This window comes from Hyaena hyaena, unplaced genomic scaffold (genome assembly GCF_003009895.1).
Source record: "Hyaena hyaena isolate Hyena2069 unplaced genomic scaffold, ASM300989v1 scaffold_412, whole genome shotgun sequence".
Lineage (NCBI taxonomy): Eukaryota > Metazoa > Chordata > Mammalia > Carnivora > Hyaenidae > Hyaena > Hyaena hyaena.
In genome coordinates, this window is record NW_024081043.1 from 1,387,324 (window position 1) to 1,459,412 (window position 72,089).

Sequence of the window (72,089 nt, forward strand, 5' to 3'; positions counted from 1 at the left end):
TGGGGGAGGGGCAGAGAGGGAGACACAGAATCTTAAACAGGTTCCAGTCTCTGAGCTATCAGCACAGAGCCCGATGCAGGACTCAAACTCACAAACCCGCAAGATCATGACCTGAGCTGGAGTCAGACATTTAACTGACTGAGTCATCCAGGCACCCCTAATATTTTTTATTTTCAGAGAGAGAGAAACAAGTGGGGAGGGACAGAGAGAGAGAGACAAAGAAGCAGAGAGAAAATGCCAAGCAGGCTCTATGCAGTCAGCACAGAACCCTACACGGGGCTCAATCTCATGAACCATGAGATCATGACCTGTACCAGAATCGAGTCAGACACTTAACTAACTGAACTGTCCAAGCAGTCTTTGGCTCAGATCTTGATCTCTCAGTGGTGAGTTTAACCCCCACAATGGGTTCTGTGCAGGTTGCAAAGCCTACTTAAAAAAAAAAAAGGAGTTATTGTGGAGAGTGCTGCTATGAACATTGGGGTACATGTGCTCCTATGCAGCGAAATAAGTCAGGCAGAGAAGGACAAATATCATATGTTTGCACGTATAGGAGGATTAGGAGGAACTTGACGGAGGAACAAGGGGGAGAAGAAGGGCGGAAATGGTGGGGGAAAGGGAGAGAGGCAAACCAAGAGAGACTCTTGAATGCTGACAAAAACTGAGGACTGATGGATGTGGGGGGGAGGGGGGGATGGGCATGGAGGAGGGCACTTTGGGGATGAGCACTGAGTGTTATGTAGAAACTAATTTGACAATAAACTATTTGTAAAAAAAATAAATAAATAAAAGAAAATATTAAAAAAAAAAAAGGAGTAAAGTACTGACACACACAACATGCTTGAACCTTGAAAACATGCCAAGCAAAAGGCCAAACACCAAAGACCACCAGCTATATCACTCTACTTATGTGAAATTTCCAGAATAGGCAAATCCATAGAGACAAAAAGGGGATTAGTCCAAGAAGTAAAGAATGAGGAGTGACTGCTGATGGGTACGAGATTTCTTCTTGAGTAATAAAACATTCTGGAATCAGATGGTGGTGCTGGTTGCACAACTCTGTGAATACACTAAAACTACTAGAATTGTATACTTTGAAAGGGTGAATTTTATGTATATGAATGATATCTCAATAAAGATTATACTCCCTGGTAAGTTCATGGTGAACAGCCATTCTTGGAGGCTAGTAAATGATCTTTTTATACAAACTGACGACCCTGAGGATGACAAGGGCTAGAAAGTAGCCCTTACCACATCCTCTGGAGGTGACAGGTGACCATAGCTTACTCCTTGGGGAGTTGTATCTCACTCCTATCCATTATGCAGAGAAACTACCAATAAGTTCCTTCAGCCAAAGATTCTAAATATACTACTCTTTTATATAAGAAATTGATAATTAATGACATACTTTGTTGAATTAAAATGCCACAAAGTTTTATAATACTAAAATTATGCCTGCACTCTTTCCTGATGATTCCAGAAGCATATAGGCAAGGATTGAAGGAGATCATGGAAGAATGAAAGGAGCAGTTTCTTGACAGTGGGATGTTTACAGCTTCTCCTTCTCTCTCTCTCCTCTTCTTCCATTTCCTCCTCCTCCTCCCCCTTCTTCTGTTCCTTTATTGTTTTTCAGTTTGCACAATAATTATAATTAATTATATAACTTTGTCTAATACATTTTCCAATTGTATAATTGCATCTTTTGTCTTAGTTAAAACCTTGGTAGATATCATTTGAAATCACTATTATTACTTTTATTTTTTTAAGTTTATTTACTTATTTTGAGAATGAGAGAAAGTAGGGGAGGGGCTGAGAGAGAGGAGGAGAGAGAGTCTCAAGCGGGGCTCAACACAGAGCCCCACACAGGGCTCAACCTTGAACTGAGATATCGTGACCTGAGCCGAAATCAAGAGTTGGATGCTCAACCGACTGAGCCACCCAGGCGCACTACTATTATTACTTTTAAATGGACAGGGGTAGGAGCGCCTGGGTGGCTTAGTCGGTTAAGCATCTGGTTTCGGCTCAGGTCATGAACTCACAGTTTGTGAGTTGGAGCCCCGCGTCAGGCTCTGTGCTAACAGCTCAGAGCCTGGAGCCTGCTTGGGATTCTGTGTCTCCTTCTCTCTCTGCCCCTCCCCCACTAGCACTCTGTCTCTCTCTCTTTCAAAAATAAACGTTAAAAATTTAAAAATAAATGGACAGATGTAGTTAAATGCTGACGAATCCGTCTCATGTTTATTATTAACATGTGCTCACACTTCTCATACACTAACCACAGAAGATGTCATTTGAATGAAGAAAGATAACACATCCTTCCTTTCCCAGGCTCGCGGGGCACACTTGAATGCTTTCTAAGTACCTATCATTAAACTAAGACTCAGTAGGAAAAAGAAATATTTCTTCTATCAATGGCCTTGCAAAGTAGTACAAATTACTGCAGTTGGTTTATAAGCTAGATTTCTATTTGCTCAATAATTCACACTGAGGGACCAAAGTCACAAGTTTAGTTTCAGGTCCTCCTAGTTGTACTTGTTATTCACATTAGTAGGAAATGTGGTTTTTAGAAAAGGAAAAAACTGGGGCACCTGGATGGCTTAGTCCGTTAGGCATCTGACTTCGGCTCAGGCTATGATCTTCGGGTCAGTGAGTTCAAGCCCCGCATCGGGCTTTGTGCTGCCAGCTCAGAGCTTGGAGCCTGCTTTGGATTCTGTGTCTCCCTCTCTCTCTGTCCCTTCTCCACTCATGCTGTCTCTCTCAGTCTCGCAAAAATGAATAAACATTAAAAATTTTTTTAAATAAAAAGGAAAAAAGAAAGAAAGCAAAAGGTCAACAGCAACAAAAAAGAACTTAGAACTTGGTCATTTTCTGATCCCTCCATGTCTCACTATTAAAAGGTTGGATTAAACCAAAACTTTTCTCCATCTAACTTCCAAACTCGTTGGTCATATTTATGACTGGCATTTCACAGAATAAGTGTAATCCTTTTTCTTCCTGATTATTTTTCAGGTACCTGAAGACAGCTATTACATCCTTAATCCATCCATCTTTTATTTCACAAAGACTTTGCACCAGCAATTCCCAGTTCCTGGAATGCGCACCCCCAAATCTCCATGCACTGCTTCCTTCTCAACACTCAGAACTCAGTTTAACTCCTGTGTCACCTTTACAGAGAGAGCTTTCCTTGTCATTCTAGTTAAAGTAGACCCTTCTTAGTCACTCTTCTCCTATTTTGTATTATTGTCCTTTTTATCACTTACCATTTTCTAAACTTATCCTACTTGTTCATGTGTTTTACTGCCTCCTTCCCTCAACTAGACTGTGAGCTTCGTGGCATCTGGGAGCCTCTGTCATTCACTCAGTTCCTAAAGGAACTGTAGGTGTAATACAACCCGACCATTCCACTCCTAGGTATTTAACCAAAAGAAATGAAAACACCTGTCCACAGAAACTTGTAATATCAGTGTTCACAGCAGCTTTTTTCATAATAGCCCAAAACTGGAAACAATCAATATGTTCACAAACCGATGAACGGGAAGCAAATCAGGTGGTACATACAAGGGAATGCTACTCCATAATGAACTTCTTTTCTATCTCATGTATATACTACTTTAGTCAACCTGAATGTTCTACTTCTGTCAATGCAGCTTATATTCCTGTGGAGCTTTCTGGAAGTCTACTTGCACTGATGACTAACAATGGGTTTGTCCCCCTGGGTGGTTTCCCAACTATAGAACAAGGGTCTCCCTTATGTTTTTTCTTTTGTTTTTAACTCAAATAATCTCTATGCCCACATGGGGCTGAAACCCATGACCCCAAGATCAGGAGTTGCTGGGTGGCTCAGTCGGTTAGGTGTCCAACTTTGGCTCAGGTCGTGATCCTGCAGTTTGTGAGTTCTGGCCCTGAGTCAGTTGGGCTCTGCACTGTTAGTGCTTTGGGATTCTTTCTCTCTTTGCCCCTCCCATGCTTGCACAGGTATGCACTCTCTCTCTCAAAAATGAATAAATAAAACATTTTTGGAAATTAAAAAAAAAGTTGCATGTTCTACCAACTGAGCCAGCCAGGCACCCCTATCCTAATTACATTTATATCTCCCCCCACCTTGGTACTGAATTTCTCACTTATCTTACTAAATTTTCCTTTTGGCTTCAGTCCACCTTTCCATCCTGCCAATATAATTTTATAGCCCAAGATACTTTACAATTATGTCATCTAATATTCTCATTGCTTTATGTCATCCACAAATTTAATAAGTGTGTCATCTTTGTCATCGTTCAAGTGGAAAGTAAAATTGTTTAGGAGACCAAGACCAAGGACAGAGCCCTGTGGCTTGCCAATAAAGATTTCCTTTGCAGATGCCACAGAGGTAGTCATCCTTCAACAATACACAACGCACCAATCGTGTCCAGTAGCCCTAAATGTTTTAGTTATATCACATTTCTCCATTGGATTCACAAGAATACTTGGAGAGACTTAGATGGTTTATTGAGAATCCACTAGACTAGAAATTAGAAGACAGAGGATCTAGGGGGCCAGCTTTACTCTTTGCAGCTGTGTAACTTCAGACACGTTACTTAATTTCTCTGAGCCTGTTTCCTCAACTGGAAATTATGAGGAATACCACCTGCACTATACATCTTACAGGATATTTTAAATGGCAAATGAAATGAACATATGAAAATGCTTTCTAAAAATATTTCTGTGCAGACATAGAGATCACATTATATGTAAAAATGCCAAAAGGAAATACATTCATATGTAATAAAAGAATGACTAAATAAAATGTAACATATCCATATAATCAAATAGTATGTAGATATCAAAAAAAGTATTCAAAAAATTAGTGACAGGAAAATGCTTATAGCAGAACATTGATTTTCAACAGCTGGCACCTTACTACCAGTGTGGGCTAATAACTGAAGGGGGTGCAAAGGGCTTCTGTGGGTGTTCACAGTATTCCTATTTCTCGATCTGGATAATGATTACACAGTGTGTTTACTTCGTAAAGAGTCACCAAATTTACTCATCTGAGCACTTCCCTGTATGTGGATATTAAAGAGAAGTTTACTTTAAAAATTTACTTTTTTGGAGACACCTGGGTGGTTCAGTCACTTAAGCATCCGACTTCAGCTCAGGTCATGATCTCACTGTTCATGAGTTTGAGCCCCCAGTCAGGATCTGTGCAGGCAGATCAGAGCCTGGAGCCTGCTTCGGATTCTGTGTCTCCCACTTGCTCTGTCCCTCCCCCACTCATCCTCTGTCTCTCTCTCTCTAAAATAAACATTAAAAAAAATTTTTTTTATTTACTTTTTTAAAAAAGTAAAACTCCAAGTAGTATTGTAAGCTCATATTCTTAGTTTAAAACCTATATATATATATTTTTAATTTTTTTAATGTTTTATTTATTTCTGAGAGAAAGAGACAGCATGAGCAGGGGAGGGTCACAGATAGAGGGAGACACAGAATCTGAAGCGGGCTCCAGGCTCTGAGTTAGTTGTCAGCACAGAGCCCAACGTGGGGCTCGAACCCACGAACTGTGAGATTATGACCTGAGCCAAAGTCAGATGCTCAACCAACTGAGCCACCCAGGTGCCCCTAAAACCTGTATTTTTAAGAAATGGCAAGAAATACAGCAAAATGCTGATAGTGGTATCTCTGGATGGTGAGATTATAGGTGACTTCTATTTTCTCTGTAGCTTTCTCTTTGGTAATCAGAAAAATGACTCTTTTTAATGTATATAAATAATTAGGGGGAAATCAAACTTGTATTTTAAGGAAAATGCTCTTTAAATTCTAACTGCGTACAATGAAGGCAGCCTGAAACATAATCATACTTGATAAATGTAGAGTGAATGATTCCCCTATCTACCAGGCAAGGACAGTGACCCTTGAACAATGCAGTTCTAAACTGCGTGGGTCCACTTACGCATGGATTTTTTTTTTATAAACACAAGACAGTCCTATAAATGTATTTTCCCTTATAGTTTTCTTAATAATGTTTTCTTTCTTCCATCTTACGTTATTTTAAGAATATGGCATGGAATACATATAACATACAAAACATGTGTTAATTGTTACCAGTAAGGCTTCTGGTCAATAGTAGCTATTAGTAGCTGAGTTTTGGGGAGATCAAATGTTAGATATGAATTTCTTTCTTTTTTTTTTTTTTAATGTTTTCATTTATTTCTGAGAGACAGAGAGAGACAGCATGAGCAGGGGAGGGTCAGAGACAGAGGGAGATACAGAATCCGAAGCAGGCTCCAGGCTCTGAGCTAGCGGTCAGCACAGAGCCCGATGTGGGGTTCGAACCCACGAGCCGTGAGGTCATCATGACCTGAGCCGAAGTCAGAAGCCCAACCGACTGAGCCACCCAGGCGCCCCTAGACATGGATTTCTTATTGCACAGGAGGGGGTTCTCCTAACCCCTGTGTTGTTCAAGAGTCAACTCTTTTCAAAAAAGAAAGGGGACTGGGCCCCGGAGTGGCTCAGTTGGTGAGCTTCTGACTTCAGCTCAGGTCATGATCTTGCATTTGGTGACTAAGCCCCACGATGGGTTTGCTGCTGTCAAGCGGAGATCCCACTTCAGATATTCTGTCTCCCTCTGTCTGCCCCTCTCCTGCTTGCATTCTCAAAAATAAACATTAAAACATGGGGCGCCTGGGTGGCTTAGTCGGTTAAGCGTCCGACTTTCGCTTAGGTCATGATCTCGCGGTTCGTGGGTTCGAGCCCCGCGTCGGGCTCTGTGCTGACTGCCAGTTCAGAGCCTGGAGCCTGTTTCAGTCTGTGACTCCCTCTCTCTCTGACCCTCCCCTGCTCACGCTGTCTCTCTCTCTCTCTCTCCCTCCTAGAAATAAAAATAAAACATTAAAAAAAAATTTTTAAAAATAAACATTAAAACAAAATGTCGGGGGCACCAATTGACACTCTTAGCCCCCAAGGAACCCAGGCTGGCTCCCAGCATTCACTATCTCCATTTCTGCATAAGATCTCATAAGCCACCTACATGATTCTTCCCCGAATGTTGCCAAGGCCAGATCTAGAAGATAACTGCCTCTACCCAACTCTATTTCCCCACAGTTCCTTTGAGATTGTCTTGGATTGAGATTCCAAATCATTTCAATCAGCTATGTGCTTTCCATACCATGCTTAAACGACCTCGATGTCACGAGGATTACTCTCTGGAACCCTGCCTCTCAACCATGATGGCTCTACTACTCTCATATTCAAGCATGGAAACAATGTAAGAATTCTGTCAGCCAGTATCATACCATCTGCCTTATTAGGCACTTAAAAATTCTTTCATAATACCACCACCACAAAACAAAACCTCATTTGTTTCCTTTGTATTTCTGGGAAAATGCTGGGAACTAACCACTCTAACATTACCCCTAGAAAACCATACTACTAAATGGTGTTGCCCATCATTTTATGCTCTTTCATTGGATCCTTGTCCTTTTCTTTTTACTTTTTAAAGTTTATTTATTTAGGGAGAAAGAGAGAGAATGAGCAGGGAAGGGGCAGAGAGAAGAGAGAGAGAATACCAAGCAGGCTCTGCACTGTCAGCACATAGCCTAACACAGGGCTCAAGCTCACAAACCATGAGATCATGACCTGAACAGAAATCAAGAGTCCGATGTTTAACTGAGCCACCCAGGCACCCCAAATCCTTGTCCTTTTAAATCTCAGCTGAGCTCTCAGAGAGCTTCAGGAAAGGGTCAGTTTCTTTTAATGCCACAACTTTCCCCAAACCCCACACTGCACTGCCTATGATCCTTCCCACCCACGTATTCCAGTTAGAATTCGTTTACGGAGCTCCCATGCCCCATATGGAGAAAGATGCTGGGGGTAAAACTCAAAACACATTGTGACCTGGGCTAGCTTTAAGTGATGAGCCAAATGGATGGAAATGGGGCCTAATGGGGACAACAATGAATTCTCACTCTCTTTCTCCCAGAGTCAGAAGCCCAAAAGCACCTCTGAGAAGCTGAACCAGAGGTGCTGTCACAGGTTGTCATCTAAATGATGTCTGTTAGATCCCCTTGCCATCTGCTTTTCAGAGGACTCTGGGGAACTAGCTAAGGGAGTTGATGAATGTGAATCTTCCAAGTCTGTTTCAAATGCAGCAATTAGTTTGCACCTTGCTTCCGGGAACCTCTGGAAGCACTACTCGCTTGCAGCATTCTGAGATGGGGAGAGGGGTTACCTTAACACAGCCTGGCTTCAAGTCCCTCACCCAGGCCGGGCATCCAGACAAGGGGCCTCTGCAGCTGAGTGGGAGGGCATGCCTCCCAGAGCCAACATCCACCGCTCTGCTTCCTGCAGAGCCCCCAGAAATGCAGCTTTGGATTTGAAGAACCAATCCAAACCCAGTAAAATTCAGGGGCTTTGATCTTTGCCTGGCAAGAATGCTAACTGCTGGGTTCTACAAGCTTTGCCATTCCCCACTATCCACCAGCTGCTTGCTTCTCCCGTGTTTGGACCTATTTTCTGATGCCCAAGCATGGGGGGAGGGGGGGGAGGGGAGGTGACGGATTTAGGGAGGGAGGAGGGAAAGTTGTTTAGATTTAAAATGCATATTTGTTATCTAAAAAGAAAGGCCTTACATTTATCCCTTATTTTATTATTATTATTTTTTATTTTTGAGAGTGAGAGAGACAGTGTGAGCAGGGGAGGGTCAGAGAGAGAGGAAGACACAAAATCCGAAGACAGGCTCCAGGCTCTGAGCTAGCCTTCAGCACAGAGCCCAACGCGGGGCTCGAACCTACGAACCGAGATCATGACCTGAGATCATGACTTGAGCCAAAGTCACTGAGCCACCCAGGCACCCCAATCCCTTATTTTAAAACTTTTTCCCAAAGACCTTTGAAATGGAAAAAGTGCAAATGGCTCCAACTCAACCTAAACAGTTAAAATTCCTAACATGGGCCATTCTGGGTGATACAGGAAACATTGTGATAGCTTTGCTATTTTTAAACTTGAACTCAAGTTGTTGGTTTAAGAGAAAAACTATACATTTAAAAGCAAGTTGACTTTGTCACAGCTAGCATAAACCTCAAGCCAGTGAGTCCATTTTATCTCCCAGTTCATAGTAACTTATTTCGATGGATGTGTAGAATACTATTCATATATATTTCATTATATATAATGAAACTGTGTAAAATATTCAATTGTGTAAAATATATGGATAGATTTGCCTTTAGTGCAGTTATGGGATATTTTGACCATGTTGATGATCTATTAAAAATACTGTTAAGGATATAATGAAGATCCTTTGCAGGCTCCTAACTTTGATAGACAAAGTACCAATAACTGAAATTCAGTTATTACTTTAAAAATTTATTTTTGAGACAGAGAGCAAGCAGGGAAGGGGCACACACACAGAATCCAAAGCAGGCTCTAGGCTCTGAGATGTCAGCACAGAGCCAGATGCAGGACTTGAACCATGAACCACAAGATCATGACCCGAGCCAAAGTCTGATGGTCAACCGACTGAGCCACCCAGGTGCCCCCGAAATTCAGTTTAAAAACAAGCCTTCCTGGGGGCGCCTGGGTGGCTCAGTCGGTTAAGCATCCAACTTTGGCTCAGGTCATGATCTCAACGGTTCATGGGTTCGAGCCCCACGTCGGGCTCTGTGCTGATATCTAGCTCAGAGCCTGGAGCCAGCTTCAGATTCTGTATCTCTCTCTCTCAGAAGTAAATTTTAAAAATATTAAAAAACATTAAAAAAATAAAAACAAGCCTTCTGTTGTTGGTCAAAAGTTAGCAATGGTTTTAACTTCTTCCATTATAAAGCTTTTCTCCTGGTCCCACTTGGGGGTTGGGGGGACATGAAATGGCTAGAAGTATAAATGAAAGGAGAGATCAGAAGCAGCTAGGTAACCAGATAACTGAAAATTGACTTGTGGTGAATTCTTTTTTCTTCCTTTCCTGAGTAATAACATCTCTACCTTGGAATATGTTCAATACCAAGAAAACAAATAGTAACATTTAGGTTTTAAAAAGGAACAAATTTCATGAAATTATATATGCCTTGGTGTCAATATTAACAATCTAGAAAAAAAAACAAAAGAATTTGGTATTAAAAAAAAACTTTTCTCCAACCACCAAAATCCACAAAGTGTTAAGTAAAACTTGGATAAGTAAAAACAAAGTTAAGATAGGAGTTTACCACCTCTCCAATTTATGTATGTTGTGTCCTAAGTTTAAGGACAAGTGGAAATTAAAATGTACTTTCCACAGAAATAATGATATTAAGGGTTCCAGGGGCTCAACAACTACTATAAAAATTTCTATTAAAAAAAAAGAGAGAAAATAAAAGGCTTCCAACTAGGTATCAGTAATACTATATACTCTTACTGAACAGGATGCAAATACTTATTACTCTATAATCTGAGATAAAAACTACATAGGATGGGCACTTGGGTGGCTAAGTCATTAAGCGTCCAACTTCCGCTCAGGTCATGATCTCGTGGTCTGTGCGTTCAAGCCCACAGCTGGCTCTGTGCTAAAAGCTGAGAGCCTGGAGACTGCTTCGGATTCTGTGACTTCCTCTTTCTCTGCCCTTCCCTTACTCGCGCCTTCTCAAAAATAAACAAAATTACATAGAAAACAAAAGGATGCATTACCAAATCTCAAAAAGGTTTAAAACAAACACTCCAAGACAATGACCCACATACCAAAAATATGGCCATTTGTACGTTAAAATCAGTTGAATTGCTGGGATAGAGGTCAAGGTATGACAGAGTATTTCCTGTAGGTAGCTAATGTGACCCATTGCTTTGCTGCATCACTACTTCCTTTAGTATTTTGTTTTTTTTTTTAATTTTTTAATGTTTTATTTATTTCTGAGAGAGAGAGAGAGAGAGAGAGAGAGAGACAGCATGAGCAGGGGAGGATCAGAGAGAGAGGGAGACACAGAATCTGAAACAGGCTCCAGGCTCTGAGCTGTCAGCACAGAGTCCAACACGGGACTCGAACCCACAAACTGTGAGATCATGACCTGAGCCAAAGTCGAATGCTCAACTGACTGAGCCACCCAGGCGCCCCCACTACTTCCCTTAGTGTTAGCTGGAAGCCCAAGGTCAGGCACTGGGGAAGAACTCTGCATTCAGCATTTCTGACGATGTCCCTTTCATGGCTTCCCTTCTCCCCACCTATTATCCATTTCCTTATAGATGGCTGGATATGAATTATTTTAACTTTTTCTCCCCATTCAGACATAAAGTACAAAATATAAACACCTGCTTCAGATCTAAAATTCGATGGTCTTTGGGTAAATGTATAATCAAGCAAGAAGTGTAAATGAATAATACCAGCTCCCTTTTTATGAGAGGTATTAGCCATCTGGAAAGGGGCGGGGAGAGGGAAGGCCAAGGAATGGGTTTACAAGGGAAAAGATATGGAAGGTAAAACTGAGGCTCTAGCTTTTGCTTAGTGTCAGCAAACCTTCATAACTATGCACACAGGCCCCTGACACAGAATCAAAAAACATTAGACATTTAAGAAAACCAAGTATACAGCACTAAGAGGAGGAAGTAGGCAGTTTCTTCCCATTTCCTAGGCACAAGGCGCATCTTAAAGAAAATTTCAAAACAAGCTCTTTGGCTTTGGCTTATTCCCACTTGCTGTGCAAACACCCAGGGCCTTCATGTGACCTTTAGCTACCTAGGTCCACTCAGTACCCTAAAGTGCCCTCTGTCTCAAAACTTTCCCATTCTCTCCTCTTAGCCTAGCCCTTTCTGCCTTTCTCTCACAGGAGTGGGGATAGGGCTTAGTGGCAGAAGCTCTCAAGGTAACCAATAGTACAACCTAAGATTAATATTATACTGTATGTAAACTAACTGGAATTTAAATAAAAACTTAAAACAAAAAAACCCCCAATACTATGGTAATATGTCAATGATCAGGTAAGGACATGCTTTAATGTTTTAAGACGCAAAGTTAAAAATCTCTAATGAATTTCTAATGGTAAAATTTCTGGCAAAACAACAGAAAGGTAAAAAACAAAGGTCAGGGTGTAGGTATGCGCTGGGAGATGGGGTTAACTTTCCAGGTAGTTCATACTGAGTGTGTATACAGTTCCTTTGGGCCAATTCTACTTTCCATGGCTTCTTCCCTTTATTGAAAGCTTAACCCAGAAATTCTTTAAAATCCCAATCGTTCTGGAGATGCCTCCTCACCTACCAATCCAATGAGATAAGAGAAGGAAGGAGGCGGGAGGGGAGTAGAGGGAATACCGTAACAGAAAGAAAATGGCTCACCAGGATATGCCTCAAGTAAGAGGCTTGGGATGCTTGGTGGCTCAGTTGGCTGAGCATCTGACTCTTGTTTTGGCTTGGGTTGTCACCTTGCAGTTCATGGGTTTGAACACCACATGGGGTTCTGCTGGCCAGATCCTGTTTCCCTCTCTCACTCTGCCCCTCCCCCATGCACGTGCTTTCTCTCTTTTTCTCTCTCAAAAACAAACAAACATTAAAAAAATATTTAAAAAAGGGGCACCTGGGTGGCTCAGTTGTTGGAGTGTCTGACTCTTGATTTCAGCTCAGGTCATGATCTCATGGTTTGTGGGTTCGAGCCCTACATGAGGCTCTGCACTGATGCTGCGGAGCCTGCTTGGAATTCTCTCTTTTCCTCTCTCTCCCTCTCTGCCCCTTCCCCACTTGTGCTCTCTCTCTTTGAAAATAAAAAAAAAAATTTTTAATTAAAAAAATATAAATTAAAAAAAAAAAGAGGCTTACTTTCAACCTAATACTAGTATATTACTATTTGTAATATATTTAACATCCAGGTTAGGTAAATTACCATGTTATAAAAATATATAATATAATAAAGTCTGAAATGACCGATGCTTGATAACTCTCTTAGGTAAACAGACTACAAAAACACTGTAGTTATTGGCTAAGTTCCATCAATTTTTTTTAATTCTCTTTGATTTTTTCTCCTGATCTTCTGTTATCCTTTCTGCAGGTCGTTTCTTCAACCCCTTCATTTTCCTGGTTTGTAGTTTGCTTAGGTCTTGCTTCTGCATATGAATCCTTCCATAAGTTGTGCCAAAAGTATCATGGGAGACATTTTTCTTCTTCTTTGGCTATGAAACAAGAATATATATGTGTATATATATTTAATGGTCTCTACTATCATAAACTAATAAAAATTAACAAAGGTCTTACTAACAATTTCCATGAGTGAGCACCTAGTCAATAATATAGTCTATAACCCTACAGGACTTTCTTCTCAAACTGAAGTACATACAAATCTCTTAAGGATCTTGTTAAAATGCATATTATAATTCAATAGGTCTAGAGACCTGAGACTCAGCATTTCTAACAATTCCCAGGTAAACTGTCAGACCACATTTGAAAAGCAACACTATAGACTACAATAACCACTGTCATCCAGTGAGAGAATTTCCTGTGTTTAGCTTAAGGAATTGTGACTATCTAGTCCATCTTTATTGGCATTCCAGAGAAGCCATTTCTACTTGTTTTTCAAAACCATTCAAAAGTCAAAACACATTTTATACAAGTACGAATTACATATCCTGTGCTCTAAATCCTCATCTCCACAATGCCCGAAACAATTTTCTTTCTTGCTGAAAACTGGCAGTCTTGGCTACCAGAAAGCTACCATGTGTAGCTGATGCATGATTTCTACAACTCTTTTTATTATCCTTTATGTTTGGCATATTTGCTTTTTCCTCCTTTTCTTTGTTCTGAAAGTCTAATTTTATCTATTTTATCGATCTCTCTCTGTATGTTCTTTAATACACTACGCTGCCAATCTTTTGGAAAGAAGAGTGGAATATACAAATAAATATGGCACCAATCTGCCAGTTATATACCTTGAGGGCTTTTGGCATTTTCATAGATAGTTTATAAAGATCATCTGATGCCAGATGTGTCCTCCTCAGAACCAGATCCAATGAGGGCCCCATCTCTTCCAACTCAATCCTTGGTGTTTTACAACCAGACTTCTTCAACAGCAACCTTTGTGAATAGAAAAAAAACAAAAAAAAAGAAAGAAAGAAAAAGAAATGTTGCTTTGACTTTGATGCAATCCTTATCCCCTCAAATACTTTTGTTCAAGAGAACTACAGTTCCATAACATAAAATGACGCCCTCTTTAGGAGGCTAAACATCTTAAATGCTTTACACATTTATGCCAAGTATATTCTTTGGTTCACTGTTTTTTAAAAATCAAACACAAAAGTATACAGTATTGTTAAGAAACAGCAAGTGAGACAGGCAACTGTTTTAAGAAATGGAATCCTTTGACTTCTTCATCTTACAGATTTACTTAATTATAAAAACAATTTCATCTAGGCCTTTGAAATGTCATGTTTATATGATTAACAATTCTTATTTCTTGAAAGATCTATTCAGAATCCATTTTTGTTCACGGTAAAGACATTTCATTTACTGATCTCTATAGACTGGAATGAATTTTAAATTTCTTTTTTTTAATGTTTTATTTATTTCTAGGAGAGAGAGAGAGAGAGAGAGACAGCGTGAGCAGGGAAGGGTCAGAGAGAGAGGGAGTCACAGACTGAAAAAGGCTCCAGGCTCTGAGCTGGCAGTCAGCACAGAGCACGACGCGGGGCTCAAACCCACGAACAGCGAGATCATGACCTAAGCGAAAGTCGGAAGCTTAACCGACTAAGCCACCCAGGCGCCCCTAGACTGGAATGAATTTTAAAAGCTTATAATATAACAAAAAGTTATACAAAAAGTTAAACAAAAAGTTTAAAATATAACAAAACCACAACTTTCTGGATAACATATGTCCAAATAGCTCTGGATGTGCAAACAGATGAAGGACACAGTCAGGAACTTTTTGTGAGTCATACCACAAGAACGACTCAAAGACCGGATAATTATTTGAGTTGACTCAATTTGTTACAGTGGCCAGATCTCCACATGGACAAAAAGAATTGAATGAAAACAATATTTATAACAGATCAAACTTTTCACAGCAAAGGTGGAATGGGAAGGAGGCAACAAATGACATGAGAGAAGAGAAAGAACATAAGAGTAGAGCACAGTAAGGAATACCCAAGAGCAGAAAACACCAGGAAGCAGAACTGAATGTGCATACTAAGCTCATTAATAGTCCTTTGGGCCCTAAATGCGTCACATGCAGACAGTTCACCCATGGGAGGTACGTCCACTAGCTGCAAGAGTCATGATGATAGATATGCTGTATCAGACACAGTTATTTATACCCAATTGAATAAGACAAAAACAAAATAAAATGAATACCAGCAGGATATGTCAAAAGCAGAAGTGTTAAACAAAAAAAAAGCTCTAATAACAATACAAGATAACATGAATATTTGTATGGAACTTGAAGGGAGCAAGCAGAGGGGAAAAAGCCCAAACACGAGCCTTCAAGGCCACTCACTGCATGGTGGTTCCGATACAAGAGAGTTGAGAGATTGCCTGCCGCGGGCCCACTGTGGGGAAAATACTTTTAGAAGCTAGAGTTGGTGATATCAGGGCATCTTTCATAAAAGCTAATTCAAAGCTATGGCGGCAGTGACCATTTGACTTGGTTCTAACACACGTACTTCTGCTTTTGCATCCACACTTTCAGTGCCTCCAATAGAGGATATTTAAAGCTGAACTCATATCAAAATTAATATCTTGATTAAAATCTTGTGTTCAGTAGACTACTTAAGAAATCAGGGAACGTGTATATATAAAAATGTCAAACTAAAAATGTTTCCACCACTTCAAATGCTGATTTTTCAGCTAAATATAAGAGCTGTAGATCTAGAACAGCTCTTGGCATGCCTCAGGGATTCACACTGCCCAAGTACCTTTTAATTGATGCAAGTGTCCTCCTGAGTAACCTTTTGAGTGGTGTATATAATTAAGAGTATTTCCACATAACTACCTGTATATGTGTGGGTGTGCGTGCGTGTGTGTGTGTGTAACTATACATGTTGCCATTTACCAAAGAATTAAGTTATAGTGCCATACTGTCTGTATAGATGATCTGATCTGAATTACTTCACTGAGGGGCACCTGGGCAGCTCAGTCAGTTAAGCGTCCGACTTCGGCTCAGGTCATGATCTCACGCTTCGTGGTTTGAGCCCCGCTTTGGGCTCTGTGCTGACAGCTCAGAGCCTGGAGCCTGCTTCAGATTGTGTGACTCCCTCTCTCTCTGACCCTCCCCTGCTCACGCTGTCTGTCTCTCTGTCTGTCTGTCTGTCTCTCTCTCTCTCTCAGAAATTAAAAAAAAAAAAAAAAAAAAAAAGGAATTACTTCACTGAGCAGGTTTACTGGCAGATCAAATGGATAGAAATAGAAGAAAACTTTCTCCAGAAATCAGTTTTCTACATATGGTTGCTGGGGATAGACCTATACTCTTTTCTCTTTGTTAAACTTTTAAAAAAATATTTTTTATAGTTTATTTGTTTTGAGAGAGAGAGAATGTAGGGAAGGGGCAGAGACAGAGGGACAGAGAGAGACTCTCAAGCAGGTTCTACTCGGTCAGCATGGAGCCTGATGTGGGGCTCAAACTCACAAACCATGAAATCATGACTTGAGTCAAAGTTAGACACTTAACTGACTGAGCCACCAGGCGCCCCCAACTCAATTAAACTCTTAACAGTGAAATATAGAATCTAAAATGATTGAGGGAATGTATTAATACAGAACTTTTAAACGATTTTTGTAATCACGCTAAGCAAAAAGAAGAGACTGACACTGACCCGTTAAGAACAAAATTGAAACCCTTTTCCTTCACCCCCATTCTATCATTCACAACAGACTTTTTTTTTTTTTTTTTTTTTTTAAGATAGACAGGCGCACCTGGGTGGCTCAGGCAGTTAAGCATCTGACTTCGGTTCAGGTCATGATCTCATGGTTTGTGGGCTCAAGCCCTGTGTTGGGCTCTGTGCTGACAGCCAGCTCAGAGCCTGGAGCCTGTTTCAGATTCTGTAACTCCCCCTCTCTCTGACCCTCCCCTGCTCACACTCTCTCTCTCTCTCAGAAATAAATAAAAAACATTAAAATAAATAAATAAATAAAGATAGACATTCCAATTCCAGGCCATCATGTCTCTAGCCAAATACCTACGCCAAGAAGTGTTATACCATATGCCTATTAATCTCCATCTCAGATACTAACCTCAAGCTTTGTTTTGTTTTGGCTCCAAGTAATCAAAAGTGACATTCAATTCTGCAAGCTTATATAGTATAAGACACAAAGACAACCCAGCTCCTTTGTTTTCAAATGGGCGCAGGCTATTAAAAATGTTGATGGGTAGTTTCTGTATGTTTTAAAATACTGTTGGCATATTTCTTGAGAAAGACTGCCATTACCACTCTTTTTCAAGTTTCATTTCCTTACTTTTCTCCCTATCCCTCCCTTCTGCTGATACTCTGTTTTCATTACTTAAAGTCCTTGAATATAATGTTGTTTGCTTTTTAAGGTATACTAATCCTTCTTATTTTGCATATTTCTCCCCATAAAACTTCACCAATGCCATCTTAAAGGCAAATATGGCAATTAACTAATAATTTTCATATTAGAGACTTTAACTTTCTAAGTGAATAAAATTCTCCAAGGAATACAAATGATCACTCACCTATGAAGAATTGTTATACAATATACAGAAAGAGATCGGTAATGATTTATTCTGCCAAAAGGTCAGATCAAAGATTGTATTAACATAGTTTCATGTTTACACTTCCTTTCATCCAAGAAACTCAAAGCCATTTTATAAGATTAACCTTATTAATCTTCACAAATAATGTGTATCAATGTTAACTATTATCTTGTACCAACTGTTTAAGGGTTGGTTCCAGGTAAAAGAAAGTGCAGGACACCTAAGTGTAGCCTGCAAGAATGCCTAAAGAGCCACACAAAGTCAGACACATTTCTCTGGCATATTCCCACCTCTATCCGCAGCCCTCTCCCTCTTATAAAGGAATTACTGTTGATCTCAGAGGGGCTGCAGAATTACCTAAATAGCATTGCTACATTTTGAAAAGGAAAAACAGAGGCCCTGAGAAGTAACCTGCCTAAGTCATGTGGCTAAGCCTGACCCTGAGCCAAGTCACCAGGGTCAGAGGCGATGTTCATTCCTTGGACCACTTCTTTCTTCCTCTCCCAAGTGTGGCACAGCCCATGCAAGCTAAGCTAATCTAGTGATTTTTTTTTCCCCACTAGCAGCTTGCTCTCTCAATCATACGATACATTTTCTTTTTTTTTTAAAGATCTTATTTTTAAGATCTCTAACGTGGGGCTCAAACTCACAACTCCGAGAGCAAGAGTTGTATGCTCCACTGACTCAGCCAGGTAGGCACCCACAGTCTATTTTTTACTTTAAATCAACAGCTAACAGGTATTACATGCCCTATATGAAATGCCAAGGATTAAAATTTTACTCTAGGGTCTCTGATCTGAAAAATTCAAACCCTTTTTTTTTTTCCATTATGAGATGGAAATGGTTGTTATGCCATGCTAACCTAACAGTGATTCCAGTTAATTCTTCTTAAAGTAAGTGGATGGGTGGATATATGTAGTCACACTACTAATTTATCCATGTTCTAAAGTCTGATTTACTAATTTTCTGACCATTTTATTGTCTCTGTATTTCTCTCTTTACAAATTAATCTTTCTTTCACTAAATATAAGTTCTGGTACAAGTGAATATGGTCTTTGAAACTGTTTACAATGAAAGAGTTTTAGATTAATGTTACTATTCATTTTTCATTCTCAAAGACTTTATCTTTATATTTTTAGCTCCTTTATACCCTTAGGACATAACTGCTTAACACAAGTTTTCAAAAAGATTTTTTTTTTAATTTAGTGATTATTCATCTTTCTTGTTCCAAGCTGAAGTCATCTACTTTATAATATATTCTTCAGAGCCTCAAAGTTAGGTTGGGAAAATCAAACAGATTTAAGGGGTTTTCAGTCTCAACCAGCCAAAAATGATTATAAAATCCCTAACTACATCTTGCAATCATATGAATATTTTATTGCCTTTTCCCTATAATTATTATTTCTATAGAAACAATAGGAAAATAAAAACACAGAAGTGCTGATACCAATGATACAGTGAGAAGAATGGAGTATCTTTGACTCAATACAATTGAGACAAAGATGTAAATTATTAACAAAAAAAGGTGACTTTACTTTCATTTGGATGATCATTGATATAAGCTAGTCAACCAAGTATTCCATCATGAAGGGAAAAAAAAAATGAGGGGCACCTGGCTGGCTCAGCAGTACAGCAGGTGACTTGCTTTCAGGGTCATGAGTTCAAGCCCGACGTTGTGGACACAGTTTATTAAACCATGGATGAAATGCTGACATCCACCAAAAGTGGCTGCACAGATAGCACTAAAGCACACAAGTCACTGTCACCACGGACTGAACTGTCCGTGGCTCTCAAGCTGTGCTTCCACACCACAGCTCGAAAATGGACATCGGTCTGAATGTCACGTACAAAGGAAGGCAGCATGTGGAAGTCAACATGTTCTCCAGGCAAGTGTGGACTTGATCAGCCAGTGCCAACACTTTATTTTAAATAAGGAATAAAAACCATGCTGATCTCAAAAGGCACAATTATAGCATGTCATTAAGCTTTTTAATGAAAATAAAACCAGAGGGTTAGGATTTATGCTTATATTGCGGCAGGGGTAGAAGGCCTAGGCTGATGCGGGTCAAATGAATCTAGTCACCGAATCTGCTCATTCCATTCAGACTCCAGTTTTTAGGCGCAGAAGGCTCAGGGCTTTGAGATTTGCTTTGGCTGGCCTAAAACTGTGACTTGGTGCTCTAACTCTAGTCAAGAAAAAGAAGGAGATCTTGCACAATAAAGGAGTGTTCTGAGCTCGGAGGACTGCAGCATCAGGCGCTCTGGGGCCCTGGAAAAGTGGGGTTCCAGAGGCAGACGTGAGCAGGGAAGGACAGATCTGAAGACTGGCACAGAGCCACCGTGCCTGCCACTGCCCGTCTGCCAGCTCCCCAAACTCCGAACCAAACACCAAGTCTAAGTTTGAGCTTTATAGAAGTAACACTAAAATGCAGCCCTGAATTCAAAACTACTCTAACAAACGCACTTACTTGTAGCTTCGAAAGTAAATCTTTCCATTGAGTGCAGTGAAATGCAGAACATACTCTAAACCAGCCAGGCGGATGTTTGATACTGTGGGGCCTCTGAAGAAATCTAGAAACAAATTTTAGGTTGTTAAAAAAAAAAAAAAAAAAAAGACTAACACGTTGTTAAATTCAGTTACAGACAGCCAGACTGTCGATGCCCCATTTTACACTGCTCACCTAAAAAGGTAAAAAGGTAGCACAAAACCTGGTCTCCAAAGACTGTTTGAGACTCTCATCCCTCGACCATTTAAGCTCATGACTTACTCTCTGTGTTTAGCTCACTAAGCTATGTAACTCTTCAGTTGTGAAGTTCTCCTTCTCAGCCAATGCTCAGCATAAGGGTCTATCACATTTATCACGCATGTGCACTTTTTTTAAAAATGTAAATCAAAGCATAAATTTTTTTATAGGAGACAGGTAGGTTAGGATGGCAAATTCCAATAAAAACAGCTGTTCAAACTTTGACTGTTAAATCAAATTGACCTTTATATTATGGTAGAAGCCAAGACGCAAGAAAATTCTAATAAGAAATCTCAATTGAATGTGCAAAAATAACAAACTAAATTGTTAAAGCCAAAAAAGAACCATTGAGATCCATGAATAGGATGTTTCCCCACTGGTGGCACATGAAGTGATCTTAAATGATACACAGGCAGAATAATCTACATGTAGTATTTATTTTTTTATCAGATACCATTTGCCATTCAAGGTAGAGACATAAAGTTTCTTTTTATGAAAAGTTTCTCTTTATAAAAAGAAGAGTCAGTATAAAGAAACATCTTTGGTGAACAACACCATGAATGCTATGTGGGCTTGGCTAAAGACATGAAGGTAGCACAAGAATGAAAGAAGTCTAAAAAAACAACAATCAAGTTTGGTTCCCTCATTTTATAGCTAAGAAGACTGAACCCCGAGAAGGCTAAATGTAAATATACACAAATAATATTTAGGTAAGAAAAAGTTACACATAAAGTTTACCCAACTTAATTAATTAGGAAGAGCTGCCCCAAGGCAAGTGATGTAGTAAACAGAAAAGTCATTTAATCCCAATCTGTAGCCACCCAGCATTGTCCTTCCCTCTTCCGATTAGCTCAGATGAGAAAAATCCCCTTGCATGGATATACACACCCTTTGTTGTTTGTTTTTCCTTTCTCATGGTTAACTAAAAGAAAACAGCTATTGTGTATAAAATAGGCACACAAGTGTGTATGCGCATGTATACACCACCCTTCCCTACTCCCCCGAACAAAATTCTCTCAGGGATATTTTTATAAACCAAGTACATACTTTTTCAAAGTAGTCTGATCTAAATTTGCATCATAATTAGTGAACAGGTTTCCCATGATTTTGTCAAAATATAACTCCTTCAGTGGCCAAGTTAATAAACCCCCTCATTGTGTTGGTTGCATTACTGAAGTCAGTCTTTCTGGGGAACAAGATAAGTACATTTCAGTTTCCCTGAAGCAGCTTTTGTAATGCAAATCAATGGTAATATGTGTTTTTTCCATAAACTTTTAAGAATGCAAAGGAAAAAATTGATGGTAGAAAGTTGTGTTTTTTTTAATGTTTATTTTTGAGAGAGAGAAAAATAGAGCGTGAGCAAAAGAGGGGAAGAGACAGGGAGACACGGAATCTGAAGCAGGATTAGCTCAGCATAGAGCTAATGTGTCAGTACAGAGTCTGATGATAGGCTCAAACCCATGAACTGTGAGATCATGATCTGAGCCGAAGTCAGACACTTAACCCACTGAGCCGCTCAGGTGCCCTGAAGTAGAAAGTTTTAAGAACACTGGCCCTTTCCTCACATCATACACAAAAATTAACTCATGATCATAACTAAACGCAAAACCTAAAACTCTTAAGATTTCAACAAGAAAATACCAGAAAAAGTCTTTGTGATCTTGGGATAAGCAAAGGCTGCTTAAACAATATAGAGGAAGAACATACCATTACAGGGAAAAAAAGATGGAAAACAGACTTCACAAAAATTAAAACTTCTGCTCAGCGTACCTGGGTGGCACAATCAGTTAATTGTCTGACTTTGGCTCAGGCCATGATCTCACCATTTGTGAGTTTGAGCCCTGCATTGGGTTGTCTGCTGTCAGCACAGCGCCTGCTTTGGATTCTCTGTGCGCCCCCTCTTCTGTCTGTCTTCTGCTCACATTCTCTCTCTCTCTCAATAAATAAATGTTAAAGAAAATAAAAGGGAAAGCTTCTCTTACAACAAAACAAAACAAAACAAAACCTTTCTGTTCTCTGAAAGACAAAGGCAAGCCACAGACTGGGAGGAAACATTCAAAGACTACATGTCAGACAGAGACAAAGGACCTCCCCCCTTCTCTCTCTCACACTCACACTCACTCTCACACACACCTTCCTTATTACACATATAAACATCCCTACCTAATCACTCAAGACAAATAACCTCCAAAAAAAAAAAAATAAGGCAAAGATTTGAATAGACACTTCACCAAAAATACATGAATGGCCAATAAGCACATGAAAAGATGCTCAACATCATTAATCATCAGAAAATGCAAATTACAATTTCAATAATAGCACTACTTTATTTCATAGATTACATTACTATCAGCATACAATATTCATTAGAATAACTAAAACTTAAAAGAATAGTCTACCAAGTACTGAAAAACGTAGTGAAACTGGAGCTCTTTATACACTATTGGTGGGAATGTAAAACAGTACCACCATATTGGAGAATAGTTTCTTAAAACATTAAACACACACTATTCAAATGACCATACCATTCCATTCCTAGCTAGGTATTCACCCAAAAGAAATAAAAATGTATGCCCTCACAAAAATCTGTATATAAATGCTCAGAGCAGCTCTACTGATAAAAAAAAAAAAAAATTTTTTTTAAGAGCCAGTACAAGCAGGGGAGGGACAGAGGGAGAGGGAGAGAGAATCTCAAGCAGATTCAAGAGAATCTCCATGCCCAGCCCAGAGCCCAACATGGGGCTCAATCTCAGGATGCTGGGATCATGACCTAAGCCAAAATCAAGAGTCAAATGCTTAACTGACTGAGCCATCCAGGCACCTCAAGAAATGAAAACATATACCCTCACAAAACTTTGTATATAAATTTTTTTTTAATTTTTTAACGTTTATTTTTGAGAGAGACAGACAGACAGACAGACATAGCATGAGCAGGGGAGAGGCAGAAAGAAGGGGAGACAGAATCGGAAGCAGGCTCCAGGCTCTGAGCGGTCAGCACAGAGCCCGACGCAGGACTTGAACTTGGAGCCCAAGTTGGCTGCTTAACCAACTGAGCCACCCAGGCATCCCCTGTATGTAAGTGTTCATAGTAGCTCTACTGATCAAAATCTTTGATCTAATCAAAAGCTGGAATCAACCTGAATGTCTAATGACAGATGACAAAATAAACTGTGAAACAGCCATAAATGGAATACTGTTCCTCAATAAAAAGAAACAAACTATTGATACACACAACAAATCTCAAAACAAATTGGGTGAAAGAAGCCAGACCAAAAAAAGTAATACTGAGTGTTCATACTGTGATTCTATTTATCTAAAGCTCTATAAAATGCAAACTAATCCATAATGACAGAAAGCAAACTAACGGTTGCTTAGAATACAGAAATAGGACAGCCTGCACAGGGACACAGGCTAATTTTTGGGTGTAATGAGTTCTGTATCTTGACTGCAGTGGTGTTTTCACAGGTATATTACATATGTCAAAAAACATCAAATTTCAAATCTTTAAATATGTATGGGGCACCTGGGTGGCTCAGTCGGTTAAGTGTCTAACTTTGGCTCAGGTCATGATCTTGTGGTTTGGGAGTTTGAGCCCCGCGTCGGGCTCTGTGCTGACAGTTGAGAGCCTGGAGCCTGCTTTGGATTCTGTCTCTCCCTCTCTCTCTGCCATTCCCCCACTCACACTCTGTCTCTTTCAAAAATAAACAAACATTAAAAAATATTTTAAATATTTAAATATGTAGACTTACCTGTATATAAATTATCCTTCAAAAGTTTTTTAACATGTAACTCAAAATGAAAAATTTAAAGTAGTCCCTAAAAATTGAAAACAAATGAACTGTGTATTGGCTAAAGAAAAATCATACAGAAAATAATTATTTCAAGTGACTACAAAACTGTGATCTGACCATATATTAACAGGATGTATTTTATAGACAAAAAGAATCGCAAAAAAATCCCAAAAGTAAAACAACAAAACCTTCAACTGCACTCAACAGTCACATTATGAAAGAAATGCATGATTGTGTTGGATCACTGAGAGCCTGGATTTTTGTCATGGATGAAAGGAGGTACGTATGTGAAGTCAATGAAGATCCTTGTGTCCTAAATTAGAGTTGGAAGTTTTGTATGAACTCAGGATATATTTTATCTTAACAAACAAGTCTTTATTTCACAGTTCCGTTCTCTAAAACGCCTACAATGACCAACCATGAAACAATCCCTGGCACCCAGACTGTGGTTTCTAAAATAATTTCTCATTTTAAAAATATTCAGGTTTGGGGTGCCTGGGTGGTGCAGTCAGTTAAGCATCTGACTCTTGATTTTGGCTCACACAGTTTTGCTCTCACAGTTTGTGAGTGTGAGCCCCATACAGGGCTCTGCACTGACAGCCCAGAGCCTGCTTGTGATTCTCTCTTTCTCTCTCTCTCTGCCCCTCTGCACATGTGCATGCTATCTCTCTAAATAAATAAATGAACACTAAAAAAATAAATGTTAAGGGCTGCTTAGAGAAACAGCTCATTTCAGGACAGAAGCAATGAACACGTAGGAGGAATGTGAAACACTGAAGGGGCAATGAATTAAAATGTGTTGAAACTCAGAACACTGCCAAAAAAGCTGAACTAAACTGGGCAGGAATGATGGCTAAGGTAAAAAGAAAGATACTAATGAGTAATGATAAAGATGAAAACCTGGTTAAATACATGTAAGGGGGTGGAGAAGAGGTAGATGATAAAGCCCCAGCATGGGACCTTTTTTTCAGTGGATCAATTCCAAGTAAATATAGGATCTCATGTGTGGCACTGTCCATGAGTAAACATGCTGAGGAAGGACACAGAAGGTTTACTGCGTGTTGACAGGAATGACCAAGGGATCCGCAGTTAGAGAATAGAGCAGATCCTGATTCTGCCACTTACTAACTATTCAACTGGTCTCATCTCCTTCATCCACAATATGAGAATAATATTGTCATAATATACTGAATGTCTGCCCCCAGCCCCCAACCCCACTGCTCTAAATTCGTATGTTAAAGTCCTAACCTTTAATGTGGTGGTATTTGGAGATGGGCTTCTAAGGAAGAAATTAAGGTTAAATGAGGCATGCCATAAGGGTGGGACCCTGGTCCCATAGATTAGTGTCCTTATAAGAAGAGATCCTAGAAAGCTGACACACACCCCCGCCTGCTTTCCCCTCCCTACCCTCCTCCCTGAAGGAAAAGCCAGGTGAGCACAAAGCAAGAAGCCAGCAAGAGTCCTCATCAAAAACTGTGATCTTGACCTTTCAGCCACCAGAACTGTGAGAAAATAAATTGTATTTTTTATTTTATGGGATTGAGCCCTATGTTGGGCTCTGTGCTGACAGTGTGGATCCTGCTTGGGGTTCGTTCTCTCTCTCTCTCTCTCAAAATAAATGAAAAAAAAAAAAAAAGGATGCACTGAATCTAAAAATAGATATTTTTCTATGAAGAAAAGCAAAACTACTAAAACTAACTACAAACCTAGATAGTATTTGAGAAAGCAAAACAGAAGCAAAATTCAGAACAAACTAAATGGGCACCTGGCATAAAAACACTAAAGTTAATAAACTAACTTTTCTTTCTGGCCAATTACCAAAAAAAAAAAAGAACTTCCTAAAAGGACAGAAGCCCTTGATAATATGCTCTTTCCCCACCACTCTACTTTACTGTATATGAACATAAAATACACACCAAGGAGTCTACAGCTGGCTTACTTCATATTTACATTAAAAACTCAACTTCCCTTAGGGCCTGACAATCTCACTTCATTCCTCTTTCTTCTTTCCCCAGATACTTTTTGGTTTCACTCCCTTCCTCTCACCACTGCATTATGTGGTTATTCCTGCCCTCTAGTGGAAGCACAAAATAATAAAGTTTTTATAAAAACCAATTACACAAAAGCAAAGGAAAGCTTTCTGTTACAACAAATATATATTGACAATTAACAATTATTATGGAAGAACTAGTGGGGGGAAAGGCAGAAATCTGGGCCAATGGAGTACAAGTACAAGAAATCTTAGCTAAAAACTATCTCTGATATTCTGGGGTTGTAATTTTGAAAGAAGAAAATGTTGGTCATTGTCTTTCATGTATGATTTTGTTTTCTTAATTAGTCAAGTATTCAGGTAAGAACCTATAGCAAAGACTACAATAAGACACAATAAGTCAATTGTTCACCATGGTCAAGACGGAGAGCAGAGGCAGAAAAGCTCGGGCTTTGATTTTGATTCTGGCCCATCTACTTAATAGCTCTTAACCTCTCTGAGCTTTCACGTTCCCATCTATGAAATGGAATATCCCTAAACTCAAGAGCTTTAGTAAGGATTAAACAGGTAACAGCAGTACTCAGTTTTCTAAAAATAGCCATTTTTTAAAAAAGAGATTTCTACACCCAACATGGAGTTCAAACTCACAACTCCTAGATCCAGAGTCATATGTTCTACCAACTGAGATAGCCAGGTGCCCCCAAAATAGCCATTTATTAATAAGATAAATGAGAGGTTTTAAAAATTGCAATCCTAACAATAAGACCATAAATAATAACAAGGAAAAAATGAAAGCAATGTGTCTGCTCACAACTGTTTTTCAGCTGGCTCAGATTTGTAAAGAACATGTATACAATTTAATTTATTTTTAGCATATACCCCACTCCATCAACTTTTCAAAAGTGATCTAGGGCAAAGTATATAAAATTCCAAAAGAAGGGCAACCAAAAAACTGTAGCAAAGCTTGTAAGAATGGTATAAGAAAAGCTCAAATGGAATAAATTATTTAAACTTTAAAAAAAAGCTACTGAGTATCAAAATAGTTCATATCTCTAGGCACAAACCATATTACTTTTCAGAGTTAGAAAAGAGCTGGCAAATATGATCACAAAATATTGAATAGAATTAATACTAAGAACCTTTAAGAAATCACAGAGAAGAGGGGCACCTGGCTGGCTGAGTTGGTTAAGTGCTGACTTTGGCTCAGATCATGATCTCACAGTTTGTGAGTTTGAGCCCCGCGTCCGGCTCTGTGTTGACAATTCAGAACCTGGAGTATGCTTCTAAATTCTGTGTCTCCCTTTCTCTCTGTCCTTCCCACCCCCACCCTCAAAAATAAACATTAAAAAAAATTTTTTTAAAAAGGGTAACTTGTGAACACAAAGGATGCAATCATTACAGACGTCCTTAGGAACGAGTGTAATTCATCATGAATAAGTCATCTATAAGACAACCTTACGAGGTTGTGAGAAGAAAGCAATACATATAAAGCACCTAGTACATGCTTCGCACCTAGGATCGATCACAAGGATGATAAAAAAAAAAGGAGCCAGGAAGTCACCAAAGGTTTCCTGGGAAAGAAACGTGATCTGAAACTTGCAAGAATGGAAGAAACTAGGTAAATAAGAATGAAATCAGAAAAGACAATAGGAATGTGCACAATGTATTTTTAATAAACCACTTTAAACGGAAAAAAAGAGGAAGGAAATTGGGAGAGAGGAAAAAAGTTATAAGGGGTTAGAGTCTAAAAAATCGTGCCTATAAGACTAAGAAAAATAGAGGTTTTTTTGTTTTGTTTTGTTTTGTTTTAATTTTTTTTTTTTTAATGTTTTATTTATTTCTAGGAGAGAGAGAGAGAGACAGCAGGGGAGGGTCAGAGAGAGAGAGGGAGTCACAGACTCTGAAACAGGCTCCAGGCTCCGAGCTGGCAGTCAGCACAGAGCCCGACGCGGGGCTCGAACCCGCCAACCGCGAGATCATGACCTAAGCGAAAGTCAGACGCTTAACTGACTAAGCCACCCAGGCGCCCCAGAAAAATAGAGGTTTTTGAGTTGGAAGTGGATGATGTACAATAATCTTGAAAATTTAACTTTTCAATTTTCTAAATTTAATGATGCCAACAAACAGAAAATGGGTACAAGCATTTTAACAAGTGTAAAATGCTTTATAAACAGGTTGACAATGAAGTTACTATAGCATCAAAAAATAATAATGATCTTTGCAGTATAATATCCCTTTAACTCTCCCTTGCTGCTAGTGGGGAATACGGAAAATAATGAAAAGGGGGAAAAAAGGAAAGAGACCATAAAGAAGATGTATAGCCACAGTGAAGTGCCAAAGTGCCACCAATGACAGTTTGACTACCTACTTGAGCACCCATGTGGAAAAGTATTAAAATACTTACCAATAAGAAGATTTTTTAGCCTTCTGTAGTCTTCTGTTACATCAAAATCATCACCCGCAAATATTAACATGGGTTTTGTTCCCTCAGGACATTTACTATTCTATAAAACAGGAAAAATATAATGCTGTAATTTTCAATTCTAAACTGTTTATAAGTTATTTGTAAAGTAGCCAATACTTACACACAGTGATTAGTTTTAAAATTTAAACTATCCTAAAACTACGCTTATGAATACTGATTAAATTCTAAAGATTTAAAACTACAGTTGCAACTTTTAAACTAAAAAATTATTTTCCATTCCACTCCCTGTACATTGCCAAATCAATAAGTGGTCAAGGAATGATATAAGCTACGTTTTTAAAGTTATTCAATACAAAGAATAAAATAAAAAGCTAAAACTGCTGCAAAACATACACAGGCCTTTAACAGCCAACATCCCAGAGTCTAAACAAATTTAACTTCTTTGAATCATTTACTACCACTGTGCCTTTCCTACTGTGTCACATAAACAGTATTTGAATGAAAGCTAGACTAGACTACCGACTACACATTCACATGGGAAACAAGAGAATTTTATACAAGCTATACAAAGCATGGGCAATCTTTACTCAGCATGGTTGAGGTTTTTACTGTAAAAATTATTTTGTCCAGTTCTGGATTTTCTGTACAAAGAAGAATGTGATGTGAATAATAAGAACCTTTAAAAGCCACCAAAATAAAAGAAAAAAATCTAACAGAAAGAACTCTTTAACTGAATGATTAATTTATGACGGTGAACAAGTGTTAATCTGAGCTTCCCACTGATTCTAGCACCTCTACTCTGATATCAATCAAAACTGGACAAAGCCAGAAGCAAACAAACAAACAAACAAAGAAAAAACAGGACAGAAAACAAACCTCCTCTGTCCTAGGACCAGAGGTCACCTGTTACCTCTTCCTGTTCACTCTTGTTGACATTCTCTGCTTCCAAACTCTGAACCTTAACTCTCTCTACTTAGGTGCGCCCACAATCTGTGTGATCTAGGGCCTGAATAGACCTTCTAGATCCAATGACTCTTCCATGTTCCATCTGTGCCTACCTGACCCTGATACTGCTACCCTTAGGAGTATGGAGGCTATTTAAGTACACAGAAGGTAACGGGGCACTGGGTGGCTCAGTTGGTTAAGCACCAGACTTTAGTTCAGGTCATGATCTCACGGTTTGTGGGTTCGAGCCCCATGTGTCGGGGTCTATGCGGACAGCACAAAGCCTGGAGCCTGCTTCAGATTCTGTGTCTCCCTCTCTCTCTGCCCCGCCCCCACTAACGCCATCTCTCCCTCTCTCAAAAATAAATTAAAAAAAAAAAAAAAAAACCCACAGAAGCGAAACAACATCCTGACCACAATGCGTAACAATAAAAAATATCATGTTATATCATGACCCAGTACACACCTCATAAAAATATAACTGAACAAGTTATGTGAAACAGTACTTAACATGTTGGTCACTAATATTTTTCACAATGTGTAAACCAGAACTAGAAGAAACTACAACAGGTGAGCTTTATTTGAATTGTCTAAAAGGCACTAAAAACTCAAAATATTACATAAGTACTATGATATAATATACTAAAAACATCATATTTATGTGACGTCCTTGAACTAAATTTCTGAATTACGGTTTTTTTAAAACAAAGGGAAAGAAAGGAAATAATTTTTTTTAGGTTTATTTTTTAAAGGGGGGGGTGGGGGAAGGGGCAGACAGAGCGACAGAGGATGTGAAGCAGGCTCTGTGCTGACAGCAGAGAGCCCAGTGTGGGGCTCAAACTCATGAACCGTGAGATCATGACCTGAGCTGAAGGCTGATGCATAACCCATTGAGCCACGCAGGCATCCCAGAAATGTTTTATAAACCATATACAAACTTTCCAAATTAAATATCCCCAGGCTCCTGCAATGCATCTTATCTTACCTACAATAAGACCACTGGCCTGGGGGGGATGGGCATGGAGGAGGACACTTGTGGGGATGAGCACTGAGTGTTATGTGGAAACTAATTTGACAATAAACTATTTGTAAAAAAAAAAAAATTAAAAAAATATATAAAAAAAAGAAGAAAACAAATATAAATAAATAAATATTTGTTTAAAAAAGAAAAAAAAAGACCACTGGCCTTAAATTTTAATCATTTCATCCATTAAGGCTTATTTTATGTAAAATAACCATCCCTAAAGGTTTGGCCACATCTTAGAAAACAGGCTCCAAGAATAATCAGTTAATTTACTGGTAGAATCAAATCACCTCTCACTTAAGAGTAAACAGGAGGACGAGGCTTGGCTTGGCAATAAAAGTAGACAAGTGGGGTACCTGGGTGGCTCAGTCAGTTAAGCGTCCGACTTCAATTCAGCTCGGGTCACGATCTTATGGTCCGTGGGTTTGAGCCCCACGTCAGGCTCTGTGCTGACAGCTAGGAGCCTGGAGTGTGTTTCGGATTCTGTGTCTACCTTTCCCTCTGACCCTCCCCTGCTCGCGCTGTCTCTCTCTGACTCTCAAAAATAAAGAAAAAAATATTAAAAAATAAATAAATAAAAGTAGACAAGTGAGAAAAGAAATACCATGGAGAGGTCCTTAAAAATAAGGACATAGAAAAGAAACAAATATGAAGAGAAAGTATAACAAACAAGCAAGTCCAAAACGAACTAAAAAATAAGCCATAATGGAATAATGAAGTAAAAGTGAAGCTCTGGCTAACAGTCTAGGTAAGGACTGCCAGTGTAAGCATAGCGTCATCAGTTGGTGACTGTCAGAGTTGTGGATAGGCTCCATAAGTGAAAATTTAGTATTCAATTTAAACGGTTCTTGTTAAGAATGAGACCTGAACAAACAATAATGGTCTTGTGACCTGGTACAGAAGCTACACAACAATGCAAGTACTTTTTTGCTTGGGAAGTGAAATGGAAAACACAGAGAGGCTGGCTTGCATGCATCAGCCAGTGCTCACACCCACTACCTGGACACCAAGCCAGATATGCTACTTTTCTCCAAGGATTCACACACTGCCCTAAAGACAAACTAATAAAATGACAGTTTCCACCATAACAAGGCATCACAGCTTATATACTTTACCAAACACCTTCCAAAATGTTATCTTCACTGATAAATATTTTCACATATATAATCTCATTTGATATTGCTATACCTATTTAATACTTGATTGCATTGGAAGGTTAAGGAAGTAATTTATCAGGTCACAAAAGTCATCTAAATGGTCAACACAGGTCTTCAATCCAATTGCTCTGTCTCAAAATCCAATCTCAGGCCATTGTTTGACCCTATACCTGAAGAAGCTGGTGTAGCTAAGTAACATCTGGTAAGAGCCTTTTTTCAAACCCACAGAAAACTTGGAAGGCATGTCCTCTTTTTAGGGGAGACTAGGAAAAGGAGTCACAATACATTTTACAATTCTTTCAACTATACCATGACCCTCAAAGACCCATAAACTAAGAACAATTATGTAACTTTCCATTACAAACCTCAATATCCTCTTTCAAAGTACTGTATGTATGACTCTAGAACACGAATGGAATTCCTCTGAGCCTCAATCTCCAACTCTATCCAATAGGGAAAGTAATTTCAGCCTTACACAGGGTAGCTATAAAGTCTAAATAAAATAATTATTTGATGGAACAGATTAAGCCAGAGCAGAGTTCTGAGGGAACAAAGGCCAATTTGGACCTAGGAGCTAAATTAGGACAGTTTTCTTGCTTTTCTAAGACTATGTACTACTTTTTATTTAATAATCCCATGCAAACAAAGGAGACACAAAGATGCAAGTCCTGAAGGGAAACACTGAACTAGCATTTTGGTGGTCGGCAGCCAAAATACTACAGGACCAGCCACAGTGTCATAGATTTGGAACAGGGCTCACTTTGGAAATAAGTCAGGCAGAAGAGGACAGATACCATATGTGTGCACGTATAGGAGGATTAGGAGGAACTTAATGGAGGACCATGGGGGTGAAGAAGGGGGGAAATAGTGGGGAAGAGGGAGGGAGGCAAACCATGAGAGACTCTTGAATGCTGAGAACAAACTGAGGACTGATGGGGGTGGGGGGGAGGGAAGGGGGGTGGTGGGCATGGAGGAGGGCACTTGTGGNGGGGGTGGGGGAAGGGAAGGGGGGGATGGGCATGGAGGAGGGCACTTGTGGGGATGAGCACTGGGTGTTATATGGAAACCAACTTGACAATAAACTATTAAAAAAATTTTTTTTAATTAAAAAAATTTTTTAAATCAAAAAATAAAAGATAAAAAAAGAGAAAGGGCTCACTTTGAAACTCTGGTATTTCTTTATCAAAAAAATTTTTTTAATATTATTTTTGAGAAAGAGACAGAGTGCTAGTGGGGGAGGAGCAAAGAGAGAAGGAAACAGAATCCAAAGCACTCCGGGTTCTGAGCAGTCAGCACAGAGCTCGACTCAGGGCTCAAACCCATGGGCTGTGAGACCATGACCTAAGCCAAAGTCAGATGCTTAACCAACTAAGCCACCTAAATGCCCCAGAAAACTCTGGTATTTCTGAGGTTCCATGAAATAGGTGCTGTGACAAGGGAGAGGACAGCATTTAAACTATGATCCTAGACAAGAGTTAATAACCACCTTGAATCTAACTGCCGGAAGAGCCAAATATATATTATATGTTGATAACATATCTCTTTTTAAAGTAAAAATAAAATGAGGGAGTTTCCACAGCATGTAAAGGAACAAAAAATTTTTAATACAATGTATTTTCTAGCTTCCTGTCTTTATACCAAAATAAAGTAGTGACAATCAAAAAATAAAGATAAAATGAAATTTACTTTTATCTCAGAGGACACTAGAATAAAAAGTTTTTTCTTATTTAAGCTAGAAAATTGTAATAGTACTCTTCACCACAAGATGTCACTATTGCCCAAGAGCAACATTACAAAATGTTTTTTATTTTTATGAGTATCTTACCTTGATATCGTTTAGAGAGACAAACTTCTCGACACCTAATTCGATCATATCCAGCACATGGTAGTCATACATACGACCTAGAAGGAAAATACATTTTCTTTTAAACATTTATTTTTCCCAAAGAGCCACCTTATGTACCCACTTAATTTGCATGTTCAAAATGCTAACATCTCCCTTTTTTTTTTTTTCCCCTCCTTATACCCCATCAAACATGTCCCCTCTTTGATTTTGAACTCTACTTAGAATAGACTGTTGCAATCTTGGCCCTGAAAGGATCTTGGAAATCATTTAGCCAAACTTCCTTATTTTATAGAAGAGTAAATAAAGGCCCACAAGAAGTAAAAGGGCTTGCCTAAGCCAATGATGATACCAGACCAATACTTACCATTGAAGGGTTAATTTATGTGGGCAGGTAGGCTACTTTCTGTTTTTTTCTCTAACACTTATTTAAGATACATACATTTTATATTAGGAATATATCAGCAACTTTCGGTAATAGTATTTACATGCCTATTCTTTACCTGCAGTCTGGCAGATAAAAAATTTCATTCAAAGTCACAAGGAAAAATTTTTATTTTTTTTATTTTTTTTTACAAATAGTTTATTGTCAAATTAGTTTCTACATAACACTCAGTGCTCATCCCCAAAGTGCCCTCCTCCATGCCCATCCCCCCTCCCCCCCACATCCATCAGTCCTCAGTTTTTGTCAGCATTCAAGAGTCTCATGGTTTGCCTCTCTCCCTTTCCCCCACCATTTCCCCCATTCTTCTCCCCCATGATCCTCAGTTAAGTTCCTCCTAATCCTCCTATACATGCAAACATATGATATTTGTCCTTCTCTGCCTGACTTATTTCGCTCAGCATAACACCCTCAAGGTCCATCCATGTTGCGACACAGGGCAATGAGAAACAATGAAATCTGGCCATGTGTCGCAACAAGGAAAATTTTTAAAAACTAGTTTAGAGCTTACTTGTTACTCCTGAAATTTCAACACCATCAATTAATCTGAGTCACAAACAGACTCTGTAAATAAAAACATCAGAAAGTAAATGATACTTACCTATTACTAGATTATTTGGCCGCTTCTTATTATGGGAACCAAACATAAATAAAGAGCAATCTGACTTCTTTGAAAAGAATTCCTATAAAACCAAAGGAATCCCAATTAATGCATAAATATAAGAACTTTAAGAACTGTACTTCTGGGTTCACCTGGGTGGCTCAGTTGGTTAACACGTCCAACTCCTGATTTGGGCTCAGGTCATGATCTCACAGTTCATAGAACTGAGCCCTGCACTGGGCTCAGCACTGACAGTGAGAAGCCTGCTTGGGATTCTCACTCTCACTCTCTCTCTGCCCCTCCCCTGCTTGTGCACACATGCATGTGCTCTCTTGCTCCTTCTCAAAATAAATAAACTTTAAACTTTAGTCATAGTTTTAAAAGTATAAAAGTCTTACTTCAAAAATAAATAAATACAGGGGCATCTGGGTGGCCCAGCTGGTTAAGCATCTGACTTTGGCTCAGGTCATGACCTCACGGTTTGTGAGTTCGAACCCTGCATTGGACTCTGTGCTGACAGTGGGGAGCCTGCTTGGGATTCTCTCTCGTGCTCTCTCTCCTACTCACTCTGCCCTTCCCCCCCAAAATAAATAAATAAACTTTTAAAATTAGGTAAATAAATAAGTCTTATTTCCCTTCCACTTTACACCAAAATTCCCTCATATAGGATGATTTCTAATTCAAAACACCACAAATTTACTAAAGGAATAGTGCTGTCTTGAATCAGAGATTCTTAGGGTGCCTAGGTGGCTCAGTAGGTTAACTGGCCAACTTCAGCTCAGGACATGATCTCACAGTTCATGAGTTCGAGCCCCGCGTCAGGCTCTGTGCTGACAGCTCAGCGCCTGGAGCCTGCTTCAGATTCTGTGTCTCCCTCTCTCTCTAACCCTCCCCCGCTCACCCTCTGTGTCTCTCTCTCTCAAAAAAATAAACATTAAAACAAATTTAAATCAAGAGATTCTTGTACTCACCAATGATGTCTGATCCTCAAATGGTCTTGTAATGTTTTTCCTAAGAATATTTTTAAAAGGTTACCTTAATTTTAATAATCTTAATAAGCATTTCACCCATAACAATTAAGTAATATTTTAAATAAAGATAATTTTATATTCAGATAATTTTACATTCAGATAAATGAAGCTAGAGCAATATTCATTCACTCAAATACATTATTTACTGCCTATTATGTGCCAGTCACTGTTGTAAGAGCTAAGGATACTAGAAAACAAACAAGATCCTTGCTTTCATGGAGCCTACATTCTAGTGGAAAAATAAAAATTTCAAAAAAAATAACTAGTGACAAAAATAAAATAGGATATTGTGTTAGTTATGAAGAGTGGAAAATGACTATTTGAGCTGAGATGTGATAGATAAGGAATAACTCACTGAAAAGTTCTGAGGCTGGGGTGCCTGGGTGGCTCAGTTGGTTAAACATCCAAGTCTTGATTTTGGCTTGGGTCATGATTTCATGGTTCATGGGTTTGAGCCCTACTCTGGGTGGAGCCTACTTGGGATTCTCTCTCTCTCACTCTCTCTCCCTCTCTCTCTGCCCCTCTCCTACTCACACTCTCACTCTCTCTCTCAAAATAAATAAACAAACATTTTTTAAAAGAAAAGGAAAGTTTTGAGACTAAGGATATTCTAGTAAGAAGGAACACAATAAAGATTTGGAGATGGAAATAAGCGTAGACTATTCAAGAAATGGAAGGAAGGCAAGTATCACCAAAGCTTAGCAGGCAAAGTGAAAATGGTGGGGCATGAGGTCGAAGATGCAGACATGGCCCAGGTTATGTAGGGTCTTGCTGGTCAAGGTAAGGAATGTAGATATTAAATATAGTAACAGGAAGCACTGAAGAGTTTCAGGCAGAAGAGTGATCTGTGACTGAACTCAAATTTCCCTTTTATTACTTTTTTAAAATCATAATCACTTTAAATTTTTTTTTTATTTTAGAGAAAAAGAGAAAGAAAGAGAGAGTGCACAAGCAGGCGAGAGGGGCAGAAGGAGCATCTCTACCAGGCTCAGCACAGAGCCTGATGTGGGGCTCAATCCCATGACCCTGGGATCATGACCTGAGCTGAAATCAAGAGTTGGATGCTCAACTGAGCGAGCCACCCAGGCGCCCTTCAAATTTTCTTTGTAAAGGACTGTTCTGTCCACTGTGTGAGAAAGGAATGTAGTTATGGCAAGAGTGAAAATAATTAGCAAGAAGCTATACAGTAATCCAGGAGAAAAAGAAAAAAACAGCGTACGGGACCAGGAACACTAGTACTGGAGCTGGAGAGGCAGTAGAACCTGCTATCTTTCATGCAAAAGGAGAGAAATACAAATATATATTTCTCCTTGCTTAAATATGCGTAAAGAAATTCTGATAAAATATATAAGAAACTATATACTTTCACTTATAATTTCTGATTTCTCATGTAAGTGAAGTCTCAATAAATTTATTTATAAAATTATAAATAGTTCATATATATATTTATGAACTATTATATATGAACTAAAAAAATATATATTTATATATATATTTATTATATATGAACTAAAATATATTTATAAAGTTATATATAGTTCATAATTTTTACGAAGCAAAATCTTATACAACATCTTAATTTTGTTTAAAGAATAAAATAAATGTACAAATATAAAATATCTGTACACATGTGGAAATGAGTGAAGGGGAGTGGGAGATACAGGCTTCCAGTTACGGAATCAATAAGTCACTTCAGCTCAGGTTATGATCTCACAGTCCAGGAGTTCAAGCCCCACATCAGGCTCTGCACTGACAGCTCAGAGCCTGGAGCCTGCTTCAAATTCTATGTCTCCCTCTCTCTCTCTGCCCCTCCCCTGTTCCCACTCTGTCTCTCTCTCAAAGATAAAAAACATAAAAAAATTTTTTAAATAAGTCCTAGGAATAAAAGACACAGCATAAGGAATATATATAGTCAATAACATAACAGTAACAGATGGTAGCTACACTTGTGGTGAGCACAGCATAATGGAGAAAGTTGTCAAATCACTATGTTTTACACCTGAAACTAATGTCACATTGTGTGTCAACTATACTCAAATAAAACACATTTATACATATACAGGGAAAACGTGTCAGACTATACAGTGCTACTGGTGATTATTTATTCTATTATCCTGATTATCTAAAAGCAGCATGTATTACTTTTATAACCAATAAAAAGAGAGTATTAACTTTAAAGAAACAAGGCAAACCAAGAAAAATTACTGCAGCATTTATGATTAACAATAACATTAACAATAATCAGCTAACTATAATTCACAAATAGGCAAATAAGACCTGTTGGAAACGTGGAAAATTCAAGTATGACTTTGACTTCTTAGCTTAAGAACATAAACCAAAAGTAGGTAACAGCCCATGAAACTTGTATACTGCACTTTGCCAAAGGGACAATCTCTTCAAAAAGCAGCAGAATATGTTCTATTGGGCATGAAGCTATACCCAGTAATCTCATGTCTAGAAATCTCACATAGAAACTAATTCAAAAGATAATTCATTTGTGTAAAAATGGCCATTTTAGCATAATTCATAAGAATGGCAAAAAAAGAAAAACCTAGATTTCCTGAAATTAAGATAAGTTATAAATAAATTTTAGTATAACCATTTAATAGGCATTATACTAGCAATGAAAATAAAACCTAGGGCACCTGGGTAGCTCAGTCCATTAAGCGTCTAGCTTTGGCTCAAGTTATGACCTTACAGTTTTTGAGTTCAAGCCCTGCATCAGACTCTGCACTGATAGCATGAAGGCTGTTTTAGATCCTCTGTCCCCTCCCCCCGTCCCTCCCCCATTTGTGCTCTCTCTCTAAAAAATAAATCTTTAAAAAAAAGAAAAGGATCACCTATCAATAGAAAAATGTTTAGGGGCCACCTGGGTGGCTCATTGAGTTAAGTGTCCAACTTCAGGTCATGATCTCACAGTTTATGAGTTCGAGCCCCATGTCGGGCTCTATGCTGACAGCTCAGAGCCTGGAGCCTGCGTTGGATTCTGTGTCTCTGTCTGTCTCTGCCCCTCCCCTGCTAGTGCTCTGTCTCTCTCCACCTATCTCAAAAATAAACATTAAAAAAAATTTTTTTTAAAGAAAGAAAAATGTTTATAATATAAATGAAAAGGGCTTGATATAAAATGTAATGTATGGCAATAACACAGATAATTTTTTATTATTTTGCTAAAGAAAGAAGATAGACTCCAAAGCTACATGTTGTGTGATTCCATTTATGTAACATTCTTAAAAAGGAAAAACTATAAGGATAGGAAACAGTTCACTGGTTACAGGGGGATGGGGAGCGGTGGCCTACAAGAGCACAGCACGAAGAAATTTTTAGGATGATAGAACTGTTTCTGTATCATGACTCTAGTGGCAGACACAGCTCAATGCATTTTTTAAAACCCATAAAACTGTACACCACATTGGGGCTCCTGGGTGGCTTAGTCGGTTAAGCGTCCGACTTTCACTTAGGTCATGATCTTGCGGTTCGTGGGTTCGGCCCCCGCGTCGGGCTCTGTGCTGACTGCCAGGTCAGAGCCTGGAACCTGTTTCAGAGTCTGTGTCTCCCTCTCTCTCTTACCCTTCCCTGCTAGCGCTCTCTCTCTCTCTCTCCTAGAAATAAAAATATTTTAAAAAAAAACAAAACTGTACACCACAAAGAATAAACTTTACGTATGTACAAACAACAACCAAGAGGAAAGTAGAGAAAAACTCAAAATAGAATACAAACTAATAAATGACCTTAACTGTAGTTTTAAGTAATAAAACAATTACATTAAAGAGGTAGAGAAAAACCTATGTTACATTTGAAAACAGGATTTTAACTGGACACTCTAAGGATAAAGACAAAGAACTATACACACATTCTATACTTTAGTCAGTAATTTTGTAGGTTAGAAATTCTGAAAGTATGCACGTACTAGAATTCTACAAATAAGTCAACACATTATCAATAACGAAAGCCAGGTTTCTTACTGTTGGAAAAGGCAAAGTTACAAGTAAGAAAAGAAGGCTGGAATGAAGTCTGTGACAATGGCCTAGAATTGGAAGTATTAGTATTAACTCACATGATTTTTTTAGGAAGTATCAGTATCAACTCGGAGTTTTTAAATATATAAAATTAAATTAGATGTTCATGTATGCATGGGTTAACATGCACAATACTTATTTTCAAGCTCTGTCTGCTAAGAGGATGTAGAGACAATGCTACTTCCATAGCAACTGAGCATACTTTGTGCTCAGATCTTTGTTTCCTAATTACCAGCCCCCAATACAGACAAACAGGGCTCCATAGAGAAAGGATTGATTCCAGGGCTTTTGCAAGGAAAAATAAAAGATGAGCTTGGAGCATAGTGTGGTACCAAAAAAGCAGGAGGACTTAAACACAGGGAGCATGTTGAAAGAACAAAGGAGCCAACTTGAAACAGATCTTAATGGCCAAAGGTAGAATAATTTGAGCAACAAAATAATGACAGCATTGGATTATAACTCCAAAGAATATAATAAATATCTGTAAATCCACACTAATATAAATGAGAAATTCAACAGAGAAGAAGGGCAGGATTTTCCTTACAAATTTCCAATTAATAAATGTAGATGGAATGAGGGAGATAGAAAACCACCATCAGAAAACCAAAGGTAATCCCCTATGTAGACAAGAGCCACTGATGGATGCTAAGATTAATAACCAAAAGTGTGAGAAGAAAGAGGGTTATTTGCACAGTCTTCGCAGAGTCTCCAAATATTTCCTCCAAACGTTTATTAATTACAAAGGGAAAAATAGTAACTTTATAGTGGAGAAACCAAGAAGATATCACTTTAACCGAGGGTAATGCTACCAACATAAGACATCCTGTACTCCCTGATATGATTCATTGAGAAAAGCACATCACTTTTGTGGTATTCTTGCCAAAAACACATATGGCTCAATCTATTCATGAGAAAAGCACGACAAATCCAAACTGAGGGATATTTTACAAAATAATTAACAAGTACTCAACAAAAGTCTCCAAGTCCTCAAAAAGGGAAAGACTGAGGAACTGTCACAAATGGGAGAGAAAGGAGTCATGACAACTGAATGCAATATAGGATCCTGGTAGAGGAAAAGGATATTACTGTAAAAACCGGTGCAAACCACGTCAAGTCTACAGTGCAGTTAACATTACTGTACCAACGGCCATTTCTTACTTGTGATAGTTGTACTGTGGGTACATAACACATAACATTAAGAGAAGCTGGGTGAAGGGTATATGAGAACCCTACTATTTCTACAACCTTTCTTTTATTATCATTCAAAGTAATATACATATGCTAAGATTACAACTATGTAATAATATCCAATACAAATGAAAACACAAACTAGAAAGAAAGAAATTTTAAAAATACTAATGATAAAAAATAAAGTCCCCCTTTCTACCATTCTCGATGAACTGAAAAAGAATCAGAGCACCAAGACTGAACTGTACAATTTTAGAAGAATGGAAGCTAACACATCTGTTGACATGTTTTCAAAAGTGCTGGAGAATCAGTTGCTTCAGACCACCAGACTAGTGGAAGAACATTTGGATTCTGAAATTCAGAAACTGGATCAGATGGATGAGGATGAATTGGAACGCCTCAAAGAAAAGAGACTTGAGGCACTAAGGAAAGCTCAACAGCAGAAACAAGAATGGCTTTCAAAAGGACATGGAGAATACAGAGAAATCCCTAGTGAGAGAGACTTTTTTCAGGAAGTTAAGGAGAGTAAAAAAGTAGTTTGCCATTTCTACAGAGACTCCACGTTCAGTTGTAAAATATTAGACCGACATTTGATAATATTATCCAAGAAACATCTGGAGACCAAATTTCTGAAGCTGAATGTGGAAAAAGCACCTTTTCTTTGTGAGAGACTGCATATCAAAGTCATTCCCACACTAGCACTGGTAAAAGATGGAAAAACACAAGATTATGTTGTTGGATTTACTGACCTAGGAAATACAGATGACTTCACCACAGAAACTTTAGAATGGAGGCTGGGTTGTTCTGATATTCTCAATTACAGTGGAAATTTAATGGAGCCACCATTTCAGAGCCAAAAGAAATTTGGAACAAACTTCACAAAGCTGGAAAAGAAAACTATCCGAGGGAAGAAATATGATTCAGACTCTGATGATGATTAGAAATTAATTATAATTCTTTGTAAATTGTCTTTTTATTTCTGCTTACTTCAAAATTAGATGTGTTTTCTAAATTCAATTGTTTTAGATACATTAGTCATCTAATGGTCAAAAAAAAAAAAAATAAAGTAAAATAAAATAATAAAATAAAATAAAATAGGGGCTCCTGGGTGGCTCAATTAGGTATCCAACTCTTGATTTTGGCTCAGGTCATAATCTCACAATTTATAAGTTCGAGCCCTGAGTCAGGCCATGCTGACAGTGAGGAGCCTACTTGGGGTGCTCTTTCTCTCTCTCTCTCCCTCCCCCACTCACACACGTGCGCACATGCGTGTGTGCTCTCTCAAATAATAAATGTTTAAAAATTGAAAAAAAAACAAATAGATAAATAATATTAATAGCTGTACGTAAGGAACTGTCATTTTCTTTTCTTTTTTTCTTTTTTTTTTTAAGAATGTTTATTCATTTATTTTGAAACAGAGAGATAGAGTGCGCATGAGCAGGGAGAGGCAGAGAGAGAGGGAGAGAGAGAGAGATGAAGAGTGAGAATCCCAAGCAAGCTCAAACCGTGAGATCATGGCCTGAACTGAAATCAAGAGTAAACTGCTTAACTAAATGAGCCACCCTGGTGCCCCGTCATGTTTTTTAAACAAAGTATTTTTCTAAATTTCCCATAAAGTAATTGTTACTTTTATAAGAGAATAGAAATTAAAATAAATCATTACTTACTTTTTATACAAAACACCATATGGTTTTTTCAATGCATACTGTAAAACATAATTTAGGTTTTAAAATAAATTATATTCTGAAAAGCAGAGGTAAAAATTAAATTGCATTACATCAGTCATTATACAAGATTACCTTGGTCCCTGAATCCTATTCTGAGGTCTTCTGCTTGGCTCCCTTTTGATCACTTATATAAACCTGTAACATAAGCTTAATATTCTAACTTAGACTCGACTTTCCCAATTAAGTTTCTAGGCCCTGAGCACCTGGGTGGCTCAGTCGACTAAGCATCTGACTTTGACTCCGATCATTATCTCACAGTTCATGAGTTCCAGTTCCGCTTCAGGTGAACACAAGCCGGGCTTCAGGTAAAAATATGAGCCCTACTTCTCTCTCTTGCCTTCTTTCTGCCCCCCCCCCCCGCATTTTCTCTCTCCTTCTCCCCCCCATCCTTTGCTCACCCTGCACCCTCTCTCTGTCTCTCAAAAAAAAAAAAAAAAGTTTCTATGCCCTTTCAAAAATCCATCCAACTTAAATGATTTCTTTCATTTCTTTAAATTCTACCTATTCTATTCTTTCCAGGGAACAAACAGAGTTGAAAAGAAAGAAAAGCAAAAGAAAACAAATAAAAACAAATCCTATCAGGGCACCTAGGTGGCTCAGTCAGTTAAGCATCTGACATAGGCTCAGGTCATGATCTCATAGTTCATGGGTTTGAGCTTCACATCAGGCTCTATGCTGAGAGCTCAGAGTCTGGAGCCTGCTTCAGATCCTGTGTCTCCCTCTCTCTCTCTGCCCTCCCTTGCTCGAGTTCTCTCTCCTTCTCAAAAATAATAAACATTTTTAAAAAGTTTTAATAAATAAATAGATAGATAAAACCTATAGGGGAGCCTGGGTGGCTTAGTCAGTGAAGCGTCCGACTTTCGCTTAGGTCATGATCTCACGGTTCATGGGTTCGAGCCCCGCATCGGGCTCTGTGCTGACTGCCAGTTCAGAGCCTGGAGCCTGTTTCAGAGTCTGTGTCTCCCTCTTTCTCTGACCCTCCCCTGTTCACACTGTCTCTCTCTCTCTCTCCTAGAAATGAATAAAACATTAAAAAAAAAAAAAGAAAAGAAAAGAAAAAAAACCTATAAGGAACGGCTGACAGAATTGAAATAATGTTGTCTGGAGCTAGGAGAGCTGAGAAAGTTACAATGACAATAAGAATTAGAGTTTTTAACCCAGCCCTTTAAACAATTCCTGTCGAGGTGCCTGGGTGGCTCAGTTGGTTGAGTGTCCAACTTCAGCTAAGGTCATGATCTCATGGTTGGGGAGTTCAAAGTCGGTCTCTGTGCTAATAGCTCGGAGCCTGGAGCCTGTGTCAGATTCTGTCTCCCTCTCTGCCCCTCCCTCACTCACGCTGTCTCTCTCTCTCAAAAATAAATAAACATTAAAAAAAATTTTAATTCCTTTCATTCAACCCTCTTTTCATTTTTTTCTTAATTCTTTCCACTTATCCACTAATAATCAGTTGTTACCAGTATGGTCAGTTCTGCTCTACCATAAGGAATAACAAAGATCCAAGGCATTACCTTACATCAGGGGAAGGAGTAAATGAGGGAAACAATGAAAAGGAAAATGACTGACCATCAGAGCTGATAATCAAAGGACATTCAGCAGTAAAACCTATCTCTGAAGTACTAAAACGGTTTTTTCTTTTTTTAAGTTTATTTATTTGTTTTAGTAATCTCTATACCCAACTCATGACCCTGAGATCAAGAGTCACATGCTCTTCTGACTGAGCCTGCCAGACATGCCTTCAGTAGTAAAACTTTTTGATAATTCTTGACCAAATACTTCCCAGCCTTGGTGTAATGCACACTAGCACAGTGACAACTCAAGAATCATCAATATGAATGTTCGTTACCGTAATAACCTGTAATGTTGTGTTATTCTTGGAGCTGACTTAAATACAAGGCCAGTATCCTATCAACACGATGACCCTGAGAAGGATGAGCATGTATTAGATTATTCAGCTATCTGACCTGACTATTGTGTTTAACAACCAGTTTAGTCAAGCTTAAAAATCAATTATTTACTTGATATAACTCAAAGAATCTATCTGCTATATTCAAGGCCTAAATAATCAGCCATTTACTAGGTATCTCCATGGACAATGCCTTCCATTCATTGATTATTTACTGAGCACCTACTAGTGCCACACAAAGGGTTAAACATCAGGCTACAGAGCTAGAAAAAACATAAACCTTTTAACTTCATCACTTATATTATAGGTCCTGAACTGAACATCTCACTTCTCTCTTCAAACCTGTTTCACCTGATATATTTCCTAATTGCCATTATCACTCATCAAGAATCCAATCCAGAAACCTGGTTAAATTCATACTTCTTACTCATGCCCAAACTCTTCTACCCTCATCATCTGGTCACTCTGATGATATCTTATTTTCACTGGCACCACCACACTCCAGGTACTCATTACCTGGCTGACCAGTCAACGGCTGGATTGGTTTCCTACATTTGCTCTCAATTTTCTCTGGTCAAACTGACTAAAAGGACTGATCATATCTGCCACCTCCAATCTTTCAATGGTTCTTCAGGTCCTTTAGAATAAAGCTCAAACTCCATGTTACTATCTGATCCCTGCATGTTCTTCTGGCTCCATCGAGCCGCTTTACTTTAGCCATCCCCAATTATTTGCAGTTCCCCAAATGCATCATATGCTCCTTCACACTCCCTTTTGCACAAGTTTTTTCCACAGCTTTGGAAGACTTTCTGCTCCTCTTCCTCTCCTCCTTCTTGCTCGGACTCTCCTTCAAAATGAAGTTTAAGTGTCCCTTCTGGGAAGCCCATTCTTTGTATGACCACCCCTCTGGGATTTTAATGCCTCCCATCCTACGCTATACATGCCTCCAGCAAAGAAATTAATTCACAATGTTATAATTTCTTACTTGCCTGTCTCCCTCATTAAGCCCACTGAAGGGACAGATGTGTTTTATGTAACTACTAATCCTCAGCACCTTGTGCAGTGCTTGGTGTGGCTGAAGGAATAAACAGATAGTAATATGCGGTTATTTCACTTTACAAACTAGAGGTGTTCCTTAAATGTAAGTAAACCAAAATCTACTCATTGAAATCAGTTCAAATTTACTAAAGGAACGACTGTAGTTGCTTTAAGGAAAGCCAGTGGCTAGTGCCTTGCCACGGCAAATAATCTCCAACTTGAGCTTCTCTCTCTAAGCCAAAGCAAACTTTTCCATGTATTTCTCCAGCAGCCCAAACTTGTATGCTGTAAATTTCCTAAAATGACCTCAATACCATTTAAAAAATAAGTGTATAGGGGCACCTGACTAGCTCGGTCGGTAGAGTGTATGACTCTTGATCTCAGGGTTGTAAGTTCGAGCTCCTCACTGGGTGTAGATGTTACTTAAAAAATAAAATCATTCAAAAATAAAAATGAAAAAATTATTATATACATACCACATCTCTAAGTACTTGTGTCACCAATGAATTTGCATTTCCCCCTTTAATCAGCATAGCATTTTTAATATTTTCACTAAGTTTCGGTTCTCTCTTCTCAAGGAATCTCTTGGCTCGTTTTGTTTTTGGCTTTCTGTTTGGAAAATCACAATGCATAATAACTTAAAACATTTTCCTCATAGTACAAAACCATGATTTTACTAACATCCAAGTTCTTGAAGATCAACAGATATTACATAACATTTTTCAGTTAGGATTCCACAAACAAAAATCTCACTTTTTAGGGAGATATTAACAAAAGGTATTCAGCTATTACTATTAAGTGTTAATTTCATTGGCTTTTGATTTTTTTAAAGGCTTTCATTTTTTTCTATATCATAACATTCTTTTATTAGTTTTTTTCTAAACTTTTTTTTTTAAGAAAAGACTCAATGAATACTGTTGCTATTTTTACTCCATCATTTTTCCTTCAGTCTTAAAGCAAACAAAACTCTTACCCTAACACAAAGCATCACACACCTACTATGATCAATCTGTGGACAGTTACCAAACACAGGGAGGCTACTAATTGCCTATCTTTCCAACAGTTGTAGAGCACAGCACCTACCAGGAAGTATACATTATCCCACTCCAACATCACAGCTGAAAAAGTCAAATATTATTGCCACCAACAGGGAATAATAATGATCGACACTTTACTAAAGCTTTATCTTCACCAAGACCCTACCACACAGGTAAAATTATTTAAAATTATTATCTTCATTTCACAGATCAGGCCATTGAAACCAGAGAGGTAACCTGGCCAAGGTCACACAACTTGCAGGTAAGCCAATCTTCAAAATGAGCAAAATTTAAAAACTCATCTAGACCACTGTGCAAAATATGAAGGGAAAACAAATTCAATATTCTGATCACATGATGTGACAGCAGGAGTAGAATGGTTTTATTTAATTCTGTTCAGAGAAAGGGCTTCACCTCTGCTTTCACTATATCTTGCTTTTCCAACAGTTCTTGGCCATCCACTGAAAAAATTCCTCCTCTCTTAAATAACTACCACCCACCATCCTCCTTTCAGTCCTGTGGACACTTTGGGCAGGAAAATGAAAACGGAATATACACACACTGCAGAGTTTAAAAATTCTCCTGCAAATAAAATGTTAAACAATATAAAGCTTCCAATGATTTACTGTTCGATAAAAATACATATTATTTATTAAAGCAAGAAACATTTAGTATGTCTTATGGCAAAAAACCAGCGCTCTATGCTCAATATTTCATGTGGTTTATTACTTCTCACTAACCAGCAACTAATGCAGATAACATCTTGTTGTATCAGCTGTTTGTTCCCCAATCAGATCAGTCTTACTCATCTTTGCAGTCCCCATGCCTAAAGGAATACACAGCAGATGTGCAAAATTCTCGGAATTAATGACTAAAAGAATTTGTTTTGTTAGATGTTAATCCAGGCAAATCCCAAGAAATAACAGCAGGACTATTTAGGAGATCAATAAACATTTTCCGGACGCATTTAAAACAAACATCAACTCAAAAAGGGAAAGAAAAAACTAACGAACACCTCTACGTGCTGCAGCAAAGGCCTTACGTACATTCTCGCCAGTAATCTTCACGGTTCCATGAAGTACAATTATTACGAACGCTATTTTACAAAGTAAACTGAGGCTTAGGGGGATTAAATGGCCTAAAGTCACAAAGTTTTGTGAACGCGCCCGGGCCGTCACCACCATCTGTCAGATTCCGAAGCCTTGTGCTCGTAACCATTCATTCGACCACCGTCCTCACACTTGTTGGGAAACCAGGACGTTTCTAAGTAGGATAAAAGCAGCCAACACCTCAGTACTACCGCCGGGCAGCTCCCACCAGGGGGTTTCCCGTCTCCCCATCGCCCAGAGAGCGGCACTAACAGAGAGACCCAGGTTAGCGGATGGATAGACTCGCCGCAAGCCCAAGAGCGGGGAGGAACGAGAGTAGTTGCCAGGCGGAGGGAGGCTTCTCCACTCGTCCCCACAGGAGTCCCACTCCCCGACTTCCCCCAGAAGGGACGGAGCGCACTTACACAACTCGATCCAAGGGGTCCATGGCTACCGCAACACGGAACCGACGAACACACGTGCACCGCGTGGTTACGCGAGATACGCCAGCGGCCCGGAACAGGCGGAACCGGAACTTGGGCGTGACGTCACTTCCTAGGACCGCCCCATCATGGATGCCTAGGGGGTGGTTTCCTTTCCTTTAATGAAATTGCGCCCCGTTCCCTTGGCGGCCGATTTTTGCGCTGGCCCTCAGCCGGAAATTAACGCTCTAGGTAACATCGCCCCTAGCAGCTTGATGGAGGCAACTGTGTGTATACCTGGAATAAGGTATTCAACGATCAGATGTTATTCTGGGAATCTCCCAGAATGCCAGAAAGGTTGACATGGTAGGTACTCAAATAGTGGCTAAAATAGCAATGTGAAATGTGCACTATTGACCGAACTGTAAGATCAATGAGGCAGAATTTATAAATACCGCAGTGGCTGACACATGAAAGGTGTGCAGAAAGTTAACACTACTGATCTTCATTTAGAACCCCAATTTTTAAACTGCTGTATACTTCATATGCCATAAATTTTACCCCTGTAAACTGTACATTTCACTGGTTTTTAGTATATTCACAAAGGTGCAATTATCACCACCTGTTCATCATCACCACTATCACATGTTCTAATATCAGAACACCTTTATCACCCCAAAAGGAAACACCCACCCTATCAACCCGGTAGTAGTCACTACCCATTTTCCTGCGTGGTAGCTCACAGGCTGTCAGCTACCTAAGTTTAAGGTCAAGCATGCCATGCCCTCTTTGGCCTCCTACAAAGTGACACAAACTTGGTGGTAAGAAATCCCAAGCTCTTCAGGAGCTGGCTTGGGATGCCTAGGGGCATCGGTGTCTGTCGACCAACCTCTACCATCACACCAACTTGCTGACTTCCTCTAGCCAAACAAGACCATTACCCAGCAACTTCTTTTCTTCAAAGAGTTTGATAATTTCAGCTCCTACCCTTAGGCCTCTGGTCCATTTTGAATTAATCTTTGTATATTGTATAAGATAGGAGATGCAACTTCATTTCTTTTGTACATGGATATCTAGTTGTCCCAGCATCATTTGTTGAGAAGATTATCTTTGGGGTGCCTGGGTAGCTCAGTGGATTAAGCACGGGACTCTTGATTTCAGCTAAGGTCATGGTCTCACAGTTCATGGGTTTGAGCCCCACATTAGCATGGATCCTGCTTGGGATTCGCTCTCCCTCTCTCTCTGCCCTCCCCTGCATGTGCACCCTCTCTCTCTGTCTCTCTCTCTCTCTCAAAATTAATTTTTTTTAAAAAGATGATCTTTGCTCCATTGTATTGCCTTTGCTCCTTGATCTTAAATCAGTTGACTATATTTATGTGGAGTTATTTCTGCGCTCTGTATTCTATTATGTATTGTCTATTTTTTTTGCCAATTCTCACTATCTCTATTATAGAAGCTTTTTTTTTTTTTTTTACTTCTAGGAGAGAGAGAGACAGCATGAGCAGGGGAGGGTCAGAGAGAGAGGGGGATACAGAATCTGAAACAGGCTCCAGGCTCCGAGCTGGCAGTCAGCACAGAGCCCGACGCGGGCTCGAACCCATGAACCGCGAGATCATGACCTAAGCGAAAGTCGGACGTTCAACCGACTAAGCCACCCAGGCGCCCCTCTATTATAGCAGCTTTATAGCAAGTCTTGAAGTTAGGTAGTGCCAGTCTCCCTACTTTGTTTTTCAATACTGTGTTAGGCAGTCTAGGCCTTTTGTCTCTCCAAATAAACCTAATTTTCATTATGACTGATTCTTTTTTACAAAAGTTTATTCTTAAGTGTACAAAAGGATCTAGGACAACACTTGATTCTAGCTATAGGTGCCAACAGACACTATGACAAGGAATCCAAATGTTTGAACAGGAATGGAATTAAGAATCACATTGTTTCAGGCACAAGAAACAGCTTACTTTTTGTCAGATTTCTTAATTCCACCTGTGGCCAGGAAGCCTGTCCCTATAGCCTTTATATTACCCCCTCGAGTTTCTTTTGCTTCTCTTTCTATTTCTGCTTGACTGCCTTATCTTCCTCATCTGTGTCCTTGGCCTCCTTCATGGGCTGCTTCAGGGGCTTCATCTTGCCACCTTCATGGCCAGACATGGCACCTGACACAACTTCCCCAGACCCTGCTGCCAAAAGCTTCTCCGTATAAACTTTGGAATTCTGACTGAGATTGCACTGAATCTATAGAGCAAGCTGGGAAGAACTGATATCTAGACAATGTTGAGTCTTTCTTTCCATGAATATGGAATATCTTTCCATTTAGTTTTTCTTTGATTTCTTCCATCACAGTTTTTGTGGTTTTCTTCATATAGATTTTGTGTGTTTTGTTAGATTGATACCTAAGCTTTTCATTTTGGGAATGCTAATATAAATAGTATTATGTTTTGATATGATGAGCACTGAGTGTTGTGTATAAGTGATGAATCACTGAATTCTACTCTTGAAACCAGTATTGCACTGTATGTCAACTAACTAGAATTTGAATAAAAATTTAAAAAGAAAGAAAGCTTGGATTATTTAAAATACTAATAGTATGATGTCTTAAATTTCAAATCCTATTTGTTCATTGCTAGTATATAGAAAAGCAATTGCTTTTTGTGTATTAACTTTTATCCTGCATCCCTGCTATAATTGTTAATTAGTTCCAGGAGTTTTCGTTTGTTTCTTTGTAGATGCTTTCAACTTTTCCACATAGATGATAATGTTATCTGAAAACAAACAGTTTTATTTCCCTTTCTTGTTTATTTGCATTAGCTAGGACTTCCAGTGTGATGTTAAAAAGCTGTGGTGAGAGGGGACATTCTTGTCTTGTTCCTGATCTTAATGGGAAAGCTTCATATTTCTCACTGTTAAAAACATGTTAAGATGGCAATGAGAAAGAATGAAATCTGGCCATGTGTAGCAACATGGATGGACCTTGAGGGTGTTATGCTGAGCGAAATAAGTCAGGCAGAGAAGGACAAATATCATACGTTTGCACGTTTAGGAGGATTAGGAGGAACTAAACGGAGGACCATGGGGGAGAAGAAGGGGGGAAATGGTGGGGGAAAGGGAGAGAAGCAAACCATGAGAGACTCTTGAATGCTGAGAAAAAACTGAGGACTGATGGATGTGTGGGGGGAGGGGAGAGATGGGCACGGAGGGGGGCACTTGTGGGGATGAGCATTGGGTGTTATATGGAAACCAACTTGACAATAAACTATTTGTAAAAAAAAAAAAATGTTAAGAGTAGGATTTTTTTAGATAGTCTTTATCAAGTTGAGGAATTTCCCCTATTTCATTCCTGATATTAATAATCTGCCTCTTCTCTTTTAAATTAGTAAGCCAGGCTTGAGACTTATCATTTTTATTGATCTTTTCAAAGAACCAGCTTTTGGTTTCATTAATTCTCTCAATTGATTTCCTGTTCTCAATTTCATTGGCTTTTGTTCTAATTTGTATTATTTCTTTCTTCTGCCTACTTTGGATTTAATAGCTCTTTTTTTCTAGTTTCCTAACATGGAAACTTAGATGATTGATTTTAAATCTTTCTTATTTTCTAATATATGCATTCCGTGCTATAAATTTCCCTTGAAGCACTACTTTCACTGTATTTGTATGAAAACAAATTGTGTTTTCATTTAGTCAAAATATTTTTAAATTTCTTTTGAGAGTCCTTCTTGCCCTGTGTGATATTTTAGAAGGGTGTTTTTTAGGGGTGCCTCGGTGGCTCAGTCAGTTAAGTGTCCAACTTTGGTTCAGGTCATGATCTCACAGTTCATGGGTTCAAGCCCCATGTCAGGCTCTGTGCTGAGAGCTCAGAGCCTGGAGCCTGCTTTGGATTCTGTGTGTGTGTCTCTCTCTCTGTTCCCCCCCCCACCCTTGTGCTTGCTCTCTCTCCCAAAAATAACTAAACATCCAAAAATTTAAAAAAAAAAAAAAGGGGGGGGGGCGCCTGGGTGGCTTAGTCGGTTAAGCGTCCGACTTTCGCTTAGGTCATGATCTCGCGGTTTGTGGGTTCGGGCCCCTCATCGGGCTCTGTGCTGACTGCCAGCTCAGAGCCTGGAGCCTGTTTCAGAGTCTGTGACTCCCTCTCTCTCTGACCCTCCCCTGCTCACGCTGTCTCTCTCTCTCCTAGAAATAAATAAAACATTTAAAAAAAATTTTTTTAAATAAAAAAAAAAAGAAGAGCTCTTTAATCTCTGAGTGTTTTGGAATTTTCCAACAGTCTGTGTATTGATTTCTAGTTTCATTGTGGTCTGAGAGCAGATATTATATGATTTCTATTCTTTTAAATTTGATAAAGTGTTTTTTTGTCCCCAAATGTGGTCTATCTTGATGAATGTTCCATGTGAGCTTGAGAAGAATGTATGTTCTATTTTTATATGAAGTAGTTTATAGATGTCCTTATGTCCAGTTGACTGATGGAATTGTTGATTTCAACCATGTCCTTACTGATTTTCTACATGCATGATCTGTCCATTTCTGATAGAGAGTTGTTGAAGTCTCTAACTATGTTAGTGGATTCATCTATTTCTCCTTGAAGTTATATCAGTTTTTGCCTCATGTATTTTGATGTTCTGTTGTTAGACACATACATGTTAATGATAATTCTGTCTTCTGGGAGAATTGACCACCTTATGAATATGTAATGCCCCTCTTTATCCCTGATAGCTTTCCTTGGTCTGAAGTTGGTTTTGGTTCTGTATGAATTAATATGGCTACCTATGTTGTTTTTGACTAGTGTTAGGATGATATATTTCTCCATCCATTTACTTCTAATCTTTATGTGTCTTTATATATAAAGTTAAGTTCCAGGTAGACAACATTTAGTTGGGTCTTATTTCTTGATCCAGTCTGGCAGTCTCTGTTTTAATTGGTGCATGTAGAGCATTGACATTCAAAATTATTGTTTATATAGTTGGATTCATATTTACCATGTATATTACTGTTTTCTATTTGTTGCCCTTGTTCTTTGTTCCTATTTTTGTCTTCCATTATTTTTCTATCTTTTGTGGGTCTTGTTTTTTAAGATTTTATTTTATTTTTATTTTAAAGTTTATTTTTGAGAGATAAAGACAGAGCATGAGCAGGGGAGGGGCAGAAAGAGAGACACAGAATCCAAAGCAGGATGTCAGCACAGAATCTGATGTGGGGCTCGAACTCATGAACCATGAGATCATAACCTGAGCTGAAGTTGGATACTTAACTAACTGAGCCACCCAGGTACCACTTAAGATTTTATTTTTAAGTAATCTCTACACCAGTGTGGGACTCAAACTCAAAACCCAAGACCAAGAGTTGCAAGCTTGTTGTAGACTATGGGTCTGGAGTTCTCTCTTGTCCAGCAGTATAGTGGACGCATGATTAAAATGTGAGAGAGGCTAATGTCTGGGAGGAGACAAGAGCCCCAAGTAAAGGTCCTTGCTCCATTTTTATTAGGATCAGAAGTCTTACAAATGATGGATGTGCACAAAGAGACAAGAAACTGTGAACATTAACTCATGGGTGTGAGGGAAAGGGGGTTTTGAAGATATGTGGTATTAGGTGTTTGGGTCAATACAAAACAAAATGCTAGTTCTGAGTGGAAGGTTGTTTACAGCAGACATGAGGTGCCAACTCTGTTTACCTAAACTGCCCTAGGGGACAAGAAAGACACAGCACGCTACCTCAGGGTCAACAAGGCACATTTCTTTTGCTAATTAGCTCCACTCTGGGCAACTTCGGTCTATAGCCCTGTTTACCTGTTTTTGTCCTTCCTTCCAGTGAAAGCAGCTTTCTGCTATTGTACTAAATTGGGGGGCACTTCTGCCTTGAATACCTAATCTTGTTTATCTAATCTTGGATGTTTTCATCCTGAGACTTCCTGTTCTTATACCTTTGTCCTATACTGGGGGCCTTTGCCTAGTTTACCTAATCTTGTTTACCTTATCTTGGATGTTTTCATTCTGAGATTTCCTGTTCCTATATCTTTGTCCTATACTGGGGGCCTTTACCTTATTTACCTAATCTCGTTTACCTAATCCTGGATATTTTCATCCTGTGCATTTTTATTTCTTTATGTCTTGTTAACCCATAGGTGTAAGCTTAGGAAACTCCTAAACTTATTCCCCATACATGCTCTACTGACTGAGCCAGCCAGGTGCCCGTGTATTTTGTGGGTTTTTAAAAAGTTTTCATTTACTTATTTTTGAGAGAGGGAGAGAGAAAGCAGGGGTGGGGGAGAGAGGGAGAGAGAGAATCCCAAGCAGGCTCTGCACTGTTAGTACAGATCCCAATGCATAGCTCAATCCCATGAACGATGAGATCATAACCTAAGCCAAGATCAAGAGTTGGATGCGTAACTGACTAAGCCACACAGGTGTCCCCGTATTTTGTGATTTTTAATTAACCATTTTATATGATTCCATTTTACCTCTTTTCTTAGTATAGTTGGTTAAGTTTCTTTAAGATTTTAAAGTAGCCTCTGCACCCAGTGTATGCTCAAACTTACAACCCTGAGATCAAGAGTCACATGCTCTACCAAGTGAACCAGGCAGGAGCCCATATACTTTTTTTCTTAAGTTTATTTCTTTTTTTATTTTGAGAAAGGTTGGGAGGTGGGGAGAATCTCAAGCAGGCTCCTTGCTGTCAGCATGGAGTCCAATGCAGGGCTTGATCCCCCAAACCATGAGATCATGACCTAAGCTGAGACCAAGAGTCAGACACAACCAACTAAGCCACTCAGGCACCCCCGTACACTCCTTTATAAACACTTTTTAGTGGTTTCCTTGAGTTTGCAATATACGTTTACAATTAATCCACATCCATTTTCAAATAAAAATATACTACTTCATGGGGTGTACAAGTACAAAAAAAAACCCTATTTCCTCCTTCCTGTCCCTTGTATCATTTCTGTCATTCATTTCACTTATACATAAGCACACATGTCTTAGTCCATTCAAGGGGCTATATACCAGTATGCCATATACCGGGGTGGCTTATAAACAACAGAAATGTATTTCCCACAGTTCCAGAAGCTATAAAGTCTAATATCAGGGCATCAGCAGATATGCTATCTTATGAAGGCTTATTTCCTGATTCATAGATAGCCATCTTTTCACCGTCATCACATACAACAAGGAGCAAAGGAGCTCTCTAGGGTCTCTTTTATAAAGGCACTAATACTATTCAAAAGGCCCCTACCCTCATGACCTAATCACCTCCCAAAGGCCCCATTGTAATTCCATCACATTAGGGTGTTAGGATTTCCACACATGAATTTTGGGAGGACACATTCTATAGCAATCCATGTATACAAAGGCATACATAATCAAATATATTGTTGGTATTATCATATGAACAAATTTATCTGGTAGATCAACTGAAAATAAAAATAAGGGCTCCTGAGTGGCTCAGTTGGTTAAGTGTCCAACTCTTGATTTCGGCTTAGGTTATGAGTTCATGAGTTTGAGCCCTGTGTTGGGCTCTGTGCCTACAGTGCAGAGCCTGCTTGGAATTCTCTCTCTCCAACTCCCCTCCCCCACCTTTCCTCTCTCTCTTCCTCCCTCACTTGTGATCTCTCTCAAAATAAATTAAAAAAATAAAAATAGCTTTCATTTTACTTTTACATATTCCTTTTCTAATGATCATCCTTTCTTTATGCAGATCTGAGTTTCTGACTCATCATTTTACTTCTCTCTAAAGGACTAACATTTCTTGCAAGGCAGGTCTACTGGCAATAAATTCTCTCAGTTTTTGTTTGCCTTTATCTATGTGCTTTTTGAAAGGCTTTCTCACTTTTAAAGGATAATTTTGCAGGGTACTGAATTCTACCTTGGTGTGTTTTTTCTTTCCACATTTAAAATATTTCATTCTGGGGGATCCTGGGTGGCCCAGTCAGTTAAGCATCCAACTCTTGATTTTGGCTCAGGTCATGATCTCCGAGTTCGTGGGTTTGAGCCCCTCATCAGGCTCTGGGCTGAGAGTGTGCAGCCTGCTTGGGATCCTCTCTTCTCCCTCTCTGCCCCTCTCCCACTCATGCACTCACTTGCTCTCTCTCTCTCAAAATAAATAAACTTAAAAAAATAATAATTCCATTTGTCTTCTTGCCTGCACAGTTATTGAAGAGAAATTAGATGTAATTCTTATCTTTGCTCCTCTATAGGTATGGTGATTTTCCCCCCTCTGATTCTTTTCAGAATTTTAAATTGATTGTTCATTTTATGTAGTATGAAAATGATATCCTCAAGTGCCTGGGTGACTCAGTTCGTTAAGCAACAGATTCTTCATTTTGACTCAGGTCATGGTCTCACAGTTCTGGAGTTTGAACCCTGTGTCAGGCTCTGCACTGACCACATGCAGCCTACTTGGGATTCTTTCTCCTTCTCTCTCTCTGCCCCTCCCCAATTTGCATGCTCTCTGTCTCTACGAACAAACAAACAAGATGATATCCCTAGATTTAGGGATCTTTTTTGACATTTATCCACTTTGGGGTTCTCTGAGCTTCCTGGATCTTTGGTTTGGTGCCTGATATTAATTTGGGGAAATTCTTAGTCATTATTGTTTCAAATATTACTTCTGTTTCTTTTTTTGCTTCTTAAATTTCCACTACATGTATGTTACATCTTTTGTAGTTGTGCCATATTTCCTGATATTGGTTTTCTTTCTGTCTTTTTTCTCTTTGCTTTTCCATCTTGGCAGTTCCTATTGAAATACCTTCAAGTTCAGAGATTCTTTCCTCAGCATGTTCAGTCTAATAAGCCTATCAGACATTCTTCATTCCTGTTATGTTTTTGATTTCTAGCATTTGTTGTTGGTTCTTTCTTAAGACTCTCTGCTTACACTGCCCATCTAGACTTGCATGCTGTCTACTTTATCCATGAAAGCTCTTAGCGTTTTAATCATAGCTTTAAATTCCCATCCTGACAATTCCAATATCCCTGCCATAACTGAGTTTGGTTCTGATGCTTACTCTGCCTCTTCAAACTGTGCTTTTTCCCTTTTAGTATGTCTTGTAATTTTTTTGGTAGCTGGACATGACGTGCTGGGCAAAAGGAACTGCTTGCTGTAAATAGGCCTTTAGTAATGTGGTGGTAAGGTGTGGAGAGGGAAAAATGTTCGATAATCCCATGAGTTGGTCTCAGTCTTCTGCGTGCCCTCTCAAGTTTTTCTTCTGTTTGGTGGGACAGAATGACTAGAGTGGGCTGGAGTTGGGTACCTCTTTTCCCTCATGTCAGCTACCCTCTGATAACACCAACAGGTTAGGCTCTCATTATATAATTTCTCCTGAGGATAGACCTTGTTAAGAAGACAGAATGCTCTGAGATATTTCAAAATCATTCCTTTTGTCTTCCCCTTGCTGGAAGCATGAGGGGATTTTTCTCCAATACTCACTGTGAGAATCTGGTTGAGCTCTTGGAGGCAAAATTCAAAAGTGAATGAGGACTTCTGATAGCTGGGTCCTCCTGGAGTTTTCAACATTCAACGCTCTAATTCATCAGTTACAGTTCAAGTTTTCCCCATAACTGGTCCTCATAGAAGTTTGTGCTCATAGGCTTCTGCTCCAGTAAGTTCTGATGCTCTGTATTCATCTGTGGTTTGCCCCGTGACTTCACTGCTCTAAAGTGAAGAGCTATTGATATATCTCTTCAATTCAGCTTTTTATTTATTGATACAATGAAGTGGCAATGTCCAGCTTCTCAGTGCCAGACCAGAAACCAGAAGTGTCTTTGGTACTATTTTGAATGCCAGACGTGTGAACTTTACTTTGCTGGGTGCCGGAAATGTCATTCTTCACTGTTGTTCTGAGATGGAGCCATCTGGAAACCATCTGATCCTTTCAGGTCTTCCCTTTAAGTTTTGTTAGGTGGGGCAAGAGCCTTATTGAGGCTAAGTGTGCTCTAAGGCAAAAAAAATTCTTCTGAGTACTCTATTCATGCTCCACGAAATATGAGGTTTCCTACTCTGGCTAAGTGCAAGCTCCAGGGATAGTTCAGATGGCTCTTTTCCCTGCCTCCAGCATTTTTCTGGCACACATATGATCAGTATTCTACTGAAGACTCCAGGAGGAGTCTGTGTAGATCATTGAAGCTTTCTCCCTGTACTCTTCCCTTTCCAGTAGTCTGCTGTGCAAACTCCAGCTCTCTTGGTCTTCGTGGGCTTCCAGTTACATCCCCTCTACTCAGAAAGAGGACTGAGTTCCATCTGGATTCCTCCTCCTTACACTGTAACCTGGTAATTCTCTCCAGGCAGTATTCTAGGGAAGTCCTAAGGCTACCTCACTTGTGTCCTAGGACAAATTATGCAACCAAGTGTAGAATGACAGTGGCAGACAGAACTCTGCCTCTCTAAAATGCTCAGGTCCTACTCCCCAGAACCTGTGAATGTTCTATGTAAAGGGGTTTTCGCAGACATGATTAAGTTCAGGATCTTTTTTTCTTTTTTTTCTTTATGTTTATTTTTGAGAGAGACAGAGCAAAGAGGGAGGCACAGAATCCAAAGTAGGCTCCAGGCTCTGAGCTGTCAGCACAGAGCCCAACGTGAGGCTTGAACTCACAAACAGTGAGATCATGACTTGAGCAGAAGTTGGATGCTTAACTGACTGAGCTACCCAGGCACCCCTCAGGATCTTTAGATGGGAAGGTTATCATGGATTTTCTGTATGAGCCCAATCTAATTACAAGGGGCCTTTTCCCAGATCAGACAAAATCAGGCATGTTCAGGGTGGTATGGCCACAGACACAAGGGACCTTTTAAGAGGGACACAGGAGTGTAAGAATCAGAGAAGATGTGATGACAGAAGCAGGAGACAGAGATTTAAAGATGTTATGTTACTGGTTTTGAATATGGAGGAAGGGGCCTAAGACCAAGGAATGAGGCAGCTTCTAGTAGCTGGAAAAGACAAGAAAATAGATTCTCCTGTGGAGTGTCCAGAAGGAATGCAGCCCTATCAACATCTTGGTTTTATCCCCATAAGACTTATTCTTGTAACTTGACCTCCAGAACCGTAAGATAATAAATGTAATCGTGTTTTAAGCCACTAAAATTGTGGTAATTTGTTACAGCAGCAGTAGCAACCTAATACAATCACCAAAGGAGAGCATGGGATATGAACAGAATACAAGAGTTTGCAAAGACATGATAGTGTAAGAAATCTTATTTTGGATCTGTAAAAAAGTAGGGTCTTTGCTATCTTGACAGCTTTATTCATATGTGAGTATGGCTACATTAAACCCCAAACAAAGTACCAGTTGTCCCCCCACACACGCAAAGAGAAAAAAAACTTATATATACCATTATCTAGAAGCTACATATTGTCATTAACAAAGGTATATATTTACTCTGTGTTGAATCAATACAGTATACGTCTAGATAATTTTATAAACAGGATTCTCTTATTCCATAAGGAAAGAATGATGGGGGCACCTGGGTGCTCAGTCAGTTGAGCGTCTGACTCTTGGTTTTGGCTCAGGTCATGATCTTGTGGTTTATGGGTTTGAGCCCCACCACCAGGCTCCATGCTGACAGTGTGGAGCCTGCATAGGATTTTCTCTTTTTCTCTCTCCCTCTCTCTCTGCCCCTCCCCTGCTTGTGCACGCACTCTCCCTCTCTCTAAAATTAAATAAAAACCTAAAAAGCAAAAAAAAAAAAGAATGGTGAAAGTCATAAGAGACAGCAAGTCCATTCTAGAAGTAACATTTCCGGAGAACTGTACGCAAGTCTGACACATTGGGAAGTTTTTCAGTTTCACATAGGAACAACAACCAAAAAAAGAAAACAGCAGATTCTAAATAATTATTAGCTGCTGCTAAATACCTAACCACATAATATCAATAATTTATCTGACTCTGTCAACAAATTTGTTATGATCAACTATATAGTATATAATGAACAAATGGGTGGATTTCCTAACGTTACCATAATGGCCTCACGGAGTAATTGCCCAGGATGAACCTTAGCCATATAATCCTATTAAATAGAATATCACTGGGGCAGCTAGGTGGCTCAGTCAGTTAGGTGTCTCACTCTTGGTTTCAGCTCAGGCCAGGATCTCACAGCTTCATGGGTTCAAGCCCCACATCGGGCTCTGCACTGATGGTTGGAGCCTGCTTGGGATTCTCTCTCCCTCTCTCTGCCTGTCCCCACTCGCACTCTCTCTCTCTCTCAAAAAAACAAACAAAAAACAAAACACTTTAAATAGAATATCATTATTTGAAAGCAAAAGACACCCATCACATTCATTGTCAGAAGCAGTATTGTGACAGCTAGCAAGGGACTATAGTTCCAAGATTAGTTTATAAGTGATAGTAAGTCATTAAGGCAGACCAATGGTGGAGAAATTCATTTGTGAAGTTCTAGTCTTATAAATATCATAGTTGAAACACAAGATTCATTTTACTAACCTCCAAACATTTATTCTCATTTATAAGAGGAACTAAAACACATTTAGTAAGGAACTAAAACACACAATGTTCTCTTCAGAATATAAGACTTTATTATCCTTTTCAATTTAAGGTAGAACAACATCTCAGATTAGAGGAGTTCCTTTGCAAGATTACAGGTCTCAAGAATTTTCTATTCTACCTGCCTACCCTTTTCTCTGTTTCTAAATGCATAATGTATTATATAGGATCACACCCGGCTAGTAGGGAGTAACTGAAACAAGAAGGAAGTGACTTCTCTCTCACACAAAAGGCCAGAGGTAGGTAGTTGCAGTGCCTTCCCTGCCTGAACAGCAGCAGTATCATAGGTTTGGAATGACGTTCACACTCAGTACCCGACAGGCCTTGTGGGACTGAACCCAGCGTCAGGCTCACTTCACTTCATAAAACAGCACAGCAGCACAAGGTTTGTTTCAACAGGAGGCTTTACTCTGGCACCCAAGTGTCAGATCAGGTGTAAGGGAACAGGATCATCTGGGTGGGGGCAGAAGCCATGCTGGCTTAGAAACTTCAGGCTCCCCAAGAACCAGTATCTCTTGAAACAGCCACAAATGTAGTTTCCAGGGATCTTTGTAATAAGAACCACAGTGCTCGGGGCACCTGCCTGGCTCAGTCAGTAGAGCATGTGACTCTTGATCTCAGGGTCGTGAATTCAAGCCCCATATTGGGCATGGAGCCTATTTAAAGAAAAGGAAAACAAAAGGAAAGGAAAAGGAAAAAAAAGAAAGAAACAGTGCTTCAGGAAGCCCAGTCCCTATTTTCCAAAGAGCATTTACAGTTGTCATACAGTCTTCCTGGTCTAGATACAGTTTACCAATGAAGGGTCATTTTTAATCATAAACAATACTGCCTGACATCACAGTTGACATTCTATTATCTCATCTAGTAGATTTCTAGAGAAAACAATGCCAAAAGTTAAACTTGAAGTCATTCTATCAAGGAGAAAAAGAAAGGGCTCTATTATTAACCTTCTTTATTCTTGGCAGTCCAGGGCAGCATATCAGGATCCAATCTTCTATTTTGCTGCTCTGCCACTCATGGCTTCTATTTCCAAGGTTACTTTATAGTCCCAAAAGCCTGCTGAAGCTCTAGCCGCCACATCCATGTTCCAGCAGGAAGAAAGAGAAGATGAACTGGCCCATTTCCCTTTATGCCTTAAAGTTTAAGGAAACTTTCCAGAAGCATCTATCACTCAACACTTATAATTCCATGTCACTGGCCACAGCTTAGTCATATGGCCACATATATGCACATACATGGGCACACTGATAACCTGCATAATTCTGGGATTGTTACAAAGTAAAAAAAGAAAAGACAGATATTGGGTCAGGTAATTAGGTGACAGTATGATGGAAGATGCAGGAGAGACTCAAAGAGTGAGAGGAACTTGACCATTACTGGCTTTCAAGAGAAGACGACCATAGCCAAGCAATACAGGCAGCCTCTAGAAGGTGGAAATTGAAATGGTTCTCAGATGATAGCAAGAAAATGGAACACTGATCCTTCAACCCTAAAGAAATGAAATCTGCCAATAACCGAATGAGCACGGAAACAGAGTCCCCCCATTCCCAACCTCCAGAAAAGAATGAGGTCCTGACAACACTCTGATTTTAGCCCAGCCCATGTCAGATAGCTGACCTACACCTGTGTCATTTTAAGCCACTAAGTTTAGTCATTTGTGATGGCTGCAATAAAAAATGTATACACTTACCTTAATAACACTTCCAATTTAAAGGACTTACCAGAGAAGAGTTCCTAGTTATTTATATCTTATTTTTAAAAATTCAATTCATATCTGGTCCTTAATAACTCTGGTTATTAAACTGCACTGTAATTAGAAATGTGTGTATAGTCAACAAAACTAGTAAAATAGTGAACTGAAAAGCTAGAGTCAATTATTTTATATAGAAACTCCAAAAAAGTTTGTTACTCGTTATTATGAGAAACATTTCATCTAGGAGTGAGTTCTAAGGCAGTATCTTGTGTTTCCATAAATACAGAACCTTCTGTCTCAGAAGAAGGGATATCAATAAGACAACCAGAATTCTCTATCTCCAAGTTCAGTGGCTTCTCCTGTTCATAACTCAGGTTTGAATTATCTTTCATTTGAATCTCTTGCTCTTCCAACTCCAAAGGTTTCTCTGAGGCTGGAGCTACCACGTCGTCATCTTCACTCTCATGCAGAAAGCTACAAATCATGTTGGGTCTATAGGAGAAATCATTGTCCTTGATCTGCAGCCATTCCACACCACCTAATAAGGGAGGGTGGGGGGTGGGAGGACAAAACAAGAAACATGAGAAAGGAATCTCAGTTACTGAAGTATATTTCTCTTCAATTTAAATTTTCTTCCTAGGAATACACGTCAAAATAAAACCCCAAGGTAAACCAATGAACATGGTGACCATAACTACTAATTAATAATCATGGAATTTCTATCTAACCTGGGGAATCTTGGAATACCTATAGTGTATGCAACATCAAGATCACTGAAGATGGAATATAGTCAGTATTATACAGTAACTTTATATGGTGACCAACTTTATATGGTAACTACGCTGAGAGTGAGCACTTTGTAACTATAATTATCAAATCACTATGTTGTATACCTGAAACTAATATAATATTGTATATCAACTATACTTCAATTAAAAACTTAAAAAAAGTAATTCAGACAGTAAAAATAAATCACTAAAAAAAAATCACTAAAAGTAATCAACTTCAGTTACTATTCCAAAGCCCTTTTCCTTACCCAACTCATTCTGAGAGATCATTTGAGCTATCACTGCCACCTTATGCCTTATAGAAAATTCTGTCACTTCCGTACAATTTTCTCCTCGGTTTTCAAAATGGATGATACCACTCTATCATCTCGCAATTCAACACACACATGTCATTTTGAGTTGGAACATCCAATGATGAAATAAGACACCTCTCCAAAAAAAACAAACAATGAAACAAAAAATAAAATCTTGAAAAAATTGTCTTCCTTCTCATACTTATAATCAAAACCCTAACCCATCAATGAACTCCCGCATTCAGGAACTGCTTCAACAATGCTAATCATTTTTTTTTTATCCTTATGACCCTTTCAGTCAAATATTTTCAATGGATCCTCATTAATTTCTATAGCAAACCTCAGCTATATCTTCAAAATGGCATTAGTTATCTCTAAGATACCACAAGCTATCTTGCCACCCTGTTCCCACGTCCATCTGCTCCTAGTTACCACCATAAGCTAACTCTTCTATGACTATCTGTTGAACCATCCTTACAGCTGATGCCATGTCTTCTCAGATGTTACTACTATAAAATCTTCTTCTATCAAATGTTGATTAGTCCTTTTGCCTCCAGTCAACTTCAACCATTCTTTCATATTTTGTTTCCTGCAATACCATTATTTTCGTGGTCACCAGATTAAAAACCTATAGATTATTCTGTTATTTAGCTTAATACTTGGCACATAACAGAAACTTAAAATAAGCTGGATGAAACACATGTTGAGTCCCATTCACACATGACTGTTTCAGTGTGATTTACTTTACAGTGCAAACTCCTAGAAGGAGAGGGCCACACCCCCTTTTCTTTTCTTTAAATTTCTTTTTTAACGTTTTATTTATTTCTGAGAGAGAGGCAGCGTGAGCAGGGGAGGGTCAGAGAGAGAGAGGGAGACACAGAATCTAAAGCAGGCTCCAGGCTCTGAGCTAGCTGTCAGCACAGAGCCCAACGCGGGGCTCGAACCCACGAACCGTGAGATCATGACCTGAGCCGAAGTCGGTCGCTTAACCGACTGAGCAATCCAGGTGCCCCAACACAGCTCCATTTCTCTTCTTCTGCCTCCAGCATATTGCCATGTCTGGTGGCCTCCAGAATGGTCCTCAAAGATCTTCACCTTCCTGGTATTCATGTCCTTGTGTCATCTCCTCCCATAATAAACAGGACAGGACAAAAATGACACAAGGTGACTTCTAAGGCTAGTTCATAAAAGATATTGTGGCTTCTGCCTTGTTCTCACAGATCACTTGATCTGGAAGAAGCCAGCTGCCATGCCAGGAGTACACCTGAACAGTACCGTGGGGAGGCAAGGTCCTGAGGCCTCCTGCTAACAGCCGGCATAAACCTGCCAGGCATGTGAGTGAGCCAACTTATTATATTCAGCTGTTCCAGCATTACTCGAGCCCTCAGACCCCTGCAGCCCAGCCAACACACTGATGGCAGCCTCAAGACAGACATCGAGCCAGAACCACCTGGCTAAGCTGATCCCAAATGCCTGATTCACAGAAACTGTGTAAAATATTTTTGTTTTTCTTAAACCATTAAGTTTACAGGTAATTTTTTATGCAGCAATGTATAACCAATATAGCCTTGAGGTAACTGTTTTGTTTGATTAAACAAAATATCCAAATCTTCCCACAGTCAATCTGTTAGATTATTAAAGACTATAGGAAAGGAAATTCTACAACTTCCTGATTTAAAAAAAGAATATCAAAATAATAACTAAGTTGTCTGATATGTATCTGCCTTTCAAGACCATTCTAGAACTTCAAGTACCTCTTCCTGTTATTTTCACATAATGCTAAAAATGGGGATAGTTTTGGGATATACATATTAAGAACAAAGATTTTTTATGCAATTATATGTAATTGGTATAATTAATTTCTACATGATTAATGTACCTTCAAATATTTATTCTTTAAAATATAATAGTAAATCAAGCCACAAATATTCATCACTAGGGCCATGTTTACTAGAGTTTAAAATGTCTTTGAGCAATAAGCTTTTTTTTAACAGTAAATTTTTAAAACCTGAAGTAGAGTTGGCAGCCTCCCAGACCCGCAGCCATGGCCGACATCAAGACGGGCATCTTCACCAAGAACGTATAGAAGCAGCTCAACCGCGTGCAGGAAAAGGGCTACCTCAAGAAACAAGCCAAAGTACACATGGTGGAGAGTCCCAAATACCGCTACAAGTAGGGAAATGAAATAAGCAAATGCTCAACAAGAGACACCATTCGAAGAACACTTCCTGAACAGACAGGCCCTGAACAGTCAGAGAGCCCTCTTTCATACAGCAGAACTCGCAGGGGCAGAGTGTACAACAAGCTTTTAAAATTAACAAGAGATAGAAGGCTAACCAAAATGACAAAACGGAAGAACTCTCCTCCAAAGAAATTCCAGGAAGAATTGACAGCTAAAGAACTGCTCAAAACAAATATAAGCAACTAAGTGAACAAGAATTTAGAACAATACTCATAAAATTAATCACTGGGCTTGAAAAAAGCATGGAGGACATCAGAGAAACTATGGCTACAAACACTATGGAGCTTAAAAATAGGTATGATGAATTTAAGAATGCTATGAGATACATAATAAATTAAATGGAGGCGTCCAATGCATGGATTGCAGAGGCAGAAAGGAGAATAAGTGATTTAGAAGACACAATTATAGAAAAAGAGGAAACTGAGAAAAAGTGAGATAAACTGATCCAGGAATATGAAAGAAGAGTTCGAGAGCTCAGCGATACAATCAAACGGAACAATATCTGTATCATAGGAATCCCAGAAGAGGAAGAGAGAGGGAAAGGTGCTGAAGGAGTCCTGGAACAAATTATAGCAGAGAACTTCCCCAACCTGAGGAGGGAAGTAGACGTTGAAATTCAAGAGGCACAGAGAACTCCCCTCAGACCTAATTTGAATCGATCTTCTGCACGACATAGCATAGTGAAAATGGCAAAATATAAGGACAAAGAGAGAATTTTGAAAGCAGCGAGGAAGAAAAGGGCCCTAACATACAAAGGGAAACCTATCAAGAATGGTGACAGACCTATCTACTGAAACTTGGCAGGCCAGAAAGGAACGGCAGGAAATCTTCACTGTGGTGACAGAAAAAATACGCAGCCAAAAATCCTCTATCCAGCAAGCCTGTCATTCAGAATAGAAGGAGATAAAAGTCTTTCCAAATAAACAAAAATTGAAAGAATTTGTCACCACTAAACAAGCCCCACAAGAAATCCTGAGGGGGACTCTCTGAGGCAAATGTTGCAAGGAACGCAAGATACCAGAGCCACCACCACAAGCATGAATCCCACAAAGGACATAGGATGACTCTAAACCCATATATTTCAATAATAACACTGAATATAAACGAGCTAAATGCTCCGATCAAAAGACACAGGGTAGCAGAATGGATAAAAAAAACAAAATCCATCTATTTGCTGTCTACAAGAAACTCATTTTAGACTGGAGGACACCTTCAGATTGAAAGGAAGGGGATGGAGAAATATCTATCATGCTACTGGAAGTCAAAAGAAAGATGGAGTAGCTATACTATGTCAGACAAACTGGACTTTAAATTAAATACAGTAACAAGGGATGAAGAAGGGCATTATATAATAATTACAAGGTCTATCCATCAGGAAGAGCTAACAATTATAAATGTCTACACACCGAATACAGGAGCAGCCAAATACATAAAACAATCACAAACAGACACAATCTTATCGATAAGAATGTGCTAACAGCAAGGGACTTTAATGCTCCACTTCCAGCAACGGATAGATCAACTAGACAGAAAATCACTAAAGAAATAATGGACCCGAATGACACATTGGACCAGATGGATTTGACAGATATATTTAGAGCTCTACCTCCTGAGGCCATGGAATTCACTTTCTTCTCAAGTGCACATAGCACATTCTCCAAGATAGATCACATACCGGGACATAAAGCAGCCCTCAATAAATATAAAAGAACTGAGATCATACCATGCACACTTTCAGATCACAATGCTATGAAACTCGAAATCAATGACAGGAAGAAGTCTGGAAAACCTCCAAAAACATGGAGGTTAAAGAACACCCTACAAAGAACGAATGGGCCAATCAGGCAATTAGAGAAGAAATTTAAAAATATATAGAAACAAATGAAAACAAAAATACAACAATCCAAACTCTATGGGATGCGGCAAAGGCAGTCCTAAGGGGAAAGTACATTGCATTTCAGGCCTATTTCAAGAAATTAGAAAAAGCACAAGTGCAAAATCTAACAGCTCGCCTAAAGGAACTAGAGGCAGAATAACAAGAGCACCCGAAACCCAGTAGGAATAGAGAAACAGTAAAAATCAGAGCAGAAATAAACAATATAGAAACCAAAGAAACAGTTGAACAGATGAATGAATCCAAGAGTTGGTTTTTTGAAAAAATAAACAAAATTGACAAACCTCTAGCCAGGCTTCTCAAAAAGAAAAGAGACAGCACCCAAATAGACAAAATCATGAATGAAAATGGACTAAATACAACCAAAACCTCAGAAATACAAGCAATTATCAGGGAATACAATGAAAAATTATATGCCAACAAATTGGACAACTTAGAAGAAATGGACAAATTCCTAAACACACATGCACTACCAAAATTCACACAGGAAGAGATAGAAAATCTGAACAGACCCAAAGGAGTGAAGAAATGGAATCAGTTATCAATAATCTCCCAACAAATAAGAGCCCTGGGCCAACGGCTTCCCTGGGGAATTCTACCAGACATTTCAAACAGAATTAATACCCATTCCTCTCAAGCTATTCCAAAAAACAGAAATCGAAGGAAAACTTCCAGACTCATTTTATGAAGCCAGCATCACTTTGATTCCCAAGCCAGAAAGAGATGCAGCAAAAAAAGAGAACTACATGCCAATATCCTTGATGAATACGGATGCAAAAATCCTCCACAAGTTCCTTGCAAATCGAATCTAACAGCACATAAAAAAAATTATCCACCATGATCAAGTGGGATTCATTCCTGCATTACAGGGCTGCTTCAATATTCGCAAATCAATCAATGTGATACATCACATCAACAAAAGAAAAGATAAAAACCATATGATCCTGTCGATAGATTCAGAAAAGCATTTGACAAAATACAGCATCCCTTCTTAATAAAGACCCTCCAGAAAGTCAGGATAGAAGGAAGTTACTTAAACATTATAAAAGCTATCTATGAGAAGCCCTCAGCTAACATCATCCTTAACGAGGAAAAACTGAGAGCTTTCCCCCTGAGATCAGGAACACAACAGGGATGTCCACTCTCACCACTATTGTTTAACATAGTGCTGGAAGTCCTAGCATCAGCCATCAGACAACAAAAGGAAATAAAAGGCATCAGAATCGGCAAAGAAGAAGTCAAACTCTAACTTTTCACAGATGACATGATACTCTACATAGAAAACCTGACAGACTCCACCAGAAGCCTACTAAAACTGATCCATGAATTCAGCAAAGTTGCAGGATACAAAATCAACGTACAGAAATAGGTTGCATTTTTATACACCAACAATGAAGCAACAGAAAGAGAAATCAAGAAAATGATCCCATTCACAATTGCACAAAAACCCATAAAATACCTAGGAATAAACCTAACCAAAGATACAAGAGATCTGTATGATGATAACTATAGAAAACTTATGAAGGAAATTGAAGAAGACACAAAGAAATGGAAAAACATTCCATGCTCATGGATTGGAAGAAGAATCATAGTTAAAATGTCATGACTACCCAAAGCAATCTACACATTCAATGCAATCCCAATCAAAATTACACCAGCGTTCTTCTCAAAACTAGAACAAACTCTCCTGAAATTTGTATGGAACCACAAAAGACCCTGAATAGCCAAAGTAATATTGAAGAAGAAAACCAAAACGGGAGGCCTCAACACCCCAGACTTTAGCCTCTACTACAAAGCTGTCATCATCAAGACAGTATGGTATTGGCACAAAAAGAGACACATAGACCAATGGAATAGAGAACTCAGATCTGGACCCAAAAATGTACAGCCAACTAATCTTTGACAAAGCAGGAAAGAGAATCCAATGGAAAAAGACAGCCTCTTTAACAGATGGTGCTGGGAGAACTGGACAGCAACATGCAGAAGAATGAAACTAGATCAATTTCTCACACCATACACAAAAATAAACTCAAAATGGATAAAGGACCTGACCGTGAGACAGGAAACCATCAAAACCCTAGAGGAGAAAGCAGGATAACAACCTCCTTGACCTCCACCGCAGCAATTTCTTACTTGACACATCCCCAAAGGCAAGGGACTCAAGAGCAAAAATGAACTATTGGGTCCTCATCAAGATTAAAAGCTTCTGCATGGCAAAGGAAACAATCCATGAAACTAATAGGCAACCGATGGAATGGGAAAAGATAGTTGTAAATGACATATCAGATAAAGGGCTAGTATCCAAAATCTATAAGGAACTCACCAAACTCCACACCCGAAAAACACAATCCAGTGGAGAAATGGGCAGAAGACATGAACAGACACTTCTCCAAAGAGGACATCCAGATGGCCAACAGACACATGAAACGGTGCTCAGCATCCCTCCTCATCAGGGAAATACAAATCAAAACCACACTGAGATACCACCTCAAGCCAGTCAGAGTGGCTAAAATGAGTAAATCAGAGGACCCTAGATGCTGGTGAGGATGTGGAGAAATGTGCACCCTCCTACACTGTTGGTGGGAATGTAAACTGGTACAGGCCCTCTGGAAAACATAGTGGAGACTCCTCAAAAAATTAACAATAGAACTCCCCTATGACCCAGAAATAGCACTGCTAGGAATTTACCCAAGGGATACAGGAGTGCTGATGCATAGGGGCACATGTACCCCAATGTTCATAGCAGCACTCTCAACAGTAGCCAAAAAATGGAAAGAGCCTAAGTGTCCATCAACTGACGAATGGATCAAGAAGATGTGGTTTATCTATACAATGGAATACTACATGGCAATGAGAAACAATGAAATCTGGCCATGTGTAGCAACATGGATGGAATTTGAGGGTGTTATGCTGAGCGAAATAAGTCAGGCAGAGAAGGACAGATACCATATGTTTGCACATATAGGAGGTTTAGGAGGAACTTAACAGAGGACCATGGGGGAGGAGAAGGGGAAAAATAGTGGGGGAGAGGGAGGGAGGCAAACCATGAGAGACTCTTGAATGCCAAGAACAAACTGAGGGCAGATGGGGGGGTGGAGGAGATGGGGGGTAATGGGCATGGAGGAGGGCACTTGTGGGGATGAGCACTGGGTGTTATATGGAAACCAACTTGACAATAAACTATTAAAAAAAAAAAGAAAAATCAAGTTTAAAAAAACAAAAAAATTGAAACAGAGTTGACACATAATGTGACATTAGTCTCAAGTGTACAACACAGTGATTTGTAAAGTCTATATATTATGCTGTGCTCACAACTGTAGCTACCATCTGTCACCATACACCATACAACACTGTTACAGTAACACTGACTATATCCCCATGCTGTCCCTTTTATTCGTGTGACTTACTCATTCCATAACTGGAAGCCTATATCTCCCACTTCCCTTCACCCCTTCTGCCCATCCCACCACCCCCTCCCCTCTGGCAACCATCAATTTGTTCTCTGATTTATGGGTCTGTTTCTGCTTTTTGTTTATTCATTTGTTTTGTTTTTCATATTCCATGTATAAATGAAACCATACATTTGTCTTTCTTTCTCTTACTTTACTTATGAGCAATGAGCTTTTAAACTACCAAGTAATTATTTGTTCATGTCCACGAATTTGCACCTGCTACAGGCATAAGAAGCACTAGTTTAAAGTCTCTACTCAGGGATGACCAACAACTAGAGAAGGCTCAGTGGATGCAAATTAAGAATGAGATTTAGGGGCGCCTGGGTGGTTCAGTCATTAAGCACCTGACTTCAGCTCAGGTCATGATCTCACCATTTGTGAATTCAAGTCCCACGTCAGGTGAGCTTGAAGCCCACTTCCGGTGAAAACAAGGCCAACATGGGGTAAAACATGAGCCCTGGATGAGGCATGCTTCTCTCTCTGCCCCTCGCTCACTTGTGCAACCCCACCCCCGCAAAAAAGAATAAGTCTTAGGTCTAAAACCTGTGAGTCCTTCCCTGACACATAGAGCCAACTTCTTCCAGTTGTGAGCTTCTTGGGGAAGATTGCGCCGCTGCCACAAGTTTCCAGACCCTCTGGGATTACACCCTGAGAATACAGATCCTGTCATCCTTACTTACAAAAAAGTTTTAATTAAGGGGATGGGGTGGGTATCGGCTGCTGAATTCCCTAGGGGCTGGAAATCTACCAAGTTTCTTGACAAAGTCCTCAAAATTGTTTCCACACAAAGCAGATAAGAAATTTCTTATATGTCTCTAGTGCCCTCTAGATGAATTTTAAATCTACCTTTGGTACTTTTCACAGTGCACCCTCAAATTTCATATTATGTGGTTATTACTACAAAGTATAGGAAGGTCCTGGAAGCAGTGTGTCATTATCGAAGGCTATGCTAAATCACCTACTTCCTAGAGAACTAAGTGAACTAAGTGAACTAACCTATGTTTTCTTCTCCTTCCTTCTTTTCTGTCAGAAGTGTTCTTGTCATGCTGAGCTTCTTCATTGTATGGCACTTATATTTCAACACCGTTTTATTACTGCCTTCTGTATCACCTAGAACATAAAAAGAACTCAATTATTTTACTGCCAATGCCATCAAACAATCATGTTAAGCCTCAGCAATTCCAGTTCAGGGTCACCTGTGTGGCTTAATTGGTTGAGTGCCCAACTTCAGCT

At 39.1% G+C, this 72,089-nt stretch overlaps 3 protein-coding genes and 1 pseudogene across 5 annotated transcripts in view; 1 reads left to right on the plus strand and 3 right to left on the minus strand.

The window, feature by feature from the left end:
• Positions 1–12,883: 12,883 nt before the first annotated feature.
• RPF2 (ribosome production factor 2 homolog) lies at positions 12,884–48,103 on the minus strand. 2 transcript variants are annotated; one of them, XM_039252197.1, is made up of 10 exons: positions 48,027–48,103; positions 45,953–46,085; positions 42,476–42,513; positions 35,545–35,584; positions 34,574–34,655; positions 33,513–33,589; positions 28,541–28,640; positions 20,080–20,182; positions 13,839–13,983; positions 12,884–13,085 (listed from the first exon to the last, which is right to left on the minus strand). In XM_039252197.1, the coding sequence occupies exons 1-10, from the start codon at positions 48,047–48,049 to the stop codon at positions 12,906–12,908; spliced, it is 921 nt and encodes a 306-aa protein (XP_039108128.1). In that variant the 5' UTR covers positions 48,050–48,103; the 3' UTR covers positions 12,884–12,905. The 2 variants fall into 2 exon arrangements, with proteins under 2 accessions (XP_039108128.1, XP_039108129.1); XM_039252198.1 differs by lacking the exons at positions 42,476–42,513; positions 48,027–48,103 and having other exon boundaries at positions 45,953–46,039.
• Positions 41,036–41,776, plus strand: LOC120245235 (thioredoxin domain-containing protein 9-like). Its single transcript, XM_039252199.1, has one exon. It carries the CDS (start codon positions 41,069–41,071, stop codon positions 41,747–41,749), a length of 681 nt encoding a protein of 226 aa, XP_039108130.1. The 5' UTR covers positions 41,036–41,068; the 3' UTR covers positions 41,750–41,776.
• A 1,872-nt stretch (positions 48,104–49,975) lies between the features above and the next one.
• LOC120245244 lies at positions 49,976–50,169 on the minus strand (annotated as a pseudogene).
• A 10,334-nt stretch (positions 50,170–60,503) lies between these two features.
• The window catches only part of GTF3C6 (general transcription factor IIIC subunit 6), a 16,035-nt gene continuing 4,449 nt past the window's right edge, over positions 60,504–72,089 (minus strand). For both annotated transcript variants that reach the window (XM_039252225.1, XM_039252224.1), the window contains 2 exons: positions 71,853–71,966; positions 60,504–62,725 (listed from right to left, as the gene is read on the minus strand). In XM_039252225.1, coding sequence (XP_039108156.1) covers positions 62,424–62,725; positions 71,853–71,966 — 416 coding nt within the window. In that variant the 3' untranslated portion in view covers positions 60,504–62,423. The remainder of the gene's footprint in view (positions 62,726–71,852; positions 71,967–72,089) is intronic.

Coding starts and splice junctions, on each gene's coding strand:
- RPF2 (XM_039252197.1), bottom strand. CDS start 48,049: ATGGACCCCTTGGATCGAGTTGT. Junction 42,514..45,952: donor CACAAGTACTTAGAGATGTG/GTATGTATATAA, acceptor TATGTTTTACAG/TATGCATTGAAAAAACCATA. Junction 28,641..33,512: donor TCTCTCTAAACGATATCAAG/GTAAGATACTCA, acceptor CCTGTTTTATAG/AATAGTAAATGTCCTGAGGG.
- LOC120245235 (XM_039252199.1), top strand. CDS start 41,069: ATGGAAGCTAACACATCTGTTGACATGTTTTCAAAAGTGCTGGAGAAT.